Below are 62,805 nucleotides of genomic sequence, written 5' to 3' on the forward strand. Positions count from 1 at the left end.
TTCTTCAGCAACATCATCACTAGTCTCTCCTGCATCAGTTTCCAGTCTTGAAGGTGTAGTGTCTTCGAAGAATTCTGTTTCCATCGCTGGTGGATCTTCCGAGACTTCAGAGCTCTCCTCCTCTGTCATCATCCCCGTAGTTTTGATAGGGTATTGAGAGGTGTCTCTTGATCTCATCCACATCAAAGGATTGAGGGTTACAGGCAGTTTCAAACTCTGCGTCTGATGAGGCTGTGTCACTCTCCCATGTGGGAGCAGCAGACGTAGTTGGTCTTTGACTTGGTCGGGTAGGCTGTGATCTTGTGACAGGTTTTCTCTTCACAGGTCCTACATCCACAGGAGGGTTGGACATCCTAACCAGATAACCTATCGGCAAAAGATGGTCTCTGTGCAGAGTTTTGACTACACCAGGTCCATGTTCTGGTTTGACCTTGTATACTGGCAGGTTCGGCAACTTCTTCACCACAACATACGGTGTGGATTTCCATCGGTCTTGCAGTTTGTGCTTTCCAGTTAGACCAAGGTTTCGAAGAAGGATTCTGTCACCTTCGGCCAAGGGCAGATCTCTTACACGTTGGTCATAGTGTGCCTTATTTCTCAGGTGACTCTTTGTAGCTGCCTCAGATGCCAGCTTGTAGGCACTCTGCAACTCTATCTTCATCCGGGCGACATACTGCTGGTAAGAGGATTCACTCTCTCCATCAGGTGAGGTACCAAAGCATATGTCGACTGGTAACCTTGCTTCCCTGCCGAACATCAGGCAATATGGAGAGTATCCTGTAGCATCATTTTTAGTACAGTTGTACGCATGTACTAGTTGACTGATATGCTGGCTCCAGCATTGCTTCTTTACAGTGTCCATGGTACCAAGCATCGCCAGAAGAGTGCGATTGAATCTCTCCGGTTGGGCAGCACCCTGCGGATGATAGGGAGATGTGCGTGACTTACGGATCCCAAGCATAGACAGGAGTTCTTTGATCAGCCGACTCTCAAAATCTCTGCCCTGATCAGAGTGTATCCTCGCGGGTAGACCGTAATGCACAAAGTATTTCTCCCATAGTACTTTTGCTACAGTGAGAGCTTTTTGGTCCTTGGTAGGAAATGCCTGGGCATAACGCGTATAGTGATCTGTCACTACCAACACGTTAGCAACGCCTTTGGAATCAGGCTCTATCTGCAGGAAGTCAATACAGACTAGATCCAAGGGGCCATTACTTGTTATCTGATTCAATGGTGCGGCACGTTGAGGGAGTGTCTTTCTGGAGATACATCTTCCACAGGTTCGAATATACTGTTCAACCTCAGTTGTCATACGTGGCCAGTAGAATCTGTCTTTGATCAGTTCAGTGGTTCGTTCCACTCCCATGTGTCCACAGTCATCGTGCAGAGATCTTAATACCACAGTCCGGTATCTCTCAGGCAGGACAAGCTGCCGAATCTCCCTTCCAGACTGTTTCTTGGTTACTCTGAAGAGTATTCCATCTTTTGACTCGAGTTTACCGCCTTCACGAATGAGCAATGCAGTATCAGGTGGGTTGCTTTTATCATGAGTCAGTACCTTATTAGTCTCAATTGCTTTCTTCACAGGTCCAATCACTGGATCCAAGTCTTGGGCTGTCTGTTTGTCTTTTGGGCTCAGCTGGTCAATGGTGCTGAGACCTAAGTTCACTGGAAAGGCATATGCATCTGGTACAGCTGTTGCGGGAGCTCCTAGTTGCTCCACTAGTCTGACTGGTGCACCTAGTGCTTCACTGACACAGGCTTGCTTGCAGATGGCTTTGATACCTGACGGTAAGATGTTCGTCCAGTCATTAGCCTCTCCTTTGGCATACTGCCGGGACAACAGGTCAGTTCAATCAATGTTTTGGCGTCCAGGACGATACTGGATGGTAAAATCGTAAGTGGCTAGGGCTGCCAGCCAGCGATGTCCAGTGGCATTAAGCTTGGGTGAAGTTAGCACATACGTTAACGGGTTATTGTCAGTTCTCACGGTAAACTTAGCGCCATACAGGTAATCATGAAACTTGTCCACTACGGACCACTTTAGTGCCAGAAATTCCAACTGGTGGACAGCGTAGCGCTGTTCAGAGACACTAAGTTTCCGGCTTGCAAAGGCTACTGGCCTGAGACCTTCTGGGTATTCCTGGTTCAGAACGGCACCCAAGCCATTCATGCTGGCGTCTACATGCAAAATGTAGGGTTTGAGGGGATCTGCGAATGCCAGCACAGGGGCATGAATCAGGCACTCAATGATCTTTTTGCAAGCATCTCGACAGGCCTGGCTCCAACGCTCTCCAAATGGCTCTGACTCTTTAAAGTAGGCTTTGGTTGGATCCTTTTTCTCATGCCAAGTGGGTGGATAGCCTTTTGTGAGCTCGGTAAGGGGACGGACAATAGCAGAGTAGTTTGCAATAAACCTGCGATAATATCCGCAAAATCCAAGGAATGACTTCAACGATTTCAGATCGTGGGGCTCCTTCCAGTGTTTTACCACATCCACTTTCTCAGGGTCAGTTGCAATCCCGGACTCTGAAACAATGTGTCCCACATACTTGACTTCAGTCTGGCAAAATTGACATTTGTCAATTGAGACCTTCAAGCCAACCTCTTCTAGTCTATCCAGAACCTTGAGAAGACGCTGTTCATGCTCTTCGAGAGTTTTTCCAAAAACGATAATGTCGTCCAAGTATACCAGGACTTGAAGGAGATTCATGTCACCAACGGCTTTCTCCATCAACCGCTGGAATGTTGCAGGCGCTCCAGTTATTCCTTGGGGCATGCGTTCAAACTGGTAGAAACCGAGGGGGCAAATGAAGGCTGTCTTCTCTTTGTCCTCCTCAGCCATGGCTATCTGATAGTAGCCACTCCTCAGATCCAAGACCGAGAACCACTTGCTGCCTGACAGGCAGTCTAAGGCGTCGTCGATGCGAGGCATTGTGTACTGGTCTGGTATGGTGCGTCTGTTGAGGGTTCTGTAGTCAATACAGATTCTGATCCTTCCATTCTTTTTGCGAACAATCACGATCGGTGAGGCGTAGGGACTACGGGACTCTTTTAAAATCCCAGCCGCTAGCAGCTGCTGTATGTGTCGTCGCACATCGTCAATGTCTGCAGGTGCCAATCTGCGGGACCTTTCCCTGAATGGCCTGGGGTCCTCCAGGCGTATGTTGTGCTCTACCCCCTTGGCCAAGCCCACATCCCACTCATGTAAGGAGAAAACATTTTGCCTCTCAGCTAGCTTCTGGCGGATCCGATTCTTCCAATCCTCAGGGATAGGGGAATCATCGAAATCAAAGAGATTTGGGTCTATAGCATCTGCTGGTAGGTTAGATGGTTGAACTGGCGTGACTGTATCTACAGCATACATTTCTGCAATTACCGTTCCAATGGGTATGGAGGTTTTCTTTTGAGACTCATTATGAATGAGCACTGTGAAACGGTTTGTGTCTATATCAGCATTGGGGAGTACACCTGGCTGAACCAGCACACCGGCAGGGAGTGACTGTGAAGTGGGTGCATCAATCAACACAATGTCTTTTGACACAGAGGTCGGTCTGTCTACCTTGCAGGTGGCATAGTACTTTTCACCGGGGGCTATTGAGAGTGGACCAGGTCCTTGCCATTTCACTTGTCCAACGACATCATCTATTGCCGCTGACTGAGAGAGCAGAGTCTGAGCTCGGACTGGTGCATACACTGGTTGGATTCTCATGGAGTGAACAATGTTTTCATCACCACTTTCTTCCACTAGGTCCCACAGTCTGTGGAACAAAGACGCGTTGGTGCCAACAATCACCGGGGTTTGGTTGTAGTGCTTCGGCTCAGGACAGATCAAAGCTAAAACAACTATGGGCCCATTCACACCTGTCATTTTTTCTGGAAACTCCATTTCCACTACAACATAGCCTTTGTAAGGATAATCACTGTCGGACAGGCACCAGAGGCCTAGGCCAGAGATGGGCTGTATAGTGACATCTACCAAGTGTTCGTTATACCAGCTCTCAAAGATTATGGTCACGTTAGAACCACTGTCCATGAGGGCTTGGCAGGATAGGTCATTAACTTTGATGGGGTGAATCATTGAAGGACCCACAAGACCCTCAGGCAGGCTGTTTCCTTCTTTAGGGACTTCCACTTTGTGGACCCTAGCAACATACTGCTCTTCTGAAGTGTTCTTTGGGTTCTCTTTGGCTCCGTCTTGGGCTCCTCGCACCAAACGTATGAGCTTTTTGATGACTTTCTGTGAGTTCTCTGGCTCCTTACACCTTGGAGCTATATGACCATTTTCTCCACATCGGTAGCAAAAGTATTCGTCTGTCTCCTTTGGAGACTGCACTTTGAACGGAACAGGTTTATGACTTGAACCTGCTTTGTATCGATTGAACTGGGTCATAGTATCTTGTGAGGAGTCTGCAGTGGATCTCACAGCCATCACACTTATTTTATCTTCTAGGGCTTTCACTTGTTTCCTAAGTGCCTGTATATCACTGTGTGACTCAGTTTTCAGTTTTTTTATTTCCTTTTGACCACTTTGTGGACAACCAGCTGTTGGCTGGTGCTGGGTGCTTGCTCGCTCACCCATCTTAGCTTTCATTTCTTGGATCTGTGTTCCAAGTTCACTCTGGTAGGCCAACTCAGGCTCCAATCCTTTCTCGGCCTGTACTGTGCGCACATTCTGACGACGCAGGGGTGCTCCTAGGCTTTGTCTTGCAGACTGGTGGCATTCTTCTTCACGAATCTCTTGCAACAGGTTCAGAAATGTAGGGGGATTGTCTCTCTGCTCCCTAACTTTCAACTGCAGTAACATGAGGTCAGAGGTTGAACCCCTAATTAGCTGCTCAACTCTGGCTTTATTAGCTGCGCTAACCAGGAGACCACCTCCCTGCACTACTTTGATAAGGGACCTCTCTAATCTTTGCAGAAATTCTGACAATCTCTCCCCAGGCTGTTGTCCGAGGGATCTGAAAGAAAAGTAAAGATCTTCCCCTGACTCTGATGTACCAAAGATGCTATCTAGTGCATGGATGTACTCCATGGGGCTAGCATCAGGTTCACTCATACGCACAGCCTGAATGATCTCCAAGGCGGGGCCTTTTAGACTCTCGAGTATTCTTCTTCGTTTCTCCTTCACTGAGCACTCACTTTCCTCTACCAGGAATTTTGCCTGCTCTAACCAGCTGTCTAGGCATTCTTCTCCTGTGGGAGTGGGAGTGATGCCAGAGAAAGTCCTCAGACGTCTATACGCATTGCTCTCTGGCGGTTTATTGGTTCTGCCCCATACATCGCCAACTGCACAAATGATAGACTCAGGGCTGCTGTTCGCCGCTATACTTGGGCCGCATAATCTCTGAATATCGTCCATGGTTTTTCCCTCCTGCTGAAGAAGTGTGAGTAACTTCTCTGTGAAGTCACCAGCGCTGTCATTGTTTTGGTCAACTATGCCGTGCACTGTGTTCCATACACTTCCACCCATTATGGGCATTACTGCTGGGGGGATTGTGGTGGGGTATATTGCTTCGCGGCACTCACACAACACCATTAACGATTGATGTTGAGAGTGAAACATTTTGCCCCTTACTCGGACTTTGCCCAAGGCTTTGATTGTCTCTGCTGTTTCTTCTATAACATCTACTGTGATGTGTTCCGGCACTCCATCAATTAATAGGGCATGTGTTATATCTACTCCCTCTCCTCTGCACCAGTTAACCAAATCAATCTGTGATGGTCTGCTAGCTTGACCTGCCATACTTGCAACGTGCTAACAAAAAAGAGTTTTTACTTTATAGTTACTAATTTTTCAAGATGCCTAAGAGATTGTTACTTGTGTTGTCTGATAACTTAATGAATATTAATCAGTGTAAAATCCCAGCGGAGCCTCCATTTATGTAACACCCGTCCCATGTAGCTATATAATATTAGGTGAATCTGCTAGGTTGTAGTAGTACTATGGGCGGGGTCCTGGGTAAAGTTTTAATCGTAATGGCGCGATTACCTGTTCTTATACATGAATATACTTATTCTTACAACTTTTGTTTCTCTATTATAAAAACTAAAATAACTGGCGGTGCCTCCAATAGAATTAAATAAATAAAAGGTCTGTGCCTCTTATTAAATCCTTTTATCTTGTGTTTTAAGTGTATTTTACCCCTTTTAACCAGCTCTTATCAAAACATGAATGTGATTGACTTTAACACATCAAATATACTTCAAGGCATTAGAAAAAACAGTTGGGCATTTATTACATGCGGTCATCAATATACTGTGCCCTCACAGTCCCACACACACAAGCAGACTAATCAGAAAAACCCTCGTTGCAGGCCTGAGTCGTGGTTTGGGAGCGTAGAGGCCTAAAAACTGTGATGGCCGCTTCACTTGTTCACACAAGCAATAAACAAAAAAGCACGTGCACGTTTGTCAGTACTCACGAATCCAAGGCATATTCAGAGGGAAAGTGAGGGGAAGCTGGGTAATGGATGGCAGGTAGGGCGCAGAAGAAACAGCAGCAACAGTCTACAGCAGCTCACGAACACGTGGGAAACAGTTCTCCACAGTGATCCCAAGGAGCTTTCCCGATCTTCACTTACAGCCGCAAACGTCCATCTCCTCTTGTAGATCACAACAGTTCAAACCATAGGATAACTGGTCGTCAGCCATTAAGTTACGAACCTTTTTGATCTCTTACCGATCAGTTACTGTTCAGTTAGAATTCGCTTCTGCCTCTCTAACCCACTGAGCCTGGCCACACACGACTAAGCCCCACCCCTCTACCTGAGAATGGGCTTGGATTGGCTGATAGTTTCAGGACAAGCCAATTAAACAAAGACAAAACAAAGATTGACATATGATACTGCTACAAGTTAGGTTGTTAGGGGGGCACAAAAGTGCTGAATCCTGTACATACTGTGTCATATCAATCAAACTATGCTCATTTGCATGAACTAACCTTTGAACTGTAAAGATTATGAGTCTCTTATTAATATACATTTGTATCCATCCATATCTAATTTTATCCATACTTTTAACTTTGGTTTTTTTAGAAAACTATTTACATCCTGATGTCTGAAATCATTTTTTAGCCAGGGCTACATACACATGTGACCAGGATCCATCAGGGACCACACTGTACTGGACCTGGACCTGGACCTGTACCCAGCTGTGTGTCCATGAAGAGTGACCAATCTATGGATCATTTTATAGACTTCAAAGATGGACGCCACTCTGTTGATCAAAAGTGAGGATTTCAAACTGATGATGGTGGTGATGGTGATGATGATGATGAAGTCAGAAGGTCACTCAGGTAAAACTCTTTTACACCACATGGTTCCTCTCTTCATCCTGATTGGACAGCATTACTCTTCAACCATCATGGGCCAAATCCCAATGTCCCCCCTAAACCCTCAAGGACTTACTGACGTCACCTGGTAAGTGGATGAGTGTGAGAGGCTGTGAGGGCTTGAGATGGTGTGAATAGGAATGGGACAGCACTTTGCTGCAACATATCACATTACCATGAAAAGGACAAAAAACATGATGTGTAATTGTGGGTATTTATTTTAACTTTGTACTCCCTGATTTGAACGTCTTCAGGTTTCCTCACAAGATGCGAACTTCATATAATCTATTTACTCGTTTTTGTCAAAACAGCTTCAATGACAAAAGCAAATATTTGATGAATAAATAAATAAATATCTTCTGATTTCATGTTAATCTTTTGTTCCATCTTTAACCCTTAATGTTTCTGAGTACATTTATGATGACAGGCTGAACACACGTGAGCCTTCCTCTTTGTTTACGTCTCCATGTGTCCACTGGTTAACCGTGTTTAACGTCACATTGCAATGATTTGTGGGTAATTCCCTTAGGCTAAGTCAGCATACCATGCTGACTTACGGAAAGGGTTCATAATGTCTGCTAGAGAGCCTCAAACACTTGATGATTTGACAGTGGGACATCCCTAAACCCTCACGGACTTCGCGGCAGCGCGCCTCAAAGTCCGTGAGTCCGTAAGGGGGGACATTGGGATTTGGCCATGGTCACCTCACTGCATCACTTCCTGTCTTTGCTGCACTGAATACAGGTTGAACATCAACACTGAAACATTTCTACATGAAACATTGCTTTCACACTAAACGTCTCCTAAAACTACCAGAATACTAATACACAGAGTACAGTAGGTTTATTACATCACTGAATGTATCTGGTGTTTCTATCAGGAGGAAGCTGGAACAACCTGGACCTGGACCTGATCCTGAACCCAGCTGTGTGTCCATGAAGAGTGACGGGTCTATGGATCATTTTATTAATTTCAAAGATGGACGCCACTCTGTTGATCAAAGGTGAGGATTTCAAACTGATGACGATGATCATGATGATGATGATAATAATAACTTTATTTAAATAGCACTTTCCCAAAATAGTTACAAAGTGCTTCACAATAAAACATGAAAGCAAATAAGAAACAATCAAACCAGTAAAATAAGATTTTAATAAATAAAATGCATCAGATGTAAAAATAACTCAAACGGTAAAAGTGAGTCTTCAGAAGAGGTTTAATGAGGAAACTGAATTTTCCGGCCTTAGATTACCAGGAAGAGAGTTCCACAGCTGAGGGGCCGGACAGAAAAGGCCCGTTATTACGGTGTGGTGTAGAAACTATATGATAGTACGAGTGAGTGCTATAATACTGAAATAAGGAAATGTGAGGAAAGAAAGTTTGTCTTGGGAGTATTTATTCTCTGTGCAGAGAAGGTTCAATCATCCCACTGAGCTCCTGTGTGTAGTCTGAGGGATGAAGAGCCCTGTGTGCAGGTTTCTACATCTTATAAAGGACCAGTGCACAAGGGTGGGTGGGGTAGGATGAGCCCTCACTAACACATCTGTTTCTGTTCCTGACCTAAACATTCTGTGGTTAACTGTCTGCACCCCCGTTCAGTTACTTCCTCTTATAGAAGCAGAGCAGACATCCCACATGCGGTCCTGTTATACATTGAAGCACACGCTGAGTCACATATATGGTGTTGTTAGTGAGGAAGGAACACAAGCTAAGTCACAGTAGAAAAGTACGAGCACAGGGAAGATTATCACAAAGGCTCTGCCTGAAGATCTCAGGCAGCAGCTCATAAGGAATCATCAGATCAGATAAAAGAAGGAGCCAGGTCGTTCAAGGCTTTCAAGAAGAGCTGTAACATCCAAATCTATTCTGGAACTCACAGGTAACCAGTGAAGGCAGAAGGATTGGTGTGATGTGCTCACTCCTCTTCTCTGGTCTTTGAATGTTTCTTCTGCTGATACCAGATTAAAGTGCATCGCAGTCGTCGAGTCTGGAGGAGATGAAAGCATGAATGACTCTCTCCAGGTCAAAGGAATGACCTGATTCTGCTTCTCTGTCTCAATTAAGTAAAGCAGATCTGCACAACTTTGGTCACATGAGCATCACAAGTCAGAGTCAGAAATAACACCCAGGTTGAGGGCTTCATGCTGAACGTTATTAGATAAAACTCCCAGACTGGAGGAGAGATCAGTAATGCAGAAAGGGGCCAGCAGGGGTCATTATAACTACAAGACAGGACATGACACAGGAAACAGTGCTGGAGCCAGGCTTAATGGGATGCACAACTGGGTATCATCTGCGTAGCAATGAAACTCTGTATTATGTTGACGTATGATGAGTCCTAGTGGTAACATGTACATGGTAAACAGGAGGGGACCAAATATAGACCCCTGAGGGACCCCACAGAACAGAGGAGGCATCTCCAAGCATTACAGAAAAGGACAAGTTTAACAGATAAGACATCAACCAATCCAGCTCCATATCACTGATGCCAATAGAGTTCTTTAGATGACGGATTAAGACTTTGTGGTCCACTGTGTCAAAGGCTGAGCTGAGGTCAAGAATAATTCAAATGAGTACAGGCAGAAGGTCTTATGTGACCTTGACCTGATAAGTCTCAGTGATGTGAAGAGAGTGAAAGCCAGACGAAGGCCCGGCCACCAGACGCTCGCCGACGAGCTCTCCTCCTGGGTCTGGCTCCGGGAGGGTGCCCCGGTTTCCCTGGTCCCGGCGAGGTGGCTGAAGTCCGTGGGCCAGCGTCGGAAATACACGAGGGCAAAGGGCAAAACTGCCCCTAAGAAATATCATTTTGCCCCTGATATCACTAGGAGAGGGGCAAAAAATGCCCCGGAACTTTCTAAACCAACAAAAAAAATGGAGCGCTTCTTCATCAGACCTGTGACTGCAGTCAACTCAGCAGATACTAACATTAGAACCTTCCTCCTTTCCTCTGCAGGTGTGAGGAACATCCTAGTCGGTCTCCTGCCGATGTCCATGCCGGTCTCTCACCAGCACGTGGCTTCTCTCTGCCCAGCCAAAGTGCTCCGTCTCTGGGCAGCAGTGATCCCGTCAGTCCCTCTGATCCTGGAGCAGTTTATGGTAAAGTGAATGTCCACCTGGTGCCGTCACCTGGGCCATGTCAAGATTAATCATACAAACATTTTAAATTTAATTGTGATTACAATATTTGTTAAAAATGGATTCGGAGGAATTTTGAATTATAAAATGTTTTGTTGAATTACAATTTGTTTGGAAAGTTAATTTGATTTTGTTTAGAAATAACTTCAACAAAAGTATTATTTGATTTTGGGTTTTTTCCCAGACCCAGCACCCTGCAGGACGTGGCCCAGGGCTTGGGTCTGGTGGAAGGATGCTCTGAGGGACCAGGGACAGGTAGGGCAATTGGTCCCTGTGTGTGTGTGTGTGTGTGTGTGTGTGTGTGTGTGTGTGTGTGTGTGTGTGTGTGTGTGTGTGTGTGTGTGTTGCATTTGTCCAACTTCAGTCTCTTTTGTCTTTACATATACAAATATCACAGATGTAATTTTACGGATGTCATTATAGGAGCTTAGATTATCTAAGTTCCTATAATGACATCCGAACAATTGCTCTGAACTGATCGGACTGATCTACACTTGTTCAATGTTTCTGTATCAAAATTACTTTTAAAGAATTTAATATTCTAACACTTTAAAAAGTACACACAAAGAATCACTGTGTTAAAAATGGACCCACGAGGTCGATATAGCACCGACGCAATAATGGCTTAACTTTAGTGTTTACAGTCATATTAACGTTAACACACATGATCAATTCTGTAGTGTGTAAGATACATATTGTGTGTCTGTGTGTGTAGGACTCCTTGCTGATGCCAACCTGTGCAGTGATTCTCCCATCAATGGCACCATTCTGATATTTAAAGGTCAGTCTCAGTGTGTGGCCCTTATGGATAGATGTATAATCGTGCATTGTTTCTTCATATATTAAAGTGTGTGTAGTGACTGGAGGATAGAAGCATATTCATTTGAAGAGAGCTTCATCAGTTGCGTGTGTGTTTCAGGTGATCTGTTCTGGACGGTGGACGCTGTGAGTCGCTCAGTGGGTCGTCCACAGAGCATCGCGGACACCCTGGGCGTCCCCTCCCCCATCGATACCGCCTTCACACGCTGCAACTGCCGCGCACACCTACATGATCAAGGTACAGCGTTACTGCTGCTGGCAGCTCAACTACAGCCACTGGGTGCTACTTCTACTGCAACTACTGACACTGATAATATCTTCACTGCAGCAACTTCTGTGCTGCTACGACTGATAGTAGAGCGTGTGTGTTCTAAAGCCACAGCAATCTTTTCTCTTGATTTGCCTTTGGCATTTTCATGAAGTACATAGTTATTTGTAGCCAATTGGAGTGATGTCAGCTGCATTGTTTTATGGGTATTCTGGGTTGAGATGATGTAAATATGTTTAAGACATGTCTAATATCTTTCTAATACATTTCTCTTGTTCTTTCACATAACTACGACCGGGGGCGTCATTAGGCCCATTTATTTATTTTGGTGATGTCATTCAATTAAACTATCGTTTCTCACATGGACAAGTTATTTATAACTCTAACATGCTACATATGTGCGTGCGTTCTGGTTTGTATGTTTTCTCCCCCTTCAAATTACAATCCAATAGCCATCATCATACTGAACGATATAAAGTTGACACTGTCAGGTCCATTCTCCATCCATTCTGTGCGTCCTTTTAAGAATCAGGATTTGGGAGTGACGCGGATATGAAAGCTAGTTTGGCCGTCTTTCCTTTACAAGCAGGAAAATTATTTCTCTCTTTATTTGAGAAAAGTTCATATTTGTGTTGTCAAATTTCACTATGACCCTGAAATTCTGTCTCTTGTGTTATCATATACTGAATGCAAGCAAAACTACAGAGCAAAATAACACTCTTTCTGATTGAACCAATCTATGAACTGTCTGAAACAATGGATATCCATGGCCCCAAATGGCCCCCCCAAAAAATTGCCTTCTGTGAATTTATAACTGTCAACACAAATTTAGAGTAAAAACATTTCACTTCCCATGGCTGTGTAGAATTTATTAATTTGGAAGATTTTCAAAAATAATGTACAATAATATGAAACCTAACTAAGATATGGGTATAATGCCACATCCTTGTACTGCTAAGTGAAGAGCCCTGGCTGTTTGTCCTCTCGGTCCACTCAGACTCACTGGACTAATTACACAAAGCACGCATATCACCGATACTCATCGTTCAACTTTATTACTAAAACAAGTGTATTAACAGCACAAAGGTGGCGCAATACGAAGTTACTAACAAAATGACAACACTCTCATAGATGAATGATAAACAAAAAATGACAAAATTAAAAACTCACAAACAATGTGTCTGTAGAACATGTCAGAGAAAGTAACACACGTGTAATATCAGGGTTATTGATGTTTGAGCAGAAGATAATCGTGAATATCTCAAAATTCAACAACAAAAATAAAATGACGTGGGAACATAAGCATCGTCTTTTCATTCGGCCGAGTTGATACTGGTGACATCATCAGGCGAAGCTCCCTCTGCCCATGGCTCCTCCCCTTCCTCCCCGAAAGAAAGTGCCTGTAAGCACAAAGTGAGGATACAGCAGATTAGCATTGATGACCAAGACCATCCACTTGATTCCACATCATCACTGCTCGTGATATTATCCCCATCACTTCTGTGTTCATGCTGCTCTCTGCACTTCAATAAACAGCTTCATCATTACCCTTTGAGTGACTGGAGTTTATTCTGGAAGAAGCGGGGCTTAAGAGCCCTGCATCATCTTAACTACCACACCTCCAGGGCTGCTTTAGTCTCTCACCTCTGCGGCTGAGGAACGTCCTGGCCTCGTTCCTCCCTCCCCTGGTTCCTCTGCCCGGCAGGCTGCTCATCAGACTGGGCACGGTGCGCCGCTGAGTGGCGCTGCTGGTGTCTATGAATGAAGAGTTTTAGACTTTCAATGACAGAACACAAGCTCATCACACGAGGACATGCTATACATAAGAACACAGCACACTGCTTACATCCGTCACGTCTACGAGGACAAAGAGAGTCAGATAAACACAAATGTGACCGGCGGTAAGACGAGGAATTCAGCAGGATTGTTTGAGCATATCAGAAAGATGCTGCTTATCGGCGTGTGGAAAGATTTGAAATTAGGTCGCTAACATGCCATCCTGTCAATAGGGATAGAAGCATAGCAATTCGTATCCATAGCACGGTGTAATTTACTTGTTTTTAGGTGTCCCTGTTGTCTTACAACTTTAACCCTTTCACAGTTCATTAAAGTTAATTGCAACATGTTGGTGGACTTGTTCAGCGTTCGGTTGGAGTAAAAGTCGGCTGTTAATTTATTTTGTTTATGGTAATGTTACGGTAAGTTTTAAGTTTATCACTAGCCAAAATCAGGATCCTAATTAACAGCACAGTTAACGTGAATTATGGATGCTAACTAAGCTAGCAGTAGCCGTGCTAACGGTAGCTGGCTGCAGGGCCCCGCTCCTCCACAGCTCGTCTGCTTCTTCTCAACAGGCTGTGATATGAAGCTAAGAGGATTCCTGTCGTTGAAGTCATCCCTCTCAATGTTTTTACCTGTGGATGGAATAAATATTTGATACATAGAATTGTATGTAGTTGTCTTAAATCCTGAAAACGGTGTCATAGCAACAACCAAAGTTGGTTGCTGCCTGTAGTTACAATTTATTTTTGGACGAAAATATTTTAATACACTGAATATTTTCTGCAGCCCTATTTCATCTCAAACCATGACAAAACAAGTGAAATGTCGTGTTGTGTGTTAAACTGTGAGAAGGGCACCACAGCCCTGTGACTATAGTCAGCGCCGGTCTGTTACAGGCCCGATAACGGAGGGTTGTTCGGGCACGGTCAGTCAACAGCATCACTCACCAGCGTCCTGGCTGGTAGACGGCAGTGATGAGTCATCACTCTGCTGTCCTGTCGGCTCCATGTCTGTTTGGCTCTCCAAAGAGGATTCAATACCAAGACTGGAAAACACAAATACAGTGCTCGTAAAAAAGGGAAAAAAATAAATAAATAACCATTGATCTATTTTCTAAATCTGATTAAAAGTTTTTTCTCCTGTGTTGACTTAAGAACAGCTGTCTGGATCATTGTGGTGTTTGTTGTTGTAAATCGTATTATGGCCACAGGGGGCTAAAGTGCGGCTCTACTGCAAGCTCTAAATGGAACTACAAGCATTCATGTTGTACCCAACGACAGATTAGTGCCAAATAAAATACATGTCAAGGCCAAAACGAGCCCATAACTTGCTCTCACATAATATATGAATAATGAGTTTAGAGTGCATTCAAACTCACTTCAAACTCACTTGAAAGAAAATCATTATTTTAGTCCTATGTAGAACATGGAGCAGTGGAGCACTTCAGCCTTTTGTGGCCGATGCTAATATCAGTTTCTTCTGAAAATAAAAAATTAAAGAACTTAGAAAGAATATCATGGCAAACGGCTTTTCTTCACCTTCTTCTTAAGTCATCAACAAAGGAAAGAAAACAATTCAGACCAGACCTAGACAAAGGATCACCAGAATTTATCTTCCTCACTGACCGCTCAGGGCTTCCGTAGTTTACAGCCGAATGGTACAAAATCTTTTCACCACAATTACATCTGACCATTAGAAAAAGGTCACACCTCTGCTCCTCTCATATCAGCTGTCTGAGATACATTTCCCAGAGTCCATTTGGTCTATTTAGAAGACACCTCAGGTCTACATGTTAAGAAGCTGCTCACCCCTCTCCCTCCTGCTCCATGAACACTTCATCGCCATCATCTGCAGCAGAAGCCATCCCTGTGGAGGTGGTTACCATGGGAACTGACTGGGATGCCATGTTGTCGGCACCGTCTGAGGGCAGAGTCTCCGTGAAGACAGTCACTGACGGAGAGTCGTGATGTAGCACTTGGACTTTAAAGCCATACAAGATGAACTGTCATAATGTTCATATAGAGTGTGTTTGTGTGCATGTCTCACCTGGTGCAGCCACTTGTAAGGGTGTGGTGGGGACACTCCTTCCTCCTCCGTCTTCATCGTGAGCAGCCAGGAACAGCGGGGACTCATACATCCCCAGACCTTCACACACAGCAGTAGGAAGGCAGACAGGATGAAGTGTTAAAGAATGAATGTCACAGTTCAGGTGTTCTGTGTGTGTGTGTGTGTGTGTGTGGTACCTCCTTGAGAGGCCAGCTGTCCCAGGTCAGAGTGTGAGGCCGATGTCTGAGGCAGCAGGTCTTCTGGAGGTCCAAACCTGAACCTGGTGGACAGCCCTGCTACCTGAGGAGAACTGAGGAGGTGAAAGACAGACGTGAGAGATCACAGTTCATGCATTCGTCCAAGATTATCCAAAGAGTCCATAACGGAGGTCACCCTTTGTTTTCATAGAGTTTCTAGTTGCTTTTCAAAAGAGGTAAACCCAGAGGGGGCAACCTCCGGTTCTGAAAAGTGAAGCCGATGCGTCACGTGTTAAAGCTGCATTCTCTCTAATGTCCATCAGGGGGCGACTCCTCTGTTTGTATAGAAGTCTATGAGAAAATGACTACTTCTCTCTTGATTTATTACCTCAGTAAACATTGTGAACATGAGTTTATGGGCTCAATCTCTAGTTTCAAGTCTTCAATACAGCATGATGTTCATTTAGAGTCAATGTAGTTAGTGGGTAGAAATATGATTAAAAACAAAGATACAAAGATCTGGGGAAGTCTGACAGCATGAGGTGCCCTCTAGTTAAACCTGTTAGAAGGATAAAGCAAGAAGCTCACTCTTAATTTCTCCCACATTTCGGTCTTTATTTTCCATCACCAGGAACTTCCTCAGGACTCTTTACTGTGAAATATGCTGTCCAGTGTTTTCTTGCAGTGTTGGGGCCTCACTATGAGCTTATTAGAACAAAGACTGCAGGACAGCCAGCAGCCTGATTTGAGTTAAGATTCACACAGACCCCCTGGGAGACGTTAAGTTGCACCTACGTGGGATCTTTTCAACCAAAACCCAACACTGAGAGCTCAAGGGTTTAAATGAGCACCAAGTGGTCCAGGGGTGTATTTTTTTTACACTATAGTCAGTGTGTGTAGATCTTACTGTATAGCCTCAGCAAAGCCATCAGTGCGGTGTGGGACCACCAGAGTGGGAGTACTGGGAACCATTCTGTCGTCATCATCAAAGAAATGTTGCTGCAACACACACACACAACACAAACTCACTGCAGATCTATCTCCTGCACGCGCTTCACACACGATCCTTTGTAGACCAATAATACATAGAGGAGACGTAACAGTACATGTGATCCACACATCATCTCTTACCATACTGCCTATTCCAGGAGTCAGTTGAGGTCCGCGTCCTACTGATGGTCTGCGCAGCTGAGAGGACTGTCTCTGATGAACAAACACACGTCATCACGGTCAGAGGAGATCGGAATCACTTCATTCAAATTGAGGTTTTTGTTCATAGATTTGTAATTTGTTTGGGGTGATGATGTCAGAAAATAGATACGATACTTTTCTCAAGATTACCGACCCAGTCGAGATTAAATACCTATTTAACCATTTTACGTCACTTTTGCTGTCATATTGTGCACCTATTTCACAATGTATAAAAAAAATAAATACATTTTCTTCCTGTAAAACAAAATATGAAGTGTGATTACATAAGCTAGTTTCAACAAATAACATGACATTCATCAATCTGCCACTTTTAGCGGCAAGGGAGTTGTGTGTCTTCAGCTCTGCATCGCATTTAACTCCGTCTTAGAACTGTATTCCACTAAAATGTTCCCCTTCACAGTGGAATATGTCCCAGAACAGAACAGAAGATAAGAACGCTCTAACTTACGTTTCACTGGGACTTTAAATGTCCTGTCCTTCAAACAACTCGTCCCTAATGAGCAGACCAATAGTCCATATATCTGGGACATCTTGTGTGATAAAGCTACAGCCAAGAAGAAATCAGATTTCATTTTTGTGTGTGTGTGTGTGTGTGTGTGTACCTGTGTGTGTGGGGGTCCCAGCTCTGGAGCCGGTGGTTGAATGTAGAGCCGTGGTGGGAGGGGGTGCGGGGGCCTACGTGGGTGGGGGAGGCGGGGCATGAGGGAGGGGGAGGGTGCAGAGGAAGTTGGGGGGAAGTGTACGTGGTCTCTGGGGGTGTCGGACTCCGACGTGGCGTCACTGCTGCCCTCATCTAGTAAGACAAGAGGGATTCACGTTAGAAGATTTCAAAAGGAGGAGGAGCTACATGAGTCAGAGGTGACAGGAAGGGCTCACTGCTGTGCGACGCCTCAGAGGGACGCTGCGAGTCGGAGGACGCTGCGCACGCAGTTTCCTCGGGGTTGGCGGCTTCCGACGGCTCGCACTGCCCTCCCTCCTGCTCTGCCTCCCTGCTCTCCTCGTTGTCCTCCTCGCCTTCCCTCATCCCGCTGTCGGCAGCATCATCCTCGTCTTCATCGCCATCCATCTCCTCCTTGTACTGAAGCAGATACAGAATGCGATGTTAATAACTCCAGACAATAGATTAAGCCTGAAAATAATTTTATAATGCGTTAATAAGCAGAACAGCACCCCGTCGTCGTCGTCATCTTCTTCCTCCTCCTCATCTTCCTCTTCACCTTCGTCCTCCTGCTGCTCCTCCCCCCCCTCTTTGCTCTCGTGGCTCTCGCGGCTCTCGCTGTCCGTGTCGATCACGATGACATCCCGAACGATGCTGGAGGCCTGAGAGGACATCAGATCAAAGGGGACAGACTGGGACACGACTTCTTCCTCGATGTCCTCGTCCTCTTCAGCCAACACGGGGAAACAATCCTCTGGAAGTTCCTGCAGCCCAAACGTGAACCAGTTATTGAGTATCGTCTTCAGATCCTCGTCACTACAATCTAATCTCAACCACTACAGCTATTGACTTACGTTAAATGTTTGTAGAATAGTCATCTACCACTACACTGACGAGAACCATTTGTTTTACTGCCTTCATGGTTCATGGCTTGTTACCAGATGCTGTCTGTTCTCTTCGTGCCAGTCATTAAAGACTAGGTAATTACAGGCCCATTGCTTTGGCCAGCGTACTGTCGAAAGTCAGAGAAATAATCCTGCTGGACAGACGAAATGAGTTTATTAACTCCACAGAGAACCAGTTGGGCTTTAAAGCCAAACATGGCACAGACTTAAATTTTTTATTTTGAAATACAAGAGACAATACATATACATAACCACAAGAGGATGACAAGAACAGTGGGATAAAAGCCAGCAAACATCCTGTAGTCAGTCATGTTAGTGCACCTATATGCTGAAATCCACGGTAAACGCATTTAAACGGCACAGATCGGGAGCGAGCAAAGGACTTTGAAAGTTAGCGGAAAGATTAACGTGAGACAACATCCGGTTTTCAGAATAAGATGCCAACAAAGTATGAATTATATTCACATTAAGTATGAAACATGCTACCTGCATCTGGTGAACCAAATGTTATTGCCCTTTTGTTCATACAGCAGTACTTTTAAAATAAAAGTGCACAATACACTACTTTTTAATTCATTTTTTAACTTTGCCATAACAATGCGATTAATCGCAAAAAATCCATGCGATTAAATATTTGTTGTGCGCACGCACACACACACACACACACACACACACACACACACACACACACACACACACACACACACACACACACACACACACACACACACACACACACACACACACACACACACACACACACACACACACACACACACACACACACACACACACACACTAATTGAATGTATTAAATCATAAAAGTATAGTCACTGAAGGTATTAAAACACTGTAAGAATAGTTTGAGGGTCAGACAGGGATTCTGAATGAGACATGCAGCAAATGGAGGATGTGGTCAGTGTGGAGGACAAGCTGACCAGAGGTGGAGTCAAGACAGATGTTTTTCAAGGCGCAAAGCTGTTTCGCTAAAGGATCGATCCAGGGAGGGGACAGAATTCGAATGGAGCCAATCACTGATCAATGGAGGATCAGTCACACATTTTATGACATACAAAAGACTGTTCTGGAGAGAATTCCTCAGACCACATCCGCTCTCGTTTTTCAGTACCCGATTTCAGACCTGTGAGTGAGATGCGTGCGTGTGGTCTCTGTTCTCGAGAACATTACTATTGATAGTTGGTACAGTTTGTAAGTGAACTTTGTGGAGTACATTAAATATTGTTTAATTTTGAAACCGGATCCAGTTCCGTTTTTTTCTGATGCGCGTTCGCAGTAGGAAGCTTGAAGCAGAAATCTCCCTGCAGCCTGCCGAAGCCTCGCATCCTTCTGTTTTAAACCCGAACATTATCCAACATAAGGTTTAGTAGCACACGCGTTTCTTTTTGAAAGATTGTCAATGTCGTGGATAAATATTTTGCTGATTTCAACAATGCGGATGAGACAGAAGATTTCAGAACAAGACTTCTCTGAAGAGGACACCCAATAACAAACAGACAGATCAAACCTCTGTAGGATGCTCTCCATAATGTTGTCAGACACCTAGAATAAGAATCTGAGCTAGTCTGTTGCAAAAACAAGCACTTAGTGGTCGTATACTGATGGATTACATTACAGCATGTTGCAGAGTTCTCCCTCAATAACGGACAAATTTAAAAAATGATGATGTTCCTTTGACACACAAACATGGGAATATAGGGTCCAGGTTGAAAATAAGTTCCTCTTTTAAGCTTGATATTTACTTTGTCTTTGTTTGAGAACACTCGATTGCAAAAAGTAAGTCTACTCTCCTTTGTCTACTTCAGTCAGCCCCATGCTTGAATTTACATGTTCATCCATCACATATGGAGCTTCAGTCTGGTAACCAGGAACACTTTTAGTGGAGGTTGTGGATTGCAAGTAAACAGGTAAGAAATACAACAGAGTAGTCAAATAAAAAGCTAGAATTGATATCTTCTATTCTTCATTGGTGACTGACCTGACTGTCGTCTGGTGAATCCTGTCGTTCTCCTTCATCCCTCAGCTCTCCTTCAATCTCCTCATCACATTCCATCTGAAACACAACAAATTACAGATCATGTGTAACACAGTTTATACGTTAAGAATGAAGGAATTGGACGATTGTCAAAAAACAGAAGTTGGTTCAGCATCTCCTTCAGTGATGCATCTTGACTTTCTTCCTGAGACAACAATATTCCTGAATTTGTGTGACACTACTGCAACTGTTGAATTGAGCTGTTAGAGGCTAAACGTCAGATTTATGCTTGATGCAACCTTAAAGGGATAGTTTGGCTTTTTTAAGGTGTGTTTGTATGAGCTTCTCCATAGTCAAGTGTTTCACTACAGTAGATGGAGTTTACAGAAACAGACAGGAGCAAAGTAATGTAATGCTGTGGACGTACTTTAGAAATGATCACTTTAAATATACGCTATATTTAGAATATTTTCATTGCTTTTCTGTCAAACACTAGATAGATATATAGATAGAGATATATATATATACACATACATACATACATACATACATACACACACATATATATATATACATATAGAACATTAACAGGCAGTCTGTGTGTGTTTACCTGCAGTGCCATCGATGGTTTTAGTCTTAGTTTTTTCGTGGTCGGAGGAGTGTGTGAACTCTCTGGTCTGCTCTCCTCTTCCTCGTCCTCTTCCTCTCTGCCTCGCTTTGAAGCTACTTTAAACACACACACACAGGATAACATCAGGATTTCAGTTAACAGAATAAAACTGTTCAGCTGATAGTCCGTCGGACATCTTCTTTCCTGTTTGTGTGATTCATGGTTATCTGTACAGCTGCTGGGTTGCTGGTGAGTTTGGGACGAGGTTCTGCTCACCTGTTCCACTCAGGGACGACGAAGTGGACGGTCGCTCTGCCTCCATACTGGGGCCTGCGTCCTGATTGGCTGCCTGCTGCTGGGTGGGCTGGACAAAAGCTGTGGCCTGGGTGCTGGTTGGCTGAGTTATTGACATGTTCACCAGACTGGAGCTGGTGGAGTGTACAGAGGCTCCCAAACTCATCAGCGCTGTGTGTGTGTGTGTGTGGGGGGGGGGGGGGGGGGGGTTGAACCGTTGTATTACACTCTAAAGTGACATCCAACCATCTCATACTGTTATTTTCATCTCTTGCCCTCACCTTCTTGGCTGTCAGTCTGTGTGGTCGGCATGACCGTGGCGGTAGGTGTTGGGACGGGGACGGTTGCCGGGGTAACCATTGGCCGGATGCTGGCCCGGGGTGTGGCCTTGCTGCCAGGGGAGGGGCTTGGCTTGCTGCTCGGAGACTGAGTGCTTGTGGTGGGGCGGATGTTGGCAGTGGGAGGGTCAGACAGGCTGGAGCTGACAGACAAGTTGGTATTACAGTTTTTCTATTTAGCTGTGAACAACGTTAAGCTCTTATAACTCATAATTGAGCCAGTCTAATCTGGCTCCGACTACTTTTTATACAATGTCTGTGTTTATAAGTATTCACAAGAGTTTCTGGTGTTTGTGCATGTGTGTATGTCTCCATTAGTTACCTTCCTCTGTCCTGGGCAGGACTCTTCAGAGACATCTGTCTCTGGTCTGCAGATCTGGCCTGATCACACCCCCCCTACGTACAGATACAGGTTTGTAAAAAGTGGACATTGTAACAGAGCTATTAGAGTTACAGAATTGAGTCATGATGTAACGAGCAAAAAGTAGTCATATTTCAAGAAAAAATATTTTGAATTTTCTTAAATAATATTTTGAGGAAAGTCAATTTTTTGGGAAATCATATCTCAATAGTTTTGAGGGGAAAAAAACTCAATAAAAAGGAATGAAAAAAACAACTTTATAATAGTTTGGAGAAGGAAAAAAATAAATCCTTACACTAGAAAAAAGACAATATTTTGGAAAAAAGTCATAATATCTAAATAAAGATAGGTTGATTGCATAACATGTGTGTTTCCTCACAGTGGTGTTTGGCTTGAATGAACGAGAAACTGAAATCCTCGCCGTGTTTGGGGGACACACACACACCGTTTTGGTGAGACAAAGTGATCTGATGAAAAGCTCTGCGGCCTCCATGTCCCCTACCTTAGCTCCACTCGGGTCCTGTGGCTCCTCTCGGGGCTCAGACTGTGCTTGGGTCTCTCTCAGCTCCCTGTCCAGCCGAAGAATTCGTCCCTCGTACTGAGACTTGAGGGCGCTCATTCTCACCTCCAGCTCCTCCTTGCTCTGTTTCACCTCCTCTATCTCCCGACTCAGCTGCTCCTTAGCACCTACGGGTTAAAATGCAAAACTCAAGTTACTCTTCAGCTGATGTAGCTTCTTTGTTCAGCTGTCCTCTGTCAGCATGTCTTCAATCTCCGTGCATAAGTGAACTCACTGTTTAGTTGGTTGATTTTGGTCTTGGCTCCCATGAAGACCTTCTTAGTCTTCTCCTCTTTTTCAGCGATCTGCTTTCTGAGCTGCTCCTCTGTGTTCTTGCTCTCAGACAGCTGCAGGGGGAACAACAGAGTGTTAGAACAGACTGCACAGTGCTGGCTTATCGCTCTTTACTGTTAAGTAGCGAGAACGTAAGGGTGTCAATCGAGAAAATAACAGTTTAATTTTAAATGATTTGGGGATTTGGGAGCACCTCTTGTCTGAGTTTTGCCAGCTCCTCTTGGAGCGCCTGGTTAGCGTCACTAGCAGCGTTAGCGTCGCCGGGCTGGTTGGACTGGGAACTCTGGCTCTGGTTGGCCGGCGTGGCCCGGCTAGCTTCATTAGCCTGGTTAGCCTCCGCTACCTGCTCCTGCAGACGCTTGATGTCTGCCTCACGCTCGCCAACCAGCTGACAAAGAGGATTCATAGAGTACGGGAGACGTTATGGAATTACAAAGGTCTTTAAATGCTACAGTGCTGATTTATCAACACATAACAGAAATCATTGGACTGCTCGTTAAAACACTTTCCCCCACCTTCTGCTGGCTGTCCAGGCGGCCCTGAAGTTCAGTCACCTGTTATGAGGTCAGCACAGATACACTGCTTATTAGTTTGAATATTGGACAAAAAAAAACCCAGTTTAAATTGAAACAGCAGCAACTTTTGGACAAAAAGAAAAGACATTTCTGTTCGGTAGCTCGCTTCTTGTGCAGCCGCATTATGACTTAAACAAGTATTTATTAAATGTGCTTGAGAGAAATGCAAACAGAATGTGTGCAGCTTAAATAACAAAGTTTGCTGCTATGTTTGGGAACAGAGTTAACATTTTACACCGTCAACGGCCAATTTTTAACATAAGATAAGAGACTTATTGATTGAATTTGGGTTGTTGCAGCACTAGGACAGGGTTTGTAGAGATGTAAAGGCATAAAACTATTTTTCACTTTGATTCAAAGATGAATCACAGCACGTGCACTTTGCATCAGCGACTACATTTGAATGGCTGTTTGGAAAGAGTCGCGCTTCACTGAAGGATGCTGAGGTAACTGCTGTAGTTTACATTGAAAATCTGTCAAAACATGAGCAGTGCCTCCTACACTGTGTATGAGACAGAACTATAAATGCCATCTAAATGCAAGAATGTATAAGAATGTATAAATATAAGTAAATATTCAAACAAAAAAACATCCCAAAGACACGCACCTTGCTCTCTGCTTGGCTGAGCGCCGTCTTGAGGTTGCTGACTTCCTGGTTGTGGCTCTGCTGACTGCTCTGGTGGGTCTGCTGTAGCTCTTTCTGATTGGCGAGGTTCTGCTGAAGGGCCTCTTTAGCCTGCTGGAGCTCCCTCTGGATCTGCTGAATCTGGTTCTGACGGGCCTGGGATTGAGACTGAGATGATTTCAGCTGGTTCTGTACCTTTAAAATCAGAGGAGGCGATTAGGCTGGTAGCGTGGGTCTGACGTCGCTACGACATTACAAATAAACAGAATGTTTGCTGTAAATGCAGCGAGTAGCTTTGAGTATCTGTGTCAGGTGTTGCTGTGTCCTTGTTCTGCGCCTCTTCTTACCTGCTGGCTGTGGGTCTTGGCTTGCTGAAGCTCCTTCTGACTCTGGGTCAGCTGGCTTTGATTCTGCTGCAGTTGAGTCTGGATCTGGGACAACTGGGACTGGACCTATGGAAGCAAAGATGTGACAATGAATCCTGTGATTTCTGCCTTTCTCATGTACATTCCTCACTAAATGATGAGCTAGCTATATGTACTGTTCTCCGTCCCCCTTTAACCCGCTATGAAACCTTCCACACTGCTGTTTTTGCCACCTAAACCCCTCTAAATCCCTGGCAATATACAGACTTAATCATAGTGTAATAACTCGAATAAACTAAAGCACCTGTGTCAGCTGGTTCTGTTTCTGCGTCAGCTGGTTTTGGACCTCCTGGAACTTTTCCTTGCTCTGCTGGATTTCCTTCTTGGCCTCCTCCAGCTCCTGTTGAGTCTTCTGGGCCTGGTTAAGAGGAAAATATCACTAAAATAAAATCTACTGACACTTTCTGACAGTGAAACTAAAGCCATTTTGTATGCATTTGATGTATTGTAGTCCAACAAAATCCTTAGATATGTGTTCTTATGTATCGACGATAGGATAAGAGCACGTTACTAAAGTCCCTTTTCCACTGCAGGATCTTTCCCCAGAGACTAGGAACCTTTTGAGGAACTCATTGCGTTTGGACTACAGGGAACCGGGTTCTAAAACAGAGAGTCTACATCAATGCTGACTCAACCAGAGAACCAAAAGATGCTCAATATCAAAGATGACGCATCACAAGCTCCGACAATGGTTTTAAATAGTGTTCACATCCCGTCTCCTGAGTGGGCGTGGTCATGACGTGTATTTATCTCTATGTTATACATTTCTATTCTAGAATGGCAGCAACTGTAATGTAAAGTGTTAAAGTGATTCTGACATGTAATTAAAGTCTCCTTGAGAGAGGGAAGTTGGTCAGAAGCTTGCCGCTGTATGTATTTGTACCCTCCACCTTAAAGAAGGCCCCTTCATTCAGCTGTGAGTGTGTACAGACTTTTACACCGGCCTGGTGATCTATCATTTGATGTTGAAGGCCTAAAATGTCTTCCTGCTCACCTCCTCCAGCTTTTTCCGCGCCTCCTCTTTCAGTGCGCTCAGCTCCTCTACGGTCTTTTTGAGCTCCTCCTTGGCTTTAGTCACTTCCTGTTGCTCCGCCGGGCTCGGTCCCGCCTCACTTCCTGCTTTAGCAGCAGTTTCCTCAACCAGCTGCAGCACACAAGACACACGCACACAAAGCTCATTATTACAATTTTCATCCCCACTAAACTTGTTGTCTACTTTAAGTCTTGAAACATTTGTGACTGCAGTCCCACCTTGTCGTGCTGCGCTTTGAGCTCGTCGTACTGAGTCTTGTAGCGTCGTCCGATCTTCTTGACCTGGGTGATGGTCTTGTTCTTCTCCAGAATGTCCTTGTTTTTTGTTTCCATGTCTTTCTTTAGAGCGTCTCTCTCCGACGTCAGATGGGCCACAGAGTCTCTGAAGGCCTGCAGCTGAGACTGAGCCGAGTTACTGCTGACGCTGGTTCTGATGCACACACAGCAGGGTTAGGTTAGGTACAAACCACAGGACCACAGATATGAGACCCAAATAAACACAGTGTATCAGGGCCAGTGTAGGTAAAATATATATATATATCATAATAAAATTATTATTGACTAATATTAATATTCATAATAAATATGGCAGTGTTCTCTGTGGTGTGATGAGGTTGACCAAACTGATGTGGTTCCTCAACAAAACAAAACACAATTTTCCAGGTTTCTTTCCTTCTATATTGTTTTACTTTCTGTGAATATTAACCCCCTCCAACATCATAGTTATTTTCATGTTTTAGCTACAATGACCATATAGTGGACAGTCAGAGTACTTTGTGTTTTGTAAAAACTAGAGCTGCCCACTCTTAGTCGACCAATCGGTTGTTTCGGTCTCAGTTGACTTTTTTCATGCTTTATGACGCATTTCCAAGAAACACGAGCACATCTCTGTTAAAGACAAGATTTTAAGTGGTGCTTTTGTGTGATTCTTCGTGGAGAAACTCAGTTTGTCGATTAAATCAACTTATCAATTAGTCGTGTTGTTCAACTAAGAATTTCTCTGGTCCAGGACAGGCCGAGGTAAAACCAGGGTACCTCAATGGTTTTGGCAGTCTTTATGTCGTTGCATCTAGGCTGCTGATGGTGTGTGTGTGTGTGTGTGTGTGTGTGTGTGTGTGTGTGTGTGTGTGTGTGTGTGTGTGTGGTCGCAGTGGGCTGCTCTACCTCGCCAGTTCCGTCTTCAGCTTGGCCGTCTCTTCAGCCAGCTGTGTGACGCGTCTCTGCTGAGCTTCTCTCTCAGTGGTGACTTTCTGTCGCTCCTCAACGTCGCCGTCTTTCTGTTGGCTGACCAGTTGCTGTGGAGGGACAGTCAGTCCAGTTAAAGACAAACTCAAATATTAACTGTAGAACTTTGTAGAGAAGACTGTGCAGTAGCAATGCGACGGTCGGACGTTAAACACGCAGTTACCTGTGTTTTGGCCTTCCAACGTTTCAGGTCTTCCTCCAGTATCCTCCTATCAGCCTGCAGGGAGCCATTTTTCTCAGACAGCATGGACATAGAGTGATGTAGTGGGCTGATGTCTGACTGGAGCTTAGTAACCTGACAGAGACAGACAGATGTGAGCTTCACTCAAGTTTAAGAGCAGCTGCAGCTTCACCCAGTGGTGGAGGTGGAGTGATGCAGAAAAGAGAATAGCTCACCAGATGAAAGACAAGGTGACTGAGGAACGCAACACTAATAATTCTTCTTTTTGTCCAACCTGCCTTTCGAATGTACAACACATCACTAGCGAGAAGTTTTACTGTAAAAGCAAACATTATTGTTATGATTCAATTCAAAATAGGGCTGCATTAGAGAGGTAAACTGCACTGGGCCATCATCACCTGATGGCATCAGTGAGCCAGCTAACCATTAAAGTTTACATCTGGCGCCGTCACGTGCATGAGCCTCCAGTCCTCGAGCAGACGCATGCTTCCTTCTTCACGGTGATACTGTTTGCAGGTGTAGTTCGGTAGAAAGAAAATAGTTCCTACATGAAACTGTTCACTACAAGGTCTGTGGATTACCTCGAGTAACCGGGTCATGATTTCTACAAAGAGACGTTGCTGTTGAGCACCACAAGCTGAATGCCATCTAGTGCCATTACACAGGAGAGAAGGCAGACATCGCTACGGCCGACACCTCGAACATCCAGCAACTCGCACCAAAACTATGTAGATGTATAAATAGCACTACAGGTAAGAGGGAAAATGTGTATTTTCAGTTTTGGGGTGAACTGTCCCTTTAACAATATAGATTAAAATGTTTGCTCGTCTAGTTCCAACCTTACAAACTGATACGAGCAAACACTCTTGCTCTTTAAGGAACTTGAGCCAGAGAGATGTTCAGTGACCAAGAAGCTGTTCAGCAAGGACAGATTCTCTGATAACCACAAAAGTAACACAAATTAAATTTAGCCACAGCTGACCACGAGAAAAAGGGAGACGCAGGACGAACCATGAGGTGTAACACTTGATTCTTACTTTAGCCTGGGCTTGCTGCAGCTCCTGTTCCAGTTTGTCTCGGTCCATTTTCAGCATCCTGGTGGTTTCTTGCAGAGTACTGATGGTCTCCAACTTCTTCAGCTGCTCCTCCTGCTGGGCCAGAGTCTTGGCTGTAGCCTGACCCAAGGACGGCCGGGGACACACAGATGCATTATGATAAACAGTATTCCGTCGTGCCACATTTGCCCTTTTTAGCCTCAAGTTGGCACGATTCATTTACCAAAGGCAATGCCCTCCGTCACAGCCTGAAAGAGTAGGATGTATTTGTTCAAATCCTTAATGACATATTTCAGATACATATTTTTCCTCTGCAAAAGCAGTGAGTCCTCGCTGCTTATCATTTCGTTACCCACCACCAGTCTTCCGCCCCTCCATCGCTTCGTTTCCTACCTGCATCTTCTCCCTCTCTGCGTTCAGGGCTTCCTGCAGCTCCTTCACTTCTCTGTCTTGGTGCTCCACTCGCTGTTTGTAGCGAAGGGCTTCTGTGTCGGATGCCTCGCACTGAGCCAGGGCGATGTCTTTCTCACGCCGCACAAACCTACAACACACACACACACACATTTCAAACGTGTCATATCCCCTTTTGTACATGCATCAACGTTACTAATTAACTTTTTATCCCGTTCCAAGACATATTTTTGCCATATACATTTTAGATCTTGGTGGTTTTCAACTATATATTTCAACCCAATGAAGGATTTAAGTAATCAGAGAAACTAGCTGAGCAAATGTTCGGCTCTCAGTCCCTCTGGGACGTCCTGTGTCCTACAGAAAACGTTGAAGAAACAACGATTTTGAACGTGAAACTGCTTCATTCAGTGTTTTTTTTAGTTAATCAGCAGGTCTGCTTGTTTTAGAGCAGAGACCCCTGAAGTAAAAAAACAACCTCCTGAATGACGAACACTGAAGGAATCCCATGATCCCTGCGCTTTATCAAGATTCCACAAAACGCCGTCCTTGGTTATTGTTTTGATGGACACACCCAATCGCGGCAGAAAATGACAGATTGTGCGCTCGAGGCTAACACACAGCCACCTTTGGTGTTGCTTTATTACCTGAGTATTTCTAGTATCTGCTCAGTGGTCTTCCCCTCCTCACTGAAGGACAGGTCCAGCTGCTGCTGCTGGTTTTGCTGCTGGCGACTCCTGGAGGCCATTTCATCCATCTGTTGGTGCAGGAGAGCGTTCTGCTTCCCCAGCTCCACACAGCGACGGGTCTTATTGCTCACATCCTCCTGGAGGAGAGAGTTAGGACCAATCACAAACATTCAGGAGGCTTTTGCGACACACCTTGCGATCATTTAAGTTGTTGATCATTTTCTGGACATGCTTGACAAACACTCGTCGTCCCACCTTCATCTGTCTCTCCGCCGTGTTCAACACCACGGTTTTCTCCTGCAGGACGGACAAGGTCTTGTTCAGCTGCTCCTCCAACTCCCTCCTACGTGCTGCTTCTTGCTGTGATCTTTTCTTCAGCTCCTGCAGGGCCTCCACGTCCGCGGCATGAAGCATGAGCTCCCGCTCGTACTTGGCCTGCGCCTCTCCAGCTAGCTTGGTCTATGAGGAGGAGGACGGACGGGACACGGCTTCATGTAGAGCGTGATGTGGTCACGATATAGAAGCTAAGTGGTCTTGACTGAGGTTATTAACCAGCATGAATGTGTGTGTGTTAATGCACCTGCAGCAGGCTGTCCTGTATGGCCTTCTGCTCCAGTATGACAGCAGCAGCAGCTCTCTCCAGCGCCTCCTGCTGCTCTGCCTGGCTGGACTTCAGACTGCGCTGCAGCTCACACACCTGGACGACACAGCGGGGACAGTAAACGCAGACACTGAAAGCTCGAATAACAGTCATACTATCTCTTTGACTGACTTATTAAGAAATGTATAGTCAGTTAAACTATTCCTCCTGTGTCATACAGATGAATGGAGTCATGCCAAAGAGGCGGACAAATAGAGGGGACGTTTGTTGCATCTTTTTCTCCCTCTTTTCCTGTCATCCCTCTACTGCCGCTGTAGACTAAATACATCAACGCCCCCAGAAATGACAATAAAATCTAGTATATTTGTGAATATTCTTATGATGTACCAACATGGAGTTCCTTAAGATTAGGGATTAATAGATTTCTTGGTCAACCAAGACCTTAGACACCAATTCTCTGACTATTCGACGCAGGCCAGAGGCACGGACTGATGGGATTTCTTATCATTAAAAAAAACATATGACGATATATGACAGCCGGTAGTCTTCTTTCCCCTATATTTCTTTTCTTAAATTGTGACCAAGATAAATACTTGGACACGGGACAGAGTGCTGTCTTGTGGGCAAACCCTGTAAAGGTGACACCGTTTCTAAATTGCCTCATTGGTTCGGCATTTCAGAACTGCTATTCTGTTTCCTTATTGCAAGCATATACACAGATACAGTGTGTGGACAACTGGCGAGTTGAAGTCCAGTATTCACTGTCTACTAGCTCCTGAGAAACATATCCGTCTCTTTAGCTGCGCGGCAAAGCCGAGAAGGAGCTGCAGACCCGGGTGATCATTTTCTGTACGTTCATCCCTGCGAGCGACGCCTCACATTACACATGTTCATACATCGTTATCATCGCTTGGCTTACTTGTTTTTCCACTGCGTCCACGGCCTTCCTCCTCTCTTCTCGCTCCTGCTGCTTCATTTTCTCCCCCTCTAAAATCCTCTTCTCCAGCTGCTTATGCACCTCCTCGGACTCCTTCAGCCGGCGCTCCAGAGGGCAGCGGGACTAAAGGACGGATACATGCGTGAGCAGTACAGAAAGAGGGTAGGAGAAGACAAAGAAGACGGCGGAGAACAACCGAGTGTTGTTGAATTACTAAGGGGAACGAATCAAAGAGCCATACCTCCTTTTCTGTCTTCAGACTGTCTTCCAGACTCAGTACCACAGCCCTGTACTGCTCCACAGTAGCGTTAGCGTTCTTCAGCTGCTCCGCCAGTTCTCCCTTTTGTTCCTCGGCAGTACGCAGGAGGCTTTTCACCTCTGCAAGCTCATGCTCTGATTGGCTGAGCTGCTGGGAGGCTGCCGGCACTGGAGAGCGTACTGAAGGTAAGCAGAGACAAAAAAAGAGCCTTTAACACTCACGGTGACAGTAATTGCATTCGCTCCTGTTACCTGCCCACAGACGACAAACATGGTCCTCTGCCCTTCATTACTGAGTGATGCCATTTACCTCGGAGTGGTGCTCTGAGGGCTGCGGCTCTGGAGGCCGGGGTGGCGGTGGTGTTGCCGGAGGCAGTAACGGCCTCAGAGGATGAAGCGGAGGCCAGCTGGGCTTTCAGCGCTGCCACCTGCTGTTCAGCACCGCACAGCAGCTCCCTGGTCTTCTGCTGCAAGGTGTTCTGGGTCTCTAGCTGTTTCTTCGCTTCCAACAACTGGGCCTGCCGGGGAGGTGATCGCAACAAGACAAGTTTACATGCTGTGTTCAACACTTATTTAAGAGAAAGCATCACCGTTCAAAACTTTGGAATCAGCTGTTGTATTAAAGTTTTTCTTCCTTTTCCGAAATAACGAATTTTTTTAAACTGTATTATTCAGACACTAGATGTTTTATTCACTTCTGAAATAGTGCTAACCCATTTCTATTGTGAAGTTTGAAGAAGAGCTTTGCTAAAGCCTTTTAATTCCAGCTTGTTCTTCGGTGACGTTATTGTGAAACTCTTGACACTGAAACAGGAAGTTGTTCCCGTTTATTCCGCACACATTGATGCTAAGCTTCCAGTTTATTTTACGACTGCTGATGTCTTCTCTTCTTATTCAAACGTTGCTCTTTGTCTCTTTCAGCCCTCTCAGTCGTCAGTGTGTTTAAACAAACCCTTTATACAAAACAACATATATTTGTAAAGAGGACTTCCTACAACCTATACAGCATGAAAGAGCTTTAAAACATAGAGACGAGTCCTTTTAAGACATCCAACTGGACGCAATCAAGTTTTTGTAGGGCGGCTGTGGCTTGGTGAGTAGCATGGGTCGTCCTTTCACCAACAAGGTTGGTGGTTTGATCCCGGCACCTTCAGCAAGACACTGAACCCCAAGTTACTCTCTGGGCATTTTACAGCAGCCCACTGCTCCTAAAATGCTGCGGAGGGGTTAAATGCAGAGGACCAATTTCATGTATATATGAAACAATTCAAATAATAACAATTTGAAAAATAGTTTTAAGTTCAAGTCTTTTAAAAGTTCATTCTTATTTAGTTTTGTGGCAGGAGATGAAACATTTTTGATCGGTAGTTTGTGTGCAGAGATTGTGGAAGTTTGAGTCTGTTCCACAGCGAGGAGGCCAGAGCACGTGTCCGGCTGCTTTGTACAGTCGACACGCTGCAACAATAAATCTACCAAAACTGGTTTACAATTAACAGGAATTTAATCCCACTGATGCAAGTACGATTACAGTTACACAATGGAGTAAATTACTCCTAAGAAATATTACAATATTAACCCACTTTGGAAAAAACTACCTCTGGTCCCAGGACACAGCCGTCCCAGGCAACCACACGCTAAAAAGAGGCAGAAAAACACTTTCTATCTCCCGCCCTCATATCCGTTCGCAACTCCTCCTCTTCCGTTTATCCCAATTCCTATTAGCTAACTTCCCTGTGCACTTCTGTAAATGCCTGTCTTCATGACTTTCTTTCCCTGAGCTCCTAACACACTCAAAGACTGTCAGTTATTGCTTAATCCCTTCTATAATAATCCTTCAGTATAAATGTTAAACTTCTGCAACTTTGCAACTTTGGCAAAAGCTTCATGTCTCAAATTCTACTTCTAGCTGCTTATCCTAAAACACTTTATGCTTATCTTAATTATGCATTTCCAAAACACTTATGATTATGACTAATTATGAATTCTTAATTCTTAATTATTAAACACAGTTCTTTGCTCAAATTTCTTACAAGATCATGAAATGTAAATATTCTACGTACATCCATGGTGCGCCCAAGGGCATGTCTCTGTGCCACTTCCTGGTCCAGCCTGGTCTTCATTGAAGCCACTTCTGCCTCCAGACGCTCCATCTTGTCGTTCAGCCGCTGGCGGGTCTGTGACTCCGTCCGCTCCATGGTCAACTGGACCAGAGTGAGAGAGGAGAGGAAACTGGTTCAAATCAGGGAGCTCACGGGGACGTTTGGTAACAGAATGGAGTGGAACGACCGTCACCGATGTTTGTGTTAAATCTAAGTCACACAGTCCACACCGGTGCATGAAACGGTACCTGTATGGACTTTAGGTTGGTGAGCAGCAGGTTCTGGTTCCGTTGCTCAGCAAGCACGGCTTCCTTCTCTTGACTGAGTCGACTCTCTGCTCGTCTCAACATGTCTCTCTCTTTGGTCAAGTTCTCGACGCGCACCTGCAGACAGAGAGGGGAGATAAACAAGTTTACACCGCGAGAGCGCTGGTGGTTATGAATGGATGTGAGCAGAGGGAGAGATCATCACTTTGAGTGGTGGGTGTTCCCTAAAAGAGGTGTGAAACAGTTCACATGTTTAGTCAGACTTCACAACAGAAGAGAACTGCTGATGGGCCATGCTCTCATGGGATCACCTGCAAGAAGGAATATCTCATGTCCTGTTTCTGGTCCACTCGAGTAACTGTGAGCATCTCCTGATGTTTAACAAATACCGCACTTTCCGGACTATAGGCCGCGCCAGCTGATTTTTAAAAGAAGAATTTGTGCATAGATAAGCCGCACTGGTCTATAAGCCGCAGGTGTCCCCATTGAACAGCAAGATGCTTTCAACAGTACTAAAGTTGTCTTCTTCTATGAACATCATAACATGTCGCTAGCTTCTAAGCTAATTTTAACATTACGGCCAATGGGGAAATGCTAACCGCGATTAGCATTAGCGATTATATAATATATCTTTGTACATCTTTTCATGCAGACATACTTGCATTATAGACTAAGGTCTCTCACGGCTACCAAACGAAAAGCAATGACGCAATAACTGTTGTTGCTCATAGCTCTGAATAGCAGACTCATTTTTTCCAGTTGTTTTTTTTTGACAGTTTTTTTTTACAGTTCTACAAAACTTGTTCCACAAAACATTTATTTCTCTCACTCAAAAACACGCACACAAAAAAACTCTTGAACAAGTTTTGTAGAACAAGTTTTGTAGAACTGTAAAAAAAAAACGGTAGGTATTCATGTATGGAAGAATAATGTTCAACTTAGAGTGAAAATTCTACAAGTGAGTCAGCAGTTCCTGTAGAGATGCACAGATTGCAATTTCCTTGTAAAAAAAAGTCTGACCTGCCAATTCGGATTTTCTTTCTTTGTAAGAAATATAATTGACATAAACAAACATTGTAATTAATGAATCTGTATTTTCATGAAGATCAGGGAAGAGTCAGAAGATCATTCTACACTGTGTACATAGGCCTTTTATAGATGTATTGTCTTATTATCTATTTATTTACTTATTTATATATAACTTTATGAATCAGTATCTAGTTGCAAGACTGTATTGGGAATGAATTATAATATATTTCATGCTTTTTTCCCTCGTCTCCACTCGCTTTTTAGAAATGTAATTGCGAAGAGAGTTGAAAAGTCTCTAAATCTAGTGTCATCCAGCTGTGACAATAGTCGGTTGCTGTCTGTGCTGATGCGCGTGATATGAACTGTAAATAAAACCAGAGGGACAAAGAATAACACGGTGTATCTGATTTCCTCTCTCTTTAATCCAGCTTTGGTCAAAGTGTGACCCTGTCCCACAGCATCATAAGTACCCTTAAGATAAAGCTTCTCTTCCTCCTCACCTCTTCCAGCGCCAGCTTCTCGCTGGCCTGCCGCAGGTCCTGGCTCATCGTGTGGATGATGTGCTCGTGTCGTTGGGCCGTTGCAGCCATCTTTTGGTTCCGTTCCTGCAGGGCGGAGATCTCTCTGCGGTAGGCGGACACAGTGTCCTGGAGCATCTCGTATCTGACGGAGACACAAAAGACAAACACGCTGCGTTAAAAAGAAAACCTCCAAGAGCTGAACCGTGAGGCGGGGGGTGCAGCAGCAGCGCTGGGCCGAGCAAACCTCTTGCTGCTGAACTCGAACTGCGAGGTGAGCTTGGCGTGGCTGGAGTTGAGATCCGTCAGCTGCCTCTGCAGCCGGTCGTTCGTTTCGTTCAACATCCGGTCGTTCACCGCCTTCTCCTTCTTGTACAGAGTGAAGGAGTCGCTCAGCTGGAGGGGCACGGACACAAACGCATCCAATCAGAACAGCTACTGAATTTAAACGTTTAGGATTTTTACCCAATGAAGATGCAGATTCAAGTGAGCGTATGCAGGCGTTCATACCTGTTTTAATGCAGCTTTAGCCTGAGTGGTCTGTGCCGACTCGGCAGCGGCGGCTCTCTGAGGAGCAGAGCGAGTACCCGGCACCGACGGTCTAACATGTGCAGGGTGGGACGGAGACTCGGAACCTGCGGACACACGTGAAAACTTTGTGCTATAAACGCCATTACATGTTAAAAAAAGACATCCCCATAAAGGCGTTTCTGGAGTTTTTTCAGCTCACCTTGAGGAGGCAGGCTGAAGCCGGTGCTCTGCGCCAGCAGGGCCTTGTACATGTCTCTCTGCCGGGCGCTGGAGTCGGCCAGCTGCTTCTGCTGGTTCCTCTGCTCCCTCAGCTGCTCCACCTCCTTCTGAAGCTTGTCCACGCTGGCCTCCAACTCTGACACACTGAGGAGGAACCACAGAGACGGAGCTCATGTTTAGCTCCGCTGCTCACCAACGATGCGTTCCGCCTGATCCATGGATCCCATATCACTCGTGTTTATATAACTGAACATGAACACGTACGCACGGCGTTCTACAATTTTGTCCAAGATGGAAAGATAGCTTTTTTCCTCCGTGTTCATCAGAATGTGTATTTCCTTTCTCACTTCGGATACCTTTTACCTGTTTCATTACAGTTACAGTTAAAGATACCGGGCTGACGTGTTGGTTGGTTTATTGACTGTTGTTAAATCTGTCATATTATTTTGAGTTGATTAAGTGCTGTGACGTTGTTGTGATTTATTGTGTGTCCTAAATGTATTATCTTATTATCACTGCCAGGAAGGTATGTATTCAGTCATGTGCATGAGTGCATCTCTTTGTCCGTCTGTCCACGGCTAACCTGGCATACTGCTGGACCCATCAGCCAAAATGTTTTTGTGCTCATTTATGGAGGACCTCTCTTGGTTGCAGTGAATCACACTTTTATTGGCAGTTTGATTCCGCCATTGACTGCTGACTCATCACAACAGTTAACCGGACGTAGGGGCCGAAGTATTCAACAACCGTTTCAGTCGTTGGGTCATGAGTTATGCCCGGGAGAGTCTTTGGGTGAAATTCTTCAATTTTTCTGAGGCGCTCATATTACATCTATAACATTCTTAGATATAGACTGATGTAAGGTCATAGTTCTTAGAAAAACCTACAACATTTGAAAACTAATTTGAATTGCCTACGCACTTCATCACTTCATGTACCTGCAGCTTGTGGCGCTTGTGTCAGCCCCAGAAGAGACTTTTACATCATTTGTACGTTGTTTTGCAGGAAAGCGACTACCACTAGCGGAGTCAGTTGTTGCATCAGCAGAGGCACTTGTAAATAAATGAAGAATTCAGTTAGAGCACTTATTACCGCGCGGATGTCACTTGGCTCTGCCGTCTGTCCTTCTCCTCCTCCAGCTCCCTCAGCCGTCTCAGCAGGCTCTGGTTCTGCCTCTGCAGCTCCTCCACACTGCGGAAGGACAGCTGGCGCGGACTGATGACCTCAGAGCTACTGGAAATGTTGGCGGAGCTGCCGTCCTCCCTGGTCACCTGATTACCTCTGGCTTCCTCCAGCTCCACCAGAAGAGCACACACCTGGACAAGAGACACATTTATGAATGAAGTAATCTGTACCAATCAGCAGGGTTCTCCTTTTATTCTAGATTTTTATCCCCTGAGAATATTTTATCAATCATTGTTCACATACTTGAAAAATCTTTATTAAAACTGATCAGAACTACCAAAGCCCTGAGAAGTAGGTTAGTTGTTTATTTTTTTTCTACTGTGAAAAAAGTTTTGCAGGTGCATGTCTTTTCCCCCCCAGTGTTTGTTGTTGTTATTCTCTTTTCAACCACAAGAGGCTGAAGTGCACCACTGCCCAAAGTCCTAAAGCGACGTTTAATTTCTCCATACACTAATAAACACGAGGTACATATTGTATGTTTTAGCAAGTTATGTAACATTACTGCCATGTCTTTCTTTTGGCTAGAAATGTATTTTTATCTGCTTTTCACAGTTAGTATACTGGCAAAGCTTTTTGAATTATTTTTAGATTGAAGTTAGAAAACAGATCACCAGAAACAGATGCATTTAGATTTATTTGAAAGCATGTAATGCTTGGTGAGTGTGTTTGTGTGTACCTGTGTAGATGTATCCTCTAGATGTCTCTCTGTCCTCAGTTTGTCTCTCTCCATGCTATCACAGCGCTGCTTGGCCTCCTCTTTCTCTTTCTGCAAACTGTAGATCTCCTAATGACAAAAAGTACACAAAACACAGGTTTAACGCAACAGAATATGTAGTCAGAAGGTGAATAAACGCACTTGATAACGCATTAGAATGTAAACTTTGACAAAAACAGCAGGAGCGTGGACGTGTCGCCCACCGTTCGAGCCTGTTCCAGCTTGTTGCACAGGGAGGCCATGGATCTCTGCATGCTCTCGTACTCCTCTCTCTGACGCTTCAGGACGGGCGCCTTGGACTCTATCTCCAGGACGATCTCGTCCAGAACTCGGCTCACTCTCCTGGTCTCCTGCATCTCGAGCTGAAGCTGCGTCTGACACTCGGCATACGCATTATACAGCTGAAACGCAGAGGAGGAGTTAATACTTGCTACAACAAACATAAAACCATAGTGAGGTAGACTACAGTTACTTAACCATCATAAAAACACACAGGTTGCAGAAAGACAAAGTCTACACTTCTGTGGATAATAATATAACAACGTAATTATTTTCTCTGTACTAAATGCTACGAGGATGTCATATACGATACGATATCCAGTCTGGGATGTGTCAATGATTAGCATAAATTTTGATGCATTGCATCAACCACATAATACAAACGTGTATTTACATGCTGGAAAATAGTAATACAATAATAAGTCATTTATATATTTTTGGCTGAGGGATCAAACATTTTGGTTTTAGTGGGTTTCTATCGGCACATTTTTGTCCTTGGGGTTCCGAGTGTCTGTATTTTGGTGAAACAGTTTATTATAGGAGCTGAGGTTGAACAAAATTTAAAAAATAAAATAAGAAAACAACCCTCACACCATTGCCAGTTTATGCCATATGCATTGAGTGAAAATGATCAAAAAATTAAACACGCCCAAAGTGTGTGTAGTGAGGCACAAGGATTCAGTCCGTTTGAGTTCTGCTCAAAGCTTCAGAGCCACAGTTAGGCACTGTGATGACTTATTGATGTTTTAAATGTGTTAAGAGTTTTGATCTAACACGGTGTAAAACCGTGGAACACAAGTCCTTGCAAGTAAATATCAATCTGAATACTTTATTTGGTTAGTATGCAGCCGTGTGATATACTACTGATATGAGTTCAACCATGTCATCCAGCCCCGGACTGTCCTCTGAAACTCACATCAAAGAACTTCATGCTGGGCTTCACAATGGCCGCGATGGCTGCTGCCGACGGACACATGGTGTCCAACTGCTCCTCGGTCAGAGACGGCGCACCTGGAGCAGAACACACACACATAATGCACATGTGTACACTCACACAGCACTGTGCAGATGGCCCTTTGCACCATGACAAACACATTGATCTCGTTATAAAAGTTAGACATAAAATAACACGCGTGTTCTTACAGCAGTGTTTGCCAGAAGCCTTCACCGTGGTGTTCTCGAGCTCCAGCTCCATTTTCTTGATCTTCTCTCTAAGCTCCGCCTCAAGACGCGTCTTTAGCTCCGCCCCATCCGACGCCTTCTTTTCGAGGGTCTTATTGGCTGCAAAGACGGACAGCGTCATCGATCACGCAGCGCACCATTAATACGTCGCATGTAAAAACAGGGCTTTAGGTGGCTCTTGACCGTTTCTTCGCCTACGCTGTTCAATACAGTCGGGTCATACGATCAGGATGATCAGGAGGCCAAACACAGATAACAATGGTGAGGGTGGCACAGATTAAGTCAAGACCAGAGTTCCGTAGCAGACTATTTGCGTGTTGGAAGAAAAGTAAAAACCGGTGCGATACCTTCCCCAGTGTCTTTAACCAGCTTGCTGAACTCCTCCACTGCTCTGCTCAGCTCTTGATTCTTCGTCTCCATGTCTGTTGCTGCCCCCTACAGGGAGAACAAAGACATTGTGTACCGACAACATGCCGCGAACAAGCAGACAGCGAAATGTAGAGCAGATGTCTTGTGTTATTAATAAAGAGAATATAGTTATCTCAGGTGGCCTGCAGTGATTCTCACCTTGTAGAGGGAAGACAACTTGACATGAGCGTTGAGCTCATTGCGGTATTTCTCCTCCATGGCACTCTGCTCGTCTTTAGCCTGGAGAGACAAACGTACCATACAAACAATGAACACCATCACATATGTATACACGGACCGACTTTAATGTCATCATATGTTTTTGTCCTGTACATACAGCGTTTCCCCAAAAATGTATTTTTCTTTAATGCCAAATATGCCCTCCAGTGTTTCCCCTAGGGTCTGGTTAGTTCACACATCTGTACCAACAGCAGGACAATCCAGCGTTCAACATTAATGATCAAGTTGTACTTGCCCCGATACAAATATGAAGTTAATTGTCATATTTAATCTTTATTCACGGTAAGTAAACGCTCTCAAACTGCTCAACACACAGTTGGAGTTTCGCACACATCCTCTGACGCCGCCCAACTACACGCTTGATTCCAGGATAGTTTACTTGCCCCGGACTCTGTTTGAAAAACACCCTTTAATGCTCCACTGCTTGTCAGAAAGCGGTCATATTTGGCCTTGTGTGCTCGATATAACCGTAATTTCATTTTGAATAAGTGTTGTAGATGTAATTAATGCCGATATACAGAGCGGTTCATGTGGATTTAGAAAAGTAGCTGACAAATATACAAAGAAACTGTAAAGTGTTAAATGTGAGAATGATATTTGGTGTCGACCTAGTTGGTCTTTACAGCGATGCGAGGACCCTCAACCGTCCAATACAGATGTAGACTTGCAAATCCATTAAGAAGGGAATGCTGTGGTCATCCTACCACTGGTCTCTCCATGAAGTTCTCCGCTGAGGTGTGTTTTCATTACCTGCTTCAGTTTGCTGTTGAGGTCCTCGGCTCGTTTACCCTGGCTGTCACTGGTTTGCTTCAGAGAGGCCAGCTGTCCTTCCAGTCTGGTCACCTGTTGAAGAGAAAAGTTATCTTAAGAAAGACATCAGCACTGTGGATAGGACACCATGCCTCATGTCTTTATTCATAAAGACACGTTTCAGTATTACAGCAGATGAAAGCCAGTAGGGAAAGCATTGGTATACGAGAGTAGAATACGGCACAATCTGCTCAGTTTATGCTTTGTGTGTGTGTGTGTGTGTGTGTGAGAGAGTGAGAGCGTGTGAGTGAGTGTGTGAGAGAGTGTGTGTGAGAGAGAGTGTGAGAGAGTGTGTGTGAGAGAGTGTGTGTGAGAGAGTGTGTGTGAGAGAGTGTGTGTGAGAGTGTGTGTGTGAGAGAGTGTGTGAGAGAGTGTGTGAGAGAGTGTGAGAGAGTGTGTGAGAGAGTGTGTGAGAGAGTGTGTGAGAGAGTGTGAGAGAGAGTGTGAGAGAGAGTGTGAGAGAGTGTGTGAGAGAGTGTGTGAGAGAGTGTGAGAGAGTGTGTGAGAGAGTGTGTGAGAGAGTGTGAGAGAGAGTGTGAGAGAGAGTGTGAGAGAGTGTGTGAGAGAGTGTGTGAGAGTGTGTGTGAGAGAGTGTGTGTGAGAGTGTGTGTGAGAGAGTGTGTGAGAGAGTGTGTGAGAGAGTGTGAGAGAGAGTGTGAGAGAGAGTGTGAGAGAGTGTGTGAGAGAGTGTGTGAGAGTGTGTGTGAGAGAGAGCGCGTGAGAGCGCGTGAGAGCGCGTGAGAGCGCGTGAGAGCGCGTGAGAGCGCGTGAGAGCGCGTGTGAGAGAGCGCGTGTGAGAGAGCGCGTGAGAGCGCGTGAGAGCGCGTGAGAGCGCGTGAGAGCGCGTGAGAGCGCGTGAGAGAGCGTGAGAGAGCGTGAGAGAGCGTGTGAGAGCGTGAGAGAGCGTGAGAGAGCGTGTGAGTGGGCGAGAGTGGGCGAGAGTGGGCGAGAGTGTGAGAGAGAGTGTGTGAGAGCGTGTGAGAGCGTGAGAGAGCGTGAGAGCGTGAGAGAGCGTGAGAGAGTGTGTGTGAGCGTGTGAGAGTGTTACCTGCTCCTTGCTGCCCTTCTGACCACCCTGAAGCTCCAGTATCTCCTTGCCTTTCTCTCTGTTGGTGTTCAACAGTTCTTCCGTTTTGGTCTTCAGTTCTGCCGTTAACCACTCGATCTTCTTCTCGTGCAACTCTTTCTCCTGCTCCATGCGCTTCTCTCGGTGCTACGACGTGCAATCACAAAGAGCACATTATCAAATCAGAGCCTTGTGGTTGCTGCTTTAAACTACTAATGTGTGGTTCTAGTAAAAACTTTGCGACCGCTTCAAGGGATAGTTTGGGTGACTTTGGTGTTTTAAAAAGGCTCAGTTTTGATTCACCAAAGTCACACAATAACACAAACAAAGACCAGCAGCTCCCATGTTCAGGTAAAATGACTGTTGTTGTCAAAGGAGCCTGGTTGCTTTGAAGACAGAATAGATGGATATAACAGATCCAGTTCCCCGTCAGAAAGAGCCGTCTGACAGCAATGTAAAGAGGTGAGAATATTCTATATATACACTGACTATGGAAGAGTAGCTCATACAACCACACTTCAAAAAATCTAAACTATCCCTTTAAGCATCTGATTTGGTGGTGAGACAGACAGATAGTAAGTGGACATTCTGAAAATAGAGTACCATTAAAGTAAAACCACAATAAAACAATATAAGTACCACAATAAAAGCAAGCACACCAAAAGATTAGCCAACAGTATTATATATTGGAGCGGTCCACTCGTGGTCACTGGAAGAAACCACAGCTAAATGCACTGCAACATGAGCTCTATCACTGATGTGATGCGCTTTCCATGAAACTAGTGCGTACCTGCACAGAAGCCTCAGATGACTGTATGCCGTCCAGTTTGAGCTGCAGCTCCGTCTTCACTTTGCTGGTCTCTGCCAGCTTCTCATTCAGACGCTTCGCGTCCTCTACAAACAAGGACAGATGGTGTCGTGTGCTGAACAGATTATAACGCCCCTTAATGCAAATTCATGATATCGGGCTGTATGAAGAAAAATGACTTGATGTGAAAAACACAAGAATAACTGTTGCTATTCTAACCAAATGTCTAAAAAGAAAAGCGTGTGTGTGTAAAGCTGACATCTTACCAGTGAGGTTTTCCACCTCCTGCGTTCTCTTCTCCAGCAGCCTCGCCAGCTCTCTCTTCTCAGCCTCGATCTCATACTTGGCCTTGGTTTGCTGTAAACGTACACACAGCATTTGAACTACAAAACTATCCAGGGTTTGAAGGAAATTTGAAACATTTGGTTGTTTGAATACCTCTAAATAAAGCACTGAAAATACTTAATTGGCTTAAATGGCAGTCTGACAGAGTCCTTTGTAAGAGCTACATGTGTAAATCCAGCAGTCAGAGAGTCTGCTAAAAACAGTCAACATTTCAGAGGTTAACTGCTACAGAGGATTTTGTGGGCGGAAAAAAGAAGAAATTTGCTCTTCACTATTCAGACAAAAAAGACACGCATGACAGATTGGTTTAGATCAGGGGTGTCCAACTCAAGGCCTGAGGGCCGAATCCGGCCCGGCACGTCATTTTATGTGGCCCGTGAATCCGCCAGCAAAACAAACAAAAAGATTTTTTTTTTTTTTAAGTTATACTTGATAATAAAAATGTCCACATAGTCGAATTTATGAGCTAGAAAGTCAAAATGATGAGATGGAAAGTTGAAGTTATGAGATACTTGAACACAGCCACAGAAGCAGCTCTTTGGCTGGTTACTGTACATGCGACATGGAAATGTATTGTGAGTACATTGAAGACTACTTTAAACGTGGCTTTACAACACATGAAATACTCCACGTGGGATTGTGCAAACGCACCCTTGAAAGGATTTTAAGCTTTGAACAAAGTTACTGTAATAACATGTTTGATATTTTCTTTAATAGTTTGATCTTTGATAGAGTAATGTGGGTTTCATAACCCTAAATTAAAAGGATTTAAGTTATAATAACAGAAATGTGCTTAAATATATTTTTACATTTATATAACTGACTTGAATAAACAACAATCAAATGCAGAGACAGTTATTTACCAATATGTTAGGAGTGGTTACATTTACACAGTCTTACATTTACAACCGGCCCTTTTAGGGAAACCATGATGCTGATGCGGCCCAGAGTGAAAATGAGTTTGACACGCCTGGTTTAGATATTTAAAATCCAACACCACTGACACCATGCATTCTATGACTTACCTTCAACACGATACCAAAAATCTACGTACTTCTCTCTTCAATCAAAAATATACTTCTGCTATATTACACACCCTCTGATATCAAAAAAGTAATTGAATTGAATTAATAAATGTGCTTAAATTTCATCCAAAAACAAGCAGAAGCTGTTTCTGAAACTATAAAAAGTTCATTACCAGACCTATATTTTTGGGTGTTGTGTCTCATAAGCAACAGTAGCAGGCCATCATTGGCACCACAGACTCAGGAGGGGGATGGGCATGCCTACCTGTTGAGGTGGTTTATCTTCAGGGGTCTCTCCCTCTATTCCCTTCAGAGCGCTCAGCTCTTCATCTGCACAATAGAGAAGACACCGCTCACACAGAGGAACATGGAGGCAAACATTTAAATCAGGAAGTTGAGTCCAACGAGTGAAAGCGGTGCAGTCGAAGCGCCGACCCCTCAATTAAACAAAGGGAAGAACGGGTGTGTAAAAAGGAAGCGCGTGACGACTCACTGAGCTTCTTATTTTCCTCCTTGAGCGTCTGCACGTCTCTGGTGGCGGACAGGATCTGTTCCTGACTCTCCGCCAGTCTCCTGTCAATGTCAAAGTCAAAGTACTGCTGTTCTGTAGGGACGGAGGACAGTATACACAACACATGAGTAACGTTACACATGTCAAACAACATAGTACCTGCACCACACACAATACAATAGTTTTATTCCATGTCTCATCTGCCAAATAATACTTTTTAAAGCAGTAACATATTTATCAGCAGTAGTTACTACTACATACTAATATAGAACGTTATATGCAGAACTCATACACAGGTATTTAACATGATGGATTCAAGGGAAACCTCTAAAAACTCTTGCGCCATAGTTAGCATTAACATCGTAGCTAACGTTAGCGGGCATTTGTAAGCAATGTGGATGAATCACAGCATTCGTTGTATTTTTTGCCGGATGTAGCAGAAGAAAGCTTCACAGTGCACTGAAGTTTGACATGAGGTTTCCATCATATCGCACATGCTAACCGGTTAACTACTGTCTCCTGGGTAGGAGCTACCTACCGCTGTCTGCTTTGAACCGCTCGTGCTGCGTCCTGAGCTCCTCGTTAGCATTTTGCAGCTCCGTTACAAACTTCTCGAGCTTGTTCTGGGCGGCTTTCGGGAGTTTATTCAACTCCGTCCGCTCCAGAACCTGAAGCAGGATGGCCGCCATCTACACCTAACACTACACCACTGAAAAATAACAGTAAATGGACACCAAACTCTGGTAAAATATAAATGTTCTACTGTCCACAAACCCGGTCCGCTGAACTGCGAACGTGTCAAGCCACGCTTGTGTAAAAACAGGATATCTACTCGAAACTTTCAAAATAAAGCAATCATTGACAATCCTGTTGCTACTATGTCATAACGGATGTACACTGACTGAAAGAAACGGCGCTGCTTTTTGTTGTAGTACACAGTCCAGGATGAATTGAAAACCTTAGTTTAAAGTTTAAACTATAGCTGTCACACGGGAAGCCATAAACACTTCTACCGCGCCAGTGTGATCCCACCACGGACAGAGGTAACGTTACAAATATTACTAGTTGTATTGTTTTCATTCATGTAATGTGAAGAGCTACAATACTTTAATTATGTGCAGTTGGTTAGTTAAAGTTTAAAGGTCACTGCAAGTTTTATCTTGAAAATAAATGAATGTTTCGTTGGCTGTTTGTCTTTCGTTAACTATGTAACTTGATTATTGACGCACGACGACGTTGTGCGACGGAAATACGTCATTGCGCAACGCATGCTGGTAAATTGAGCCTTGCTGCTCTGCTGACGAACCCCTGCAAGCAGTCAACATTAACAGCAAGTATCCTGCCTTCTGGTTCATAAGTTACCCACTGTCTCGCTTCTGTCAGGTATTTCCCCCACGACACACAGTTAAACACCTGAAACTCAAGCTGTACGAGCTCTATATAACGTTAGCTAGTCGCAGTGAGTTAATATCGGTTAGCTAAAGTTAGGCGGCTGACAAACATTAACCAACCCCAACGTTGAGTTTTAAGTTGTACGTGGTTTAATTACTTGGTTTTTTTTGTAGATAACGTTACAAGTCAAGCTTACGTAAAGTCTTCACTTGTTTAGCCGTGTTTTATTCTTCCACGTCTCTCCTTTCTCATCACTTTCTCACTGCAGACATTACTCTGATTTTCTATCACCCCTCCATCTCTCTCCACACCTTCCTTAGGCAGAATGGGTCGCAGTTATATAGTAGAAGAGGCCGTGGAGGGATATCTGACGAAACAGTGTGAACAAGTAGGTCCAGTCACAGGCCTGCTGATTGGACAGGTAAGGTTGTACACAGACATCTATCTGTGGTACTGAGCATAGCTTCAGACCAGCTGTAACAGTTACCACTGCAGTAACATGTTGGTACTAATGTAACTAGAAAAACAGCCTCACCTGTAACACAGAACAACACAATACACCTGAGAAGTTCAGGATGTAAAACCGGACAATACGTCTGTCAGTTAGAGTCTAGCGTTTGTTGGAGGTATTGGGGTGTGGTCTCATAATACAACATGATATGATGGGAAAGAGTATTTGCTGTATATGTGAGTGACGACACGTCAATCGATATTGATGACTAAACATTTCAGAGCTCAACCCAGAGGGAGTTTGTCGTCACGGCAACTCGGACGCCCCAAAGGGAGGAGTCTGCTGCAGCGGCTGGAAACTCTCTGGACAAGGAGTGGGTGACTGAGCATGCTCGACAGGTGAGCAGAGAGGGACACGGCTCTATCCCAACGCACACTCATGTGGTCTAGAGTATTTAAGTGTGTATTAAAGTGTACTGCATGATAAGAACTGGGACATGCTTTATACAGGGAGCTCATTCAGTCAATGAAAGATGATGGATTAAAGAAACAAGAACAGAAAGACTTTGAAGTTATTGTCAACACATCTATAGTTCCATGATGTCAACACATGTGTTTTGTAATAAACAGTGTGGGTTGTGTTCATTGGAGTTAGACGGCAAAACTGATTACCAGTACGGAGTTTTTACGGACAGTTTGCATTGCTACGGTTTACAGGTGTCTCGGATGCTGCCCGGAGGCCTGGCTGTATTGGGAGTGTTCATCGTCGCTGACACTGACGCCAAGGACACAGTAACCACACTCCGACAGGTGAGATTCATAGAAATACATTGTACATGATGCACACATTATTAAAGCTGCATCAATCCATTTCTGGCCACTAGGGGGCAGAAAAGCATTACAATCATGGGGCAGGTTCCCCTTCTCTTATAACGTTGTTGGGACAAGTAAGTTCATTTTTGAAGCACCTTTTCACAGCAGAACTTCGCAAAGCGCTTCACAATGAAAAACAAGTGAACAGACTTCAAATAAAGACATTAAAACACCATAAAATGTGACTCAATCTAAACAGGTGTGTCTTGAGCTGCTTTGGGAGTCCACAGATCCTAAAGGGTAACTTCAGTATTTTTCAACATAGGCGATGTTTTCGTGTCTAAGAAACTTATGGGGACCGTTTTTGAAATTGGTCCACACTGCTGCATATCAAATCAAGCGCTTTCTAAACCGACAGCCAGCCAGTAGCAGGCGATGGAGATGTTTCGACCTCCCTTTTGGGGAGCTGTCAGCCTGTGAAACGCTTTACTGAAGGTTGTGGCTGCTGTCAGAGTAGAAGAGTAATATACTGATACTGTATATTAGCCTGTTAGCCGGCGGTGAAGAAGAACCTTGTTTTGAGTCTTGCAATTTAATGCAAAAGGTTTGTACATGAGCAGAAATGTAGCACAGCATGGAAGTGAAAGGAGTGCTCTGTTTATCTGAATGTGCAATAATCAAAAATCAATTAACAGTCATGATGCTTATGTGCTTGTACCTGTGTTCTCTGTCTCTGAACCTTGTGCGCTGTCTGTGTGCAGCTGGTCTTTGCCGTGGAGAACCTGATCTCCTCGGAGCGTCTGTGGAACCCTGCAGATGATGACGTCACCGACAGTGTCGCGCTGCACGTCAACCCCAAAACCAGGAAGTATCCTTTTGCGCGTCGGATCAGTTAGCTACCAGATACCTTGTGTGGATGTTCCTTAACCCCTCGTCTTAGAACCTTCTGCAGAACCTTCGACGTCAAAGATTCCAAGGTTGGTTTCCATCTTTCATTTTCATTCATTCATCTTTCACAAAAGCCACGCCTTCCATCTGCAGTCCTTACACTTAATCTGTTGCATATTGCCTTCAAAAAGTGCTCAAGATCTCAGACTCGCAGCGTTGTGTTGTCATCAATCATCCCGATGTCCACTGGCTGTTGCAGAGCGTGGCCAAGCCAGCAGACTGGAAGTACCAGTCGGGTGTGTGTTCCTCCTGGATCACGGTGTCCTGTTGTTTAAGCGTGGACCTGTTGGTGCCACTGCCAGACAATAGAACCGATACGGAGGACATGGATACATGTCTAAAGGTTAGCGCGCAAACACACACAGTCACGTAAATTCATTTTCAGGAACTGTTCTCAGGCCAAGCTTCATTTCAGGAGGGGCTCAAAGTGTGGGCACAACAGCTGGAGGGCGGAGTTTGTCTGATTGATGGGAAAAAGCTGGCGGACGACTCAGAGCTGGCAGGAGGACAGGTTGTATACATCTAACCAACACTGACAGAACAGAAATTCAATCTTTACGTCTGCTTTGGACCTTTGCTCAATGGCACTTTGGCAGTAATGCTGCCAACAAGAGCACAGCTGGTACTTATCCAGCGTCTCAGAGAAGGAAATCTCTCCTAAATGGCTGAGAAGTGTCAGAGTGATGTGCTTTTGGTCCTCCTTTTTAGGACTAGAAGTAAAAGCATTTCTTATCAACTTCCCTAACATAGGAAATGACTCCTGTCTCTGCCAAAATGTGGGAGAGCTCCACAGGAGTCCTAAGCTGTTTGGAGAAGTCAGGAGACAATATTCAGGCCGAAATACCTCGTGAGAAGAAACGCGTGATTACATTGAGCTTATTAAAAGATGGTTTATGTGCAGGATACAGAACACATGCTGTCCCCGCAGAAACCGGTGTCCTCACATTGTTGGCCAGTCCTCAGCTTTGATCACGCTCGCGGCTCCTTGTAGAGATGACAATGCGCACAAGGGTTCGGCATGAGAGCAGACTTACACAATGTCCTCTGGCTGGTTGTAACGTACAGTGAAGGATATCTCAGGTTACATGTTCATTTTGTTACAGTGCAAGACTGGGTGATGTTACAGAAATAGTGCTACTGATGTTACTCTATTTGTCAACATCACAGTACTGTTTTAGGCTATAGCCTAAGGACAGTAAGCCATATTTTATGTACAAAATGTACCATACTGTGTTATAGTGGGTTTGGATTGTACACATAGACTGTGTATAAGAAGTGGTAGTCGTCCTGACGTCAGCCATCGGTTTGTGGACTGCTTGTTTGAAGCCTCGAGTTCGGCATTTTGGCCGTCGCCATCTTGTTTTTTTGCAACCTTTGAAAGGAAGTTACCATATTCGTTTACAATGTTTACTGAGGTAATAAATCAAGAGAGAAGTAGGCCAAATCCCAATGTCCCCCCTTACGGACTCACGGACTTTGAGGCGCGCTCCCGCGAAGTCCGTGAGGGTTTAGGGATGTCCCACTGTCAAATCATCAAGTGTTTGAGGCTCTCTAGCAGACATTATGAACCCTTTCCGTAAGTCAGCATGGTATGCTGACTTAGCCTAAGGGAATTACCCACAAATCATTGCAATGTGACGTTAAACACGGTTAACCAGTGGACACATGGAGACGTAAACAAAGAGGACGGCTCACGTGTGTTCAGCCTGTCATCATAAATGTACTCAGAAACATTAAGGGTTAAAGATGGAACAAAAGATTAACATGAAGTCAGAAGATATTTATTTATTTATTCATCAAATATTTGCTTTTGTCATTGAAGCTGTTTTGACAAAAACGAGTAAATAGATTATATGAAGTTCTCATCTTGTGAGGAAACCTGAAGACGTTCAAATCAGGGAGTACAAAGTTAAAATAAATACCCACAATTACACATCATGTTTTTTGTCCTTTTCATGGTAACGTGATATGTTGCAGCAAAGTGCTGTCCCATTCCTATTCACACCATCTCAAGCCCTCACAGCCTCTCACACTCATCCACTTACCAGGTGACGTCAGTCAGTCCTTGAGGGTTTAGGGGGGACATTGGGATTTGGCCAGTGTCATTTTCTCATAGACTTCTATACAACCAGAGGAGTCGCCCCCTGGTGGACACTAGAGAGAATGCAGCTTTAACACATGAAGCTTTGGCTTCACTTTTCAGAACTAGAAGATGTCGATTATACACAGTACAGTCATTAAATTTGCAGAGTAATTAATACAAATATTTGAAACAGCTGTTCTGTAATTAGAAACAGTCAATACAATTCAGAAATGGTAAAGCTGTCCATGTCATTACTTTGTATTCACGTAATAAATATATATTATAAATATTTACATTATAAAAAGTAGATTTATAATAGACCTCTTAATCATTTCTACATCTAACTTTTTTTTAGAAGAGCAGAGTATTTACATATTTACTGTGTGATTCTGAGACGCTTGATCAATACGGGCCCTGAGCAGGCTGATGAGAGGTTAAAACACCACCTCACAATTATCCTAAATATGATGTATTAAACCTTAAAGCTGCATGTAACTATGATGATGACTGACTGTGTGGAAGACGGGAGTGTGTGATTGTGTCTGTGATTACGTCTTTCTGTAGAAGAGGAATGTGAGACAGACGTACACAGCTCAGCTACTCATCACACCGGTAAGAGAACACTCACACGGCCGTCATAGCAACTACACGTCACAAGAAGGAATCGCTTTGCTGTCCACCACAAAAATGGATTCAGATTTATCTCTGCAGTACTCCTTTGAGCCACATGAGGGAGCCTGCATGTTTGTATTGTTCTGATAATTGTAGCTTACTTCGAACATTGAATCGAATATGAAAGGCTTGCGTGCTGATGAGAGGGAAACAGACCAGAGCCTGTAGTTTATTATATTCCGTATTATAGTCCATTATATTGGAGAGAAGGCAGACATCTCTACGGCTGATACCTCCAACACTAGGCAGCTCACAGCAAAACTATCTAGACTGATTTATAGCACCAAATATTTACTTCTGATTTTGGGATGAACTGTCCCTTTTTAAGGGTATTTAAACAGTATGGTAGGGGACCAGAAGAAGCTGATTTTAAAGCATCGTTCATAAATACAAACTATATCTAGCGCTCTGACTCATAAATCTAGGCCTAGTGATGTGGTACGTGCTGTGTATAACAGAGAACCATGATGTCCTGTGTGTGCCAGGAGGAGCGGAGGTCAACAGATGTGGTCCAGCGGTGTGGAGGCAGCGTGTCGATCAGAGGAGCGATCCACAGCAGAGCTTACCTGCACAGCAACAAACCCAAGGCCAAACTGGCCGAGAAGGTAATGCTGTGATTCTGTATATGAGCTTAAATCAGAAGCTTTCCATCATTTATTTTTTTCAAATTGTGACATCTCCATTGTGGACAGCTGCTGAAGAGGGATGCGGTCTCTACGGTGGCCACGAGGGCTCAAATACTGCTGGAGGAGCTGCTGACGTCACAAAAGGACAAACACCAGAGAGGTACATGCACCGGTGTGCTCCGCCAGTCATGAGCCTTTGTGTGCAGATAGTGGAAGTGAAGGTTGAGGACAGAGTGGGAGGCGGGTTTAGGGTCAACCAATCCCAGTGAAGAGGTAGGATTTGTGTGCCGATAGGAAGATATGCATTGGAAGGTCAACTGTGGGGAAATGATTAACCGACTTTACAAAACCCAGTTCAGTAAGAGTTGAGCACAGCGCTGAGTCAGCGATACACAAAGAGAAATGTACTGTACATCCTGATGGGGAAGGTTAAAGGGGAAGTACGCCCTTTTTTAAAACTCATACATGTTGTTCATATGGTCCAACACAGTCCTAAAATATTAGTTAACTCTCCCAAAGAGTGCTAAAACCCAAATTTGTGATGTCAAGTATAAAATGTGGAACTGAGTATATGGGAACATTTTCTCTTTCACAACTGAGAACGCTACAATACAATAAAAAAAGAAAACAAAATCAGTCTCCTGTTCATTGTCTGTGGAGCAGCTCTACTCTTCTTCTCTGGTTTCTGGCTGTGAGAGAGAGCAGCTCCACTCTTCTTCTCTGGTTTCTGGCTGTGAGAGAGAGCAGCTCCACTCTTCTTCTCTGGTTTCTGGCTGTGAGAGAGAGCAGCTCTACTCTTCTTCTCTGGTTTCTGGCTGTGAGAGAGAGCAGCTCCACTCTTCTTCTCTGGTTTCTGGCTGTGAGAGAGAGCAGCTCCACTCTTCTTCTCTGGTTTCTGGCTGTGAGAGAGAGCAGCTCTACTCTTCTTCTCTGGTTTCTGGCTGTGAGAGAGAGCAGCTCTACTCTTCTTCTCTGGTTTCTGGCTGTGAGAGAGAGCAGCTCCACTCTTCTTCTCTGGTTTCTGGCTGTGAGAGAGAGCAGCTCCACTCTTCTTCTCTGGTTTCTGGCTGTGAGAGAGAGCAGCTCTACTCTTCTCTGGTTTCTGGCTGTGAGAGAGAGCAGCTCCACTCTTCTTCTCTGGTTTCTGGCTGTGAGAGAGAGCAGCTCCACTCTTCTTCTCTGGTTTCTGGCTGTGAGAGAGAGCAGCTCTACTCTTCTTCTCTGGTTTCTGGCTGTGAGAGAGAGCAGCTCCACTCTTCTTCTCTGGTTTCTGGCTGTGAGAGAGAACAGCTCCACTCGTCTTCTCTGGTTTCTGGATGTGAGAGAGAACAGCTCTACTCTTCTTCTCTGGTTTCTGGCTGTGAGAGAGAGCAGCTCCACTCTTCTTCTCTGGTTTCTGGCTGTGAGAGAGAACAGCTCCACTCGTCTTCTCTGGTTTCTGGATGTGAGAGAGAGCAGCTCTACTCTTCTTCTCTGGTTTCTGGCTGTGAGAGAGAGCAGCTCCACTCTTCTTCTCTGGTTTCTGGCTGTGAGAGAGAGCAGCTCCACTCTTCTTCTCTGGTTTCTGGCTGTGAGAGAGAGCAGCTCTACTCTTCTCTGGTTTCTGGCTGTGAGAGAGAGCAGCTCCACTCTTCTTCTCTGGTTTCTGGCTGTGAGAGAGAGCAGCTCCACTCTTCTTCTCTGGTTTCTGGCTGTGAGAGAGAGCAGCTCTACTCTTCTTCTCTGGTTTCTGGCTGTGAGAGAGAGCAGCTCCACTCTTCTTCTCTGGTTTCTGGCTGTGAGAGAGAGCAGCTCCACTCGTCTTCTCTGGTTTCTGGATGTGAGAGAGAACAGCTCTACACTTCTTCTCTGGTTTCTGGCTGTGAGAGAGAGCAGCGCCACTCTTCTTCTCTGGTTTCTGGATGTGAGAGAGAACAGCTCTACTCTTCTTCTCTGGTTTCTGGATGTGAGAGAGAGCAGCTCCACTCTTCTTCTCTGGTTTCTGGATGTGAGAGAGAACAGCTCCACTCTTCTTCTCTGGTTTCTGGATGTGAGAGAGAGCAGCTCCACTCTTCTTCTCTGGTTTCTGGATGTGAGAGAGAGCAGCTCCACTCTTCTTCTCTGGTTTCTGGATGTGAGAGAGAACACGTTCACACATGTTGATTGAGCTTTCCTAGGCTGCGGAAATAACTCATTCAGTTACTTTGTTGTTGACAACAGATTAGAATTTCCTATTTGTTCAAGCAAATTGCACACGTGCTAAAACACGTGAGTACAATTTGTCTTCAGTTTGCACAATAACTGCTTGCATGTAGTTTGATATTGTCATAGTCTTCACAAATGCTAAAAATGATACTTTTATCATTTGAGCCAACACATGCAAAGTGATCCATTCAATTATAAAACGCTGTCAGACATAAATGTGCGTTCCATAAATATCTATGACATGCTGTTTGGTTTTTTATTGTTGCAGGGTTTGTCTGGGTTTTTCACATGAAAGATTCTGTGTACTACAGCATGGTTCAGTATTGACTTCTCCCAGTAAACCTGTACCTCCAGTTGAACTGGGAGTGTAAAAAGCTCAGTGTGATACACAACAGCATTCAGCTGGACACAACTGACCTTCCTTTATAGTACAGAGATTTGTATTTCAGGAACAACTCCATGGTTGAAAAAACATGTAAACAACTACAGCTGTGACGTATGTACTTTCAGTTTAGAGAATGTTAAGACTGTTTCAACGACTGGAACAATAAACTGAGTGAGACTTCTGGAATGTGCCCTCTGTATCCAGCTGCATTCGTGAAGCCCAAACAAAAGCAAATACAATGTTGTGTTCAGTTATGGATGAGATGAATCTGCGAAACATAAAAACAGTGTATCGACGTACTTTCAGCTGATGTTCTAGTGAGACCGTATGAAGAAGAAGTAACATCCTCTCATCAAAGTTAATTTAATCATTTATCAAACGCATCCTTTCAATGCACTCCGGGTTTTGGTGCTGCTGTGTTCGTTTGGTCCGGTCTGGTACAACCGGCATCTTCTGGTGACTCATGTCATAAAGCTTACTTGACTTCTTCATAAAAACTAAATCTGTAAACGCGTTGCCTCCCCCAGCACAGTGCTTGTCCATCCACGATCAGACAGGACTCAGACACGCACCGGTACGGCTGGCTGCAGCTTCGTATCACACACCTTATTGTCATCGCCGTCTTTACTGTTTGTATTATTTTGCCTTTTGTTTCTGTAATCAAGGTGAACACTAGCTTTTGTTTCATCTAGAATATGTCCCAGAGATGTTTTTATCCTATTGGATCAGATCACTGTAAAAGGTCATTTGTTTGTGACTCTGTTCTTTTGTTTGAGATGTTTTTTGAAATTTATTTATTTGAAGAAATTCTTTTTAAAAAGAAAATTTCAATCAAACTGAGATGTGAGTAAAGTGACCAATTCAGGATCAAAATACAACTGTGAATGTGGAACAATATATCTGAATGCACCTTCAGTCCAGTCGACGATGTCTTGAAAGCAACTGACACAAGAGGTTGTTGGGTACTGAAGGACAATGTAACACGCCATTATCATGTTATTGCCACTTGGGGCAGCAGTGGCTACCGTTTCTCTTAATTTACCTCGTCTCACTTTAGCGTCTTTATTAATAACCACAGTAACATTCGGCAGGTATTTAAATTCAATCCATGCCAGCCGCTCTCCTCACTGTGCCTCTGACTGTCTTTTCTTTCAGAGCAATTCTGTCTCCCTCATCGTGTCTTCTGTCCGGTGAAAGGGAGCGGGCCGGTGTGTGTGTGTGACTACCGCTTCAGTGACGAGGGCCTGTCTGAGGTGACTGACAGGCTGAAGGAGATGCTGGACATTGACGTAGCCGAGAAAGACCTGGATACCAGGCAGGAGACGCCCGCTGAAGTCCTAGAGAGAGACGCTGCAGCGGGTAGGAGTGTGTCCGCACTGTGTCTGCTGCACCATGTGGTTCATGATTTTCACACCAAATCATTATTTTTATTTAGAGCACATTGGAATAAAAGCATAGACTGGTAGACATTGGTTTGTAGACTACCGTTTTGAAGCCATTTTGGACATCGCCATCTTGGTTTTTGTCGTTAAATCTTGTTTTTTTGGAAGCAGAACTAGAGGTTGGGTACTCAATGAACATCATGCTGTATTGAAGAAGACTTGAAACTAGAGATTGAGACCATAAACTCATGTTTACAATGTTTACTGAGGTAATAAATCAAGAGAGAAGTAGTCATTTTCTCATAGACTTCGCCCTCGATGGCCAGTACAAATAATAGAAGTTTAAATATTTCCGCATCGGCTTCACAATCCATTCTAGTGAATGCGATTCCTCAGAAAACGCCTGGAAGGAATTTCTTCAAATTTGGCGCAAACGTCCACGTGGACTCGGATGAACAGATTAAAATTTGGTGGTCAAAAGTCACAGTGATGTTACAAAACGCTTTTTTTTTACCACAATTAAAAATTGTGTATGCTTATTATGACAATATTACACAAAATGTCAAGTCGAATAAATTGATTAAGTGACATTTTGGACAGACGTGTTGTAAACCGAAGCAGCAACGGCGAGGCAGTGTTTTGAGTTTCACCTGGCAAAAAGCACAGAAAGTGTTTTGTTGGAGAAACCTTTGTTTCTGGCCATGAGAAGACGGATCATCACCTCAGTTAGTCTCCATAAATCCATCCAAAGTCCAACACAAACTGACGTAAAGCATTTCCACAGCTGAGCAGTGTGCTTATAAAACACACGCTGGCAGTGAAGACGAGCTCTCTCTGATTACCGAGCCTGTTTGTAAAGCTCTGTTGAAATGAGGTTATTGCAGTTGAAGGAATTCTCTCATTTCCATCCTGAACCTGATTCTTCCCCAATAACCAGGTTTGAGTTGTTGAGATTTTGTATTATTGTAGTTTATTAAATGGTGTTTTTCCAGAGCCCACCGTGGAAACCCTTGAAGCGCTGGAGCCCAAGAGGAACAACTACATTGGTAAAACACTTTTCCAGTGTAACGCCTACAAACATCCTCATAACATCAGCACAACAGCCAATAAACACGTGGACCTTCTGCCACCTCGTTACAACTCGCAACATTGTTAGGCCATGCTAGTCTCCAGTCGAGTGGGACAAATGTGCTCCAGGAAGTTCTAATTGACCAGGTGATATCATTGGTTCTCACAAACAAACAGTGCGTAATGTGTGCGGTTTGCTCCCCGCCCCTTTTCCCAGCATGCACTGTGCAGGGAATTGATTTCTCCACAGAGGAAGTGGAAGGTGGCAGAATTGATGGTTTGTTAGCTTGTGTTTGGTGTAGTTTCATCATCACCCGGCTACAATCACAGCACTAAGATAATCAACCACTTTTTAATTGTGTTACCAATCAGTGTGTCCTAATTCTCCTCTGTTGTTTAGGTGTTGCCATGGCTACCGCCGTCGCCCTTCTTGCCACTGCTGCCTCGATGCTCTATCTCAATGACGTTTGATACACACATATATGCACACGCCAAATAAAACGTTTGTTGTTCACATTTCTACAAAGTGTCTGTTGGATCACAAAATTGAAAAGTAGAAATTTGGGTTCATGCGCTTGAATTTATCCCATAATTAGTTTTTAGTGAGCTCTATGTACATATATATTTTTTTATATTAACAGTGTTTTTAATTATCAATACTGGACCGATTTAAAAAAATATATATATGTATAGATATAAAATTGCTGTCCCCAATATTCACTTAGACACAGACATATGGGGAGGTAGGGTCCAGGTTAAAAAATACCAAAGTTAGTACCGTAGGTACGTTCAGTACATCACATGACGTAAATTGGAACCGTCGCAGAGTTAAATAAACAATGTTACGTTTGAGTTAGTACTGTTTATTCACAATGCGGTGCTTTTGATAAAGGTCCAGCGGGGACTTAAAGAATAAATTGACAATCTTTGACGGTGCAGAGGAAATTCATCCAGCTGTCCAACGACAGCTCCCTCCTCAATTGTAACAGCTGTTGTGGTTTCTTGGGTTTCAGTTGCATCTGTCTGCTGGGCCTCTGTGGTTTCCAGCTGCTCTCTCACTCCTTGTCCACTCATTAAAGAGTTATCAGACATTACCTTTCTTCTAACCTCAACCTTTAGAACCACTGAATTCTTATTCTGAATAATTTACTCATTGCAGTCAGTACTGCATGTGGCTTAATGTACACATGTTTGACTTGTGATGATAAAATCACAGAATAAATCCCACATTTCTATTCATACTATATTCAATAGGCCTTTTCCCCGGCGGACATTTTGACATGTCACAGTAGGAAACGCACAGGTGAAAACAATAGAATTAATGGTGGCTGAGTTCAGGCGGTGTCACGGACCATAGTTGATCGAAAAGTGAACAAATCAGTGTTGAAATCGGCAGGAGAGCCAGTAACCTTTGCATCACCAGTGCTAACGGACAATGTACAGGTTCCATTGAGTTACATTATGATGCGTTCAGGCTCTGTTCAGTAAAATGGGTAATGGGGGAAGGTATATTAATTACCGTAACGGTATGTGATCAAATGTAATCTTGTAAAATGGGTTTTTATTATATTGAATGTATTATATGATATATATATATATTATATATATATAGTGTCAAGAAGAGTTGAGCCCAACAGAGCTGCCTCGAAAACATGCATACACGATCAGGGGAAGGCGTGGCGTTCAGTGCATCGCCGATTGGCTTTGGTTTCAATTGTTGCGTAGTGTAACTGGAGGGGGGGGGCGAGTGGCCACCTTCCTCATGGAACAGTTAAGTACTGTCGGGTCCTGTGGGAGTTTATCTGCTCAGACGTATACAAATCTGTGGCTTCGCGGCGCCGGAGCAGGCTTTTCCTCTCAAAGAGGAGCAGCCATCGAGAGGAGAGATGGGGCGTTTCACCTCAAAATGCTCCCAACTTTCTCAGCGGGTGTGTTGTGCCTTGAAACCTTTTTTTTTTTTTTTAAAGAAACAGAACTATAAGTTCAAGTTCAAAGTTCAAAGTTCACTTTATTGTCAAAGTTTCCACATGTGTTATGCATACAGAAAATTCGAAATGCCGTTTCTCGCAGTCCCACAGTGTAATATAGACATGAACATATAACATATAATAGAAAAAAATAGAATAAAGTTAAGAACATAAGGGCCTAGATAAAGGATTAACAAGTAGCAGCAGAGAATAAAAAGTGACTGGTGCTGGATGAGGGAAGGGTGTGTGAGGGGGGTTTATGTTCGTAGCAGCAGAGAATAAAAAATTAAAATAAATAAATAGAAAAAGTGACTGGTGCTGGATGAGGGAAGGGGTGTGAGGGGGAGTAGATGTCCTGGTATGTTCCATTTGAGGCAGTGGGGAAAGGTGGGTGAGGGGGAGGGTAGAGAGGTCAGGGGAGAGATGGCAGGGGGGGAGAGAGGAGAGAGGGAGGGAGAGAGTTCAGCATCCTGACCGCCTGGTGGAAGAAGCTGTTCCTCAGCCGGGTAGAGCTCGAACGGAGACTGCGGAACCTTCTCCCTGAAGGCAGGAGGCTGAAGAGGCTGTTGGAGGGGTGGGTGGGGTCACCCGCAATGCCGAGTGCTTTGCGGGTGAGGCGGGTGTTGTAAATGTCCTGTAGTGTAGGGAGTGAGACTCCGATGATCCTCTGGGCAGAGTTCACAATGCGCTGCAGGCTCTTGCGGTTGGAGGCGGTGCAGCTTCCGAACCACAGCGTGATGCAGCTGCTGAGGATGCTCTCAGTGGCGCCTCGGTAGAATGAGAGCATGATGGGGGGGGGGGGCTCCTGCTCGCTTGAGCTTCCTGATGAAGTACAGGCGTTGCTGGGCCTTCTTTGCCAGTGCAGTGGTGTTGCTGTTCCAGGTGAGGTCATCTGTGATTGTCACACCCAGGAATTTGGTGCTGCTCACCTGCTCCACAGCAGCACCATTGATGGTCAGAGGGAGGGGGGGTTGGGAGTGGGTTCTCCTGAAGTCAACAACAATCTCCTTTGTTTTCCCCACATTGAGGAAGATATTGTTATTTTGGCACCAACGGACCAGCTGGTTCACTTCCTTCCTGTAGTTAGTCTCATCGTTGTGGCTGATGAGACCTACCACGGTAGTGTCGTCAGCGAACTTCACGATGTGGTTGGAGCTGTAGTTGGGTTTACAGTCATGGGTCAGCAGGGTGAAGAGAAGGGGGCTGAGCACACAACCTTGGGGGGCCCCCGTACTCAGTGTTAGTGTGTTCGAAGTGTTGTTGTTGACCCGAACAGCTTGTGGTCTCTCTGTGAGGAAGTCCAACAACCAGTTGCAGAGAGAGGGGCTGAGGCCCAGGTCTGTAAGTTTACACACAAGCTGCTGGGGGATGATTGTATTGAATGCTGAGCTGAAATCTATGAACAGCATTCTGACGTAGGAGTTCTTAGTGTCCAGGTGTGTGAGGGCTGGGTGTAGAGCGGAGGAGATTGCATCCTCTGTGGACCGTTTAGTTCGGTAAGCAAACTGAAACGGGTCCAGGGAGGGAGGAAGGGTGGATTTGATCTGCTTCATGACCAGCCTTTCGAAACACTTCATGATGGTAGAAGTCAATGCGACGGGGCGGTAGTCGTTGAAGCAGGCTGGAGATGACTTCTTCGGCACAGGAATGATGGTGGTTTCCTTGAAGCACGTGGGAACAACAGCCTGGCTCAGGGAGGTGTTAAAGATGTCGGTGAGGACATCCGTGAGCTCCTCTGCGCAGTCCCTCAGCACACGACCAGGAATGTTGTCAGGTCCCGCAGCCTTGCGGGTATTAATCCTCAGCAGTGTGCTCCTCACACTGGCTGGGGACAGGCACAGAGCCTGGTCGTCGGTGGGGGGGGTGGTTTTCTGCGCAGGTGTGTTGTTCTGTGCTTCGAAGCGTGCAAAGAAGCCATTGAGGTTGTTAAGCAGGGAGGTGTGACTGTCACAGGTCTGTGGCGGTAGTTTATAGTCCGTTATGGTCCTAATGCCCTGCCACAGGCTCCGTGAGTCCCTGCTGTCTTTGAAATGTCCTGTGATTTTCCTGGTGTACAGTCGTTTAGCTTTCCTGATGCCACGGCACAGGTCAGCCCTGGCTGCTCCCAGCCCAGCTGGGTCTCCAGCTCTGAAGGCGGTGTCGCGAGCCTTGAGCAGTGTGCGGACCTCCCCTGTCAGCCATGGCTTCTGGTTGGCTCGGATGGTGATGGCTCTGGTGGTAGTTACATCATCAATGCACTTGGTGATGTAACCTGTGACTGTCTCTGTGTATTCTTGAATGTTAATGTGATGGTTGTAGGTGGCTGCCTGCTTGAACATGTCCCAGTCTGTAGTACCAAAGCAGTCCTGAAGTGCAGCAGTACTGTCCTCTGGCCACACCCGTACCTGTTTTGAAACCGGTTTGGTAACCTTTACCCTTGCTCTGTAGGCCGGTTCCAGCAAGACAGTGAGGTGGTCGGAGAGGCCAATGTGGGGGAGGGGGGACGCCTTGTACGCTCCCTTGATCGATGTGTAGACTAGATCTAATTTGTTGTTTTCCCTGGTTGGAAAATCAACATGCTGGTATATTTTAGGCAGAACAGTTTTTAGGTTAGCATGGTTGAAGTCTCCAGCAACGATGAGAATGCCGTCTGGGTGTGCTGTCTGTTGCTCACTGATGGCTCTGTAAAGTTCACTGAGTGCCTCCTCTCTGTCCTTGTTGTTGGGGCTCGGAGGTATATAAACAGCCACCAGTAGAATGGCTGAAAACTCCCTCGGCAGGTAAAAAGGACGGCACTTTAAAACCATAAACTCCACCAGCGGGGAACAGTGTTGGTTAACAACAATAGCGTCTCGACACCAAGCATCACTGATGTAAACACACACACCGCCGCCGCGGGACTTCCCCACGCTACCTATGTCTCTGTCTGCTCGGTAGCATGTTAGCTTGTCCAGTTGAATAGCGGAGTCCGGGATGTTGTGGTGGAGCCATGTTTCCGTGAACACGTAAACACAGCAGTCCCTCACCTCACGCTTGGTTCTGAGTAGCCGTATATTGTCCATCTTGTTGTCCAGTGAACGGACATTTGCCATGAGTAATGTTGGAATTGCCGGCTTGTGTGGGCTAGCCGCTAGCCTAGCCCGGATACCTCCACGCTTTCCCCGCTTTTGCTTCCTCTCGCACCGCTTGCGCGGTCTCCTTACCGGGTGGGGGTTGACACAATGGGGGGAGCAGAGAAGTCCCAGGCTGCTAAGATCCACGGAGAGTTTGGCTTCCAAGTTGAAGAAAGTTGTACTTTTTCCAAGAAGAAACTCACGGCTGTATTGTTGTGTTTTGCGATATAAGTCCGTCGGGCATGACGAACACAGCGGCAGACTAGACAAACTAGACGAAAAAGACGAAAACACTGTTTTTCCGGGACCGCGCGGGGCCGCTGCGACTGCTCGCGCCGCCAACATAAGCAGATGCACTGACAGTGTTGAGAACTTGAGATTGAATGGTGCTACTTGATTTAAGTGTGTAGGCCCTTGTTCGTCGTGCCCATCAAGTTTTACAAAAGTTATTTTATTGCACATCTAGAGTTTTATATAGATGTCTTGGATATGTGTCCTTAAGCTTCCAAATATTGTGTGTGAGGAGGAGATTGTGAAAAACGCAGCTTGTTTACAAAGGGACAGGTTCTAAACGTTTAAACCAGGATTTATTTGGGACCAGGGGATTTCAACACGGGTGCTGTCCAAATGCACCGAGGGAAGATACGGACGATCGTAACTGATGTATTGAGGACTTCGTCTCTGTTCACGGAAAAAAGACCACCGTTCGTGGACAAAAATTGAAAGACGGAGAATCACCTCTCCCCCCTGCTCGCCTTTACCAACTGGACAACGGAGAAGACGCAGCAGCCCGAGAAAGACTTTGTACTGAGTTTTGAGGACTGTTGAACGGACTCTGCTGCAGAGCAGGAGGACCGAGGGTCCGGCCGGACCTTCGCTCCTAACAACTCCAAAAGAACCTTTTCATCGCACCATTGAAGATCCAGCTCCAACCGAGCCGTCTCGGCATCTAAAACTAATGAGTATAATCGAAGAAGAAAATTAACGTAACGAATCAAGTGTAGTGACATTTTATGTGAGCTGTAGCTTTAACCCTTGCAAACTAACTAAAATATAACCTGCAATAAATATCTAATCTGCATTTAAAGTAAATTTCTCAAGTGCATTCATTTGCTCAAGTAGTAAAAAGTTCCTTGTGGCAGTAAAAAGTTAAAGCCATTGTATGTCTAACAACTGAGTTCTGAAAGGTTATCCTAGAGACTGAATCCACTTAACAACCCCTTACGGTTTTAGAAAGAAGTAATCCTAGCCGTTAAAACCTAACCTGGCATTTACCAAGAGCACGGATCCATAAGAGGGAAGCTGCCATAACCGACGCGACTGGTAGGAGCGCCCGGGGTCAGGGTGGCCCCTCGACCGAGTGCACTCAGACCGGAGGAAGCAGGGTAGACGTCGGGAGTAACGGCAGTGAGCAGAGCCAGGCGAGTTCCCTCGCAAGAACACCAGCTCGACAATCTTTTAATAGAGAACTGAGTCAGTAAGTAGCCCCGTATCGGGCCAGAAGTACCCCAGGATCTAACAATAGCATATAATATAATACATATAATATATTATATATGTATTATATTATATATATAGTATATATTATATTATAAATATATGTATAATATAATGTATATATATATATATATATATATAATTGCCTACAACGAGGAAGTGAAAAGTGGAG

General features: G+C 44.7%; 2 protein-coding genes across 4 annotated transcripts; one reads left to right on the plus strand and one right to left on the minus strand.

The window, feature by feature from the left end:
• Window positions 1–12,584: 12,584 nt before the first annotated feature.
• Window positions 12,585–44,846, minus strand: LOC306789624 (nucleoprotein TPR-like). 2 transcript variants are annotated; one of them, XM_079285652.1, is made up of 55 exons: window positions 44,613–44,846; window positions 44,057–44,167; window positions 43,829–43,893; window positions 42,460–42,550; window positions 42,176–42,279; window positions 41,368–41,532; window positions 40,260–40,352; window positions 39,429–39,509; window positions 39,209–39,296; window positions 38,823–38,960; window positions 38,596–38,690; window positions 37,604–37,801; window positions 37,362–37,469; window positions 36,593–36,816; window positions 35,481–35,644; window positions 35,261–35,385; window positions 34,998–35,146; window positions 34,733–34,895; window positions 33,186–33,320; window positions 32,899–33,039; window positions 31,149–31,356; window positions 30,822–31,018; window positions 30,563–30,703; window positions 29,623–29,739; window positions 29,298–29,501; window positions 29,001–29,179; window positions 28,336–28,483; window positions 27,925–28,062; window positions 26,870–27,001; window positions 26,626–26,756; window positions 25,681–25,891; window positions 25,424–25,573; window positions 24,674–24,787; window positions 24,352–24,456; window positions 23,987–24,199; window positions 23,320–23,358; window positions 22,998–23,192; window positions 22,746–22,857; window positions 22,454–22,638; window positions 21,913–21,986; window positions 21,534–21,733; window positions 21,235–21,423; window positions 20,959–21,071; window positions 20,352–20,426; window positions 17,963–18,214; window positions 17,669–17,870; window positions 17,395–17,585; window positions 16,712–16,783; window positions 16,488–16,579; window positions 15,581–15,693; window positions 15,384–15,482; window positions 15,146–15,287; window positions 14,285–14,382; window positions 13,200–13,310; window positions 12,585–12,955 (listed from the first exon to the last, which is right to left on the minus strand). In XM_079285652.1, the coding sequence occupies exons 1-55, from the start codon at window positions 44,761–44,763 to the stop codon at window positions 12,900–12,902; spliced, it is 7,587 nt and encodes a 2,528-aa protein (XP_079141778.1). In that variant the 5' UTR covers window positions 44,764–44,846; the 3' UTR covers window positions 12,585–12,899. The 2 variants fall into 2 exon arrangements, with proteins under 2 accessions (XP_079141778.1, XP_079141779.1); XM_079285653.1 differs by having other exon boundaries at window positions 20,959–21,074.
• A 480-nt stretch (window positions 44,847–45,326) lies between these two features.
• Window positions 45,327–56,602, plus strand: odr4 (odr-4 GPCR localization factor homolog). 2 transcript variants are annotated; one of them, XM_079285657.1, is made up of 14 exons: window positions 45,327–45,457; window positions 45,787–45,887; window positions 46,199–46,315; window positions 46,634–46,726; window positions 47,491–47,597; window positions 47,670–47,706; window positions 47,877–48,020; window positions 48,093–48,188; window positions 50,325–50,372; window positions 50,918–51,037; window positions 51,125–51,218; window positions 54,783–54,986; window positions 56,002–56,055; window positions 56,478–56,602. In XM_079285657.1, exons 2-14 carry the CDS (start codon window positions 45,792–45,794, stop codon window positions 56,546–56,548), a joined length of 1,281 nt encoding a protein of 426 aa, XP_079141783.1. In that variant the 5' UTR covers window positions 45,327–45,457; window positions 45,787–45,791; the 3' UTR covers window positions 56,549–56,602. The 2 variants fall into 2 exon arrangements, with proteins under 2 accessions (XP_079141783.1, XP_079141784.1); XM_079285658.1 differs by having other exon boundaries at window positions 45,413–45,457; window positions 45,791–45,887.
• Window positions 56,603–62,805: the final 6,203 nt, after the last annotated feature.

The sequence above is a fragment of the Melanostigma gelatinosum genome (genome assembly GCF_949748355.1).
Source record: "Melanostigma gelatinosum genome assembly, chromosome: 15".
NCBI classification, from domain to species: domain Eukaryota; kingdom Metazoa; phylum Chordata; class Actinopteri; order Perciformes; family Zoarcidae; genus Melanostigma; species Melanostigma gelatinosum.

Bases quoted from the DNA above. Each gene is read 5' to 3' on its own strand.
- odr4 (XM_079285657.1), top strand. From the start codon at position 45,792: ATGGGTCGCAGTTATATAGTAGAAGAGGCCGTGGAGGGATATCTGACG. The intron at 46,727-47,490 runs GTGAGATTCATA...GTCTGTGTGCAG, and splicing joins CAGTAACCACACTCCGACAG to CTGGTCTTTGCCGTGGAGAA. The intron at 54,987-56,001 runs GTAGGAGTGTGT...GTGTTTTTCCAG, and splicing joins AGAGAGAGACGCTGCAGCGG to AGCCCACCGTGGAAACCCTT.
- LOC306789624 (XM_079285653.1), bottom strand. From the start codon at position 44,763: ATGGCGGCCATCCTGCTTCAGGTTCTGGAGCGGACGGAGTTGAATAAA. The intron at 42,551-43,828 runs GTAGGCATGCCC...GTACGTTTACAG, and splicing joins AAGATAAACCACCTCAACAG to CAAACCAAGGCCAAGTATGA. The intron at 25,892-26,625 runs GTAGAGCAGCCC...TGTGTGCATCAG, and splicing joins CTGAAGACGGAACTGGCGAG to AACCAGCGTCAGCAGTAACT.